This window comes from Hyaena hyaena, unplaced genomic scaffold (assembly GCF_003009895.1).
Source record: "Hyaena hyaena isolate Hyena2069 unplaced genomic scaffold, ASM300989v1 scaffold_421, whole genome shotgun sequence".
In the NCBI taxonomy this organism is placed as follows: Eukaryota; Metazoa; Chordata; class Mammalia; order Carnivora; family Hyaenidae; genus Hyaena; species Hyaena hyaena.
Genome location: NW_024081057.1, coordinates 1,196,837 through 1,268,197, shown reverse-complemented (window position 1 = coordinate 1,268,197; position 71,361 = coordinate 1,196,837). Strand labels below are relative to the sequence as shown.

At 46.8% G+C, this 71,361-nt stretch overlaps 1 protein-coding gene and 1 long non-coding RNA gene across 5 annotated transcripts; both read right to left on the bottom strand.

Annotated features, from left to right (window-relative positions):
* Positions 1-32,793: 32,793 nt before the first annotated feature.
* On the bottom strand, positions 32,794-35,072 carry LOC120245554. 2 transcript variants are annotated; one of them, XR_005531818.1, is made up of 3 exons: positions 34,819-35,072; positions 34,400-34,517; positions 32,794-32,938 (listed from the first exon to the last, which is right to left on the bottom strand). It is a non-coding gene; the product is annotated as an uncharacterized LOC120245554 (long non-coding RNA). The 2 variants fall into 2 exon arrangements; XR_005531819.1 differs by lacking the exon at positions 34,400-34,517.
* Positions 35,073-56,236: 21,164 nt separating this feature from the next.
* Positions 56,237-71,126, bottom strand: THNSL2 (threonine synthase like 2). Of its 3 annotated transcripts, none has more exons than XM_039252612.1 (8): positions 70,598-71,126; positions 68,950-69,144; positions 68,394-68,546; positions 64,244-64,474; positions 60,517-60,665; positions 60,289-60,414; positions 57,577-57,728; positions 56,237-57,200 (listed from the first exon to the last, which is right to left on the bottom strand). In XM_039252612.1, exons 1-8 carry the CDS (start codon positions 70,818-70,820, stop codon positions 56,975-56,977), a joined length of 1,455 nt encoding a protein of 484 aa, XP_039108543.1. In that variant the 5' UTR covers positions 70,821-71,126; the 3' UTR covers positions 56,237-56,974. The 3 variants fall into 3 exon arrangements, 2 of the variants coding, with proteins under 2 accessions (XP_039108543.1, XP_039108544.1); XR_005531814.1 differs by having other exon boundaries at positions 57,109-57,200; positions 57,421-57,728; XM_039252613.1 differs by lacking the exon at positions 57,577-57,728 and having other exon boundaries at positions 56,998-57,200.
* Between the last annotated feature and the right edge of the window lie 235 nt (positions 71,127-71,361).

Sequence of the window (71,361 nt, the reverse complement as noted above, 5' to 3'; positions counted from 1 at the left end):
TCTTCCTTGCTTTGCCCTCCCCTCATGGCGTTTCTTTGATTTCTGTTTGTCGACCTGTCCTTGGACCGTTGGCACACACCGTTGGCTCTTACATTTGTGTGCTTGGTGCCTACTGGCCCTCACTCAACCTGCCATCGTCAAGTGTGACGGCTGCCTTGGTGAGGATCCGGTGAGGATCGGGAAGGGTGTAGCTGTGATATCTTCCAAGTTCAAACATGCGGCCGCCTAGTGCCTCCCCCACCCCTCCCTCAAAAAAGAACCTGTTGGTGAGATTTTCCTTTGAGCTTAGAAATTTACAATCAAGTAGTGGTTACATAATTGACTCTGGAGCTAGGCTGTCTGTGCTTGAAAACCAAATTCTGGCTTCGCTATTAATGTCGTATGGTCTTTAGCAACTTCCTGAATGTCTCTGAGCTTCTGTTTCCTCATTTATAAAATGGGGATAAAAATAGCATCCGTTTCATAAGGTTCCTGCGAGGATTAAGGGTTTAATGTGTGACAGTGCGCAGGTACACCAGGCTGGAGGGACTCAGTCACAGGCGGGCGCCGGGTCTTCCGTCAAGGGCCTTGTTTTAAGCCTGCACTACCATCTGCTGGCTGTGTGACCATCATCAAGTCCTGTGACCTTTCTCTTGGCCCAGGTTTCTTCAAAGTGTTGGTGGCACCTGTGTAGCTGCTTCAGTATGTTGTTGTGATAGCAAACTGGATAATTCTGTACAAACTTAGGAATTCAATTTGTTGTTAGCGGTCCCTTTGCCCCCTCTTACAGTCGGCATAAAGCATGGTCACGGCCTCTTTTCCCAAAGGAGGCTGCCGAGTGCTGGACACGAGCGCTGAGGCCCAGCCCAGGCATCCACCAGCTGCCATGCTGGATGTGCGCTGAGTAGCCATTTTACCAGGGACGCTCAGGGAGATGTGTTTCTTGGATCCTGCCTGGGCTCATCAACAAGTCCAAAGTCTGGTTTTCTGTCTCTCCTTTTCTCAATTAGGGAAACAGTCAAGGCACTGTCGGTTCTCTTTCAGGTCTCAACAAGCCCAGGCTGCCCTGAGGGAGGAGGAGGACAGGAGAGGAGACGGGAGGAAATTCTCCCTGTAAAACTTGGCTTTGACTGAATAGCTTCCAGTTGCCTTGAAATCCAATCTTCTTTTGAACTCAAATTTGCTGTCAGTCACATTTTTGGAAGGCAATGTACTCCAGTCCCATCCTGACAGCCAGGGGTGATAATACCTTTCCAAGAACCCACTCCAGGGGTGGCAGGAGCCAGCTGCCTGCTAATGTTCCCTTTCACCTGTTCAGAGGCTGGAGTGTCGGGGGCTTCAGCCCTGAGGGTCCCTGCAGACATCTTATTATCTGAGGGTCCCTCTTTCTCTACCTGTTGCTCCTAGAATGGAGGCTATTTTGATCTCTTTTATACCCTTTGCAATGCCCAGATGCCTGGCTTCTCCCTTCCAACCAACAAAACTTGGCCTCGTACGGACTGTCACTAACTCATGAATTAATTAATTCAAGAAATATGTATTGAGTGTCAACCATGGGGTCTGGGCGCTGGAAGAACAGTGGACAAAATGAGCCACATGCCCGGTCTCCATGATGTACACCCCTAACGCTCAGCCAACACACAAGGTAGGGACTGGGATCCATCAGAGAAAGAGGCCTGGACTTCAAATCAGAAGGTCCCGGTTTGAGAGAGGGCTCTGCCACATGAAGGACACACGACCTTGGGTAAACCACTAAGGCTTCCCGAACCTCACTTTTCTCATCTGTAAAATAAATGAAATCATTTTGCAAGCTGTAACGTTCCATTCGAGTTGGTGCAGTGCAGATCCACACTTTGTACAACTCCAAACTTTTAATTTCATGACATCAGGAGCATTTATTGAGCACATGCTCTGTAGCTTGCCTTTGGAACATGAAGGTGAGTAGGACATGGCCCCTGCCTCCTGGTAGAGGAGACACACACAGAAAGAGTTGATTATAAAGCTGTGTGATGGTGAAAGCAGTGATAGGCCCATCCAAGAGAACGATAGGAGAATTGAAGAGGGGACCTGACCCAGCCCAGGGGTGAGAAGGAGGAGGAGACATTTGTGCTGAGTTTTAAATGTGTTGGAGGTAGCCAGACAAAGAGAGTAGCTGGGGAGGGGGACCTTCTGGAAAAAGTATGGAAACCAACCCCAGTGCAGTTCCATGGTTCTAACCATTCAATACCAACAGGGAATGATGAGAGAACTGATGTCCACAGGGACCAGCTTCTGGAAGGCCTTGTCTGCCGTGACCTAACATTGAAAGGCTTTGAGCAAGGGCATCATAGCAGCAGCTCTGTGTTCTAGTTAATGGCAGTTGTACAGAGGATTGATTGAAGGGAACTCCGCAGAGGCTGAGACCAGACCCCACTGCATCCTACATGCAAGGGAGCCTGAATGAGGGTGGTGAGAGCTTAGAACAGATTTGTGAAATATTTAGGAGCTGGAATCACAGGACTGGGTTGTTGCTGGGAGGTAGAGTGAGTAGGATCAGGAGCTGAGATGACCCCCAGGTTCCTAGCCTGAGTGCCTTGGGGGAGGGCGTAGCAGGGAGTCAGGAAAAAGAGCCAAGTTTCAAGGGAGAGATGACAGGTTTAGGTGCTTGTTGAGTTTCTCGATGGAGCTGTCTTGTGGCAAATCAAATGCAGGCAGTCCTTGCTTTGTGTGGTTCCATGCACATGGATTTCAGTTGCCACATATGGTGAGTAACACCAGTGCACAACACCACAGTTCACCTTTCAGTTACTACGGCATAGGAACTGTGAGTAATTGCGTAAAACACCTACTTCTCTTGAGTTCATACATCACTACATAATAACAGATGTGCATCATGATCCATGACCAATCGTGCCATAAAATAAAGAGTGTGTCCAGATTCACAGAAATCAGGAGTAAAGCCCCAAGTCAGGCTAAGACATATCCCTGGCCCTCCCCTCCCATCCCCACCCCTCACCTGGACCAGGGTTCCTGGAAGAAATGGAACTTTGAGCCAAGCCCTCAAACACAGCGCTGGAGGACTGTCACACCTTCCAGTGTCTTCAGAGTGAAAGCAAGAAATTTGCCAGGCTCACCTGGCAGAGATTTTCCTGTTTGGTGCAAGCAAAGTAATTCTTGTCCTACTTAACCTGGAAACCACACCCAGCCTCCCAGAATCACAGATGAGAAGAGACAAAGACAAATATCACTATAGCTTTCCTCTGGCCCCCAACAAGTGTTTGACACCTCTTCTTGGACTGAAGAAAGAAGAGGGGGAGAGAGGAAGAGGAAAGGGGTAGGGGAGAGGGAGGGAGGAAGGTAGGGAGAAGGGGAGCCGAGGGGAGGAAAGCAAGCAAGAGGGAGTCAGGAGTAGGGGACAGGGAGAGAAAATGGAGCAGCTGAGGCTTTTCACCCAAGAAGCATCATCTTTGGTGTAACTGGCCACAACAAGCCTTAGAAACTCAAAGGACTGGGGTTTTGCTTTGGGGCAACGAGCATGGATGGTCCTTTAAGGTGTCCTGTGTCTGTTTCACAGTAAACCAGGAGGAGAGGAAACCCCGAAGCAGCAGGTGGCAGAAAGGGAAGGAGAGGACAGGAATGAGGTCTGGAACTGGCTTGGGGTGGGAGTTGAAGGAGAAAGAAAGATGGCAAGGTGGCCACGGAGGAGGTCTGCGGGTGTCTCTACCCTCAAGCCTGGGGTCCCCAGCTCCTCACCAGCACCCCCAGCTCTAGCCTGGCAGGAGGCACTACAGAGTCTCTACCGGGGGCTGCAGCGCCCCCCCACCCAAGCAGGCGGAGCTTGCTGGGTGAGCCAGCTCCCTCGGTGGTCAACCCAGATCCACCCATGGCCTGCCCACATCAGTCAGAGGGAGCCCTGCCTTCACAGCGCCACACCTCCCCGCCCCCTGCCCGCACCAGGGGGCACTGAGTCCCCCACAAGGTGAGGGGAGACCTGCCAAACTCAATTCTGCTCTGAAGTCAAAGCAAACCTAGTATAAACACAGTGGGCTCTGTGAATTATCCACATGAAATGCTTAATGCATGTAGCCTGGAGCAGATGAGATTTAATAAGGGGATGTTCCCATGGTGATTTTATTAGAAACCTCAATAGTAATCAACTACAATTTATTTATTTATTTATTTGAGTTTATTTACTTTGAGAGATATAGAGAGCACAAGCAGGAAGCAGGGGAGGGTCAAAGATAGAGGAAGAGAGAGCGAGAGAGCAGGGGAGGGTCAAAGATAGAGGAAGAGAGAGGATCCCAAGCAGGTTCTGTGCTGTGAGCACAGAGCCCGATGTGGGGCTCTAACTCGTGAACTATGAGATCATGACCTGAGCCAAAACCAACAGTCAGATGCTTAATCAACTGAGCTACCCAGGTGCCCCTCAGTTACCATTCACTAAAAGCCTATTATCATGTCAGCCTCTGGGCTCCCGGTCCCTTGCCAGGGTACTCATCTCCCTGAAGTCCCTGTCAGGACCTGTGCCCTGACACACACAGGAATACAGACACACACACATACACACACACACACACACACACACACACCCCGCTACCAACAACATTGTAGTAAGGAAACTCCTCTGAGGTTCAGTGACGTTAAGTAACTTATCTAAAGTCGTGCAGCTAGTAACTGGGAGAGTCAGAATGGGAAAGCAGGACGGGCTGACTCCAAACCCACAGCCTCTGTGACTGACCTGTCCTGCTTCTGGTTACACTCCAAGAACTTTCCAGGCAAACAGATTCAGCCCTTTCTCTCCCTCTAGGCTCATTTGTGCAGAGGGAAGCAGGTCCCATACTGCGAATTTCCCCATGGAAAGGACCCCACGATGAAGAGCAGAGGTTCTCAGCCTAACCCCCATTGCCAACACCCACTCAGCTGATATTGGAAGCAGACCTCTCAGCACCAGGCAAGGCTTTGTGATGACCAGAGCCTTGGGCAGTGGCTCAGCTACAACCCCATGAAAGATCTTGAGCCAGAGGCTCCCCACTAAACTGTTCCTAGACTCTTCACCTAGAGGAACTCTGAGATGATAATCTTGTTTTCAGCTTCTAAGTCTTGGGGAAATTTGTTATGCAGCAATTGCTAACTAACACAGGGTTTAGTGTATTGCAGTGAGGGTTTCCAGTTTTGTAAAACAAAACATTTTCTCATTTACTGAAGCCAGTGGAAGTTAGGTTTCTGTTACTTGCAGCCAGACGCACACTAGCTGATCAAAAGACCACACGTGATCTGTCTGCAGCCTGCCCCTAGCGGCATCTGAAAACACTCCCCCCTTGAAAACCATTCCACCATGGCCTTCCTCCCCATCCCCTGAGCACACCAGGCTCCTTCTCACCTCTGAGTTTTTACCCATCTTGTTCCTGCTAGCCAGAGCTCTGTCCACTTTATCTTGTTAACTCTTTTGAGTTTTTCAGACTTTAGCTTGAAATCCCATCTCTTGGTAAAGTTCCCTACCCCTGCTCCGAACTATAGCAAGTTCCCTTGTTATGCACCTCAGAGTGCGATGTACCTTTCTCCCTCTCTCGGGGGCATTTATCACACAGCTCTCTGATACTTTGTGTAAAATAACCATACTTTGTGCACCCCCTTGGTTACCTCTGTCTCCCTTCTCCCTGAGGACAGGGCTTGTATCTGCTTGGACACCAGTGCACCGTGGTGCTCAGCACGCTGCCAGAGCAGGGCAAGCTCTCAATGAAGAATTAACGAGTGAATGAACAAATAAGTGCACTGGGGATGTACACTGGAGGAGGGTCAGGACTAAGTGCATAGACCTCAGTCATCCGTACGGAAGGGATGTGTGAATTCCTGGGAGAATGCGTTCCCCCAGGAAACATGTACGAAAGAAAGGAAACTTGACATCACCAACCCCTGGCAGCTGTAGAGGAGAGAGGACCCAGAAGAAGTGGTCCACGGGTGGCGTGTGACCAAGCCCGAAATGCCACGGTCATTCCACTGTCAGAAGGAGAGGTAGGATGCTCAGAGCCAACCGAGCCAAGGAGGCGCCAACTGAGCTGGGAAGCAGAAAAGCAGCCCAGAGTGTGGGGCCCTGAGAAGGGCACATGAGTGACTCTTCCTCCTGGAGCGAATGGGCCAGGACCAGCTGTCCCCTCCTCACACTGGTCTCCCCATGGGCACGGGGAGAAGATAGACCAGTGGAAGTGTAACACTTTGCAGGCAGGGACAACGACAGCATTTTGCACAGAAAAGGGCTTCCTCCCAACAGATTCTCATCGCAGTACTATCACGGCCCCCCAGAGAGGGCTGTACCAACCACACACGGGTCACGGGTCAATGGTGAAGTCACCCCGGGAGTGTCATTTCTCTGGACAATGTAGGCCCACCTCCTCTTTTCTTTAAAGGGCTGAGGTAGGGGCTCAGATCATCCTGACAATGACTTCACCTCTACTTTTTGCTCAGACCCTAGCTCATATGTCTAGGCGAGCCTGAAATCCTCTGCGTTCGTTACAAGTTCACCTATGGGGTATTTACCCAATAAGGAATGATACGGACCTGACTAACACAGTGTCTATCTAAGTGTCTGAGTCAGGGGATGAAATTTCCTGGTGAATGAACTTTGCTCCTTGAGCAACAAAAAGTAAAAATGAAGTGAAGCATTGTCAAACTCACACACACACGCACGCACACGTGCACACACCTCAGTCACCCCAAAGGCAACCTGCAACTCCACACAGGCACCGTCCTTCTTTCCCACCGTCGGCAAGGGGGAGTTAAGGAGATGGAAAGAGAAAGGAAAAGGAAAGAGAAGGAGAAGGGTATGGATGGGAGTGGAGACTAGCGAAAGGGGGGGCCGGCAAACGTTTTCTGTAAAAGGCCAGGTGGTAAATATCTTAGACTTTATGGGCCACATAGTCTCCCTCACGACCGCTCGGCTCTGCTGTTGTAGCAGAAAAGCAGGCAGGACAATACACAAACAAATGAGACTGGCTCTTTTCCAAAAAAATCTTATCTATGGACGCTGAGATTTGCATTTCATTTCATTTTCATGTGTCGCAAAATATTCTTCCTTTGATTTTTTTAAAAAGACTTATTTGTTTAGAGCAGTTTTCGGTTCACAGCAAAATCAAAAGGAAGGTACGGGGATTTCTTGTATATCTCCTGTCCCACATGTGTGCAGCCTCTACCGCGATCGACATCCCCACCAGAGGGAACATTTGTTACAATTGATGAATTGCCATTGATGTGTCATTATCACCTGGAGTCCATGCTTTACATTAGGGTTCACTCTTGGTGTTGCACACCTTTTATCAACTATTAAAAAACGTACAACCATTCTTAGCTCAGATGCTATACAAACCCAGATGGTGGGCCAGGTTTGGCACACGCCTGGAAGTGTGCTGACCCCAGGTCTAAAGTAAGAAGTGAAAATTATTACAAGAAGCCAAGTCTTTAAGCCTCCATTCCCTCTTGCCTTCCCCTTCTCCCTGCCCCCCAACCTTCGTACCCCACGATATTCCAACTTTACCCTGTGACAAACACTCATACTTTCCTTCTTAGCTCCTGCCTTGCCTGTCCAATAACAGATGCTATACTTACACTCACGTTAGCATTCAAGAAATTAGCATTCAAGAAATTCCTTAACCACACATTCACATTTCAATAGCTGAAGGATTAAGGAACTTCCAGAATTTTCTATAGAGCAAGGGTTTTTAAAAAAAATAGGGTAGGCAGGGCACACCTGGCTGGTTCAGTCGGTAGAGCATTCTATTCAATCTCAGGGCCATGAGTTCAGGCCCCACGTTGGGCATAGAGATTACTTAAAAAAAAAAAAAAAATAGAAAAAGAGTACATGGGAGTGGTAGGGCCTGTGGGCCTAAACATGACTTTTAAAACTCATTTCTAGGGGCGCCTGAGTGGCACAGTTGGTTGGGCGGCCGAGTTTGGCTCAGGTCATGATCTCATGGTTTGTGAGTTCAAGTCCCACATCGGGCTGTATGCTGACAGTTCAGAGCCTGGAGCCTGCTTCAGATTCTGTGTCTCCCTCTCCCTCTCTCTCAAAAATAAATAATCATTAAAAAACTTTTTAAAAAATGTTAAAATTCAGTTCTATAAAGCATAGGTGCACCCAATTTTTTTCTCTATTGTTATGTTATGAAGTAAAAATCATTTCCTGCTAACTATAATGCCTGCATTTAATGTAAAATTTTTCTTACCTACTCAATATGTGAAGTGATTTATCTCTAAGGTCTAAAAATGTTCAGTAGACCCTACTTTTGGATGAAACAAATGATCAGGTACTATAGCTTGCAGGAGGGAAACGATTTACCTATATATACTTCTGGAGGGCTCATGTCCTTGCAGTTATATTTGGGGAAACTTCAGCCTGAATGTTTGTAGTGAGACAGGCCTGGCTCCAAATCCCATTTTGCCATGGGTTGTAGGACTTACCTTCTTGAAGTTTCTGTCCCTCCACTTGCAAGCTGGACAAGCTGGAAATAATAAAGGTCAACTGTTCTGATACCAAAATGAGCTAACAAATATGAAGTGTCTCACTAATGGTAGTGTTCTTTAAACTTTCCATGTCTGGAGTCTCTTGCTATCCATCTAGCAAAACTTATTTTGAGTGTCAGTTTGGTATCAGTAGCAACTTTCTTTTTTTTGCCATAGAAGTAAAATCTTAAAGCAGAGTAAGTAATAAAAAGGCATTCAGAGTAAACTTCGTGGACTGAAGTTTTTTTCTGGCTGTCTCAGAATATTCAACTTAGAGTCAATTCCTTGTAGCAATAATTAATAGCACATTAGGAAATGGAGCTGCCTTTCTAGAAGTAATAAAGCTGGACCAGAACATGAGCTCATGGCTGCTCTTGGCTCTTAAGTCTCTTCTGAGGAGGAGAAGAAGGAGAGCCTGCCAAGGAATGTCGGGGGGAATTATCAGGCTTGTGGTTTTGCCAAAGTAGAATTAGCCAGGCTCTAACGCATGCGGTGGGCGGCGTGCAGATGGAGAGGCTGCTGGAAGCAAGGCAGGAGCCTGGAGAGGTGAGAGGCTGCAGGGGAGGGCTAGAAGGACAGTGGCAATGGGGTCATGATGGGGAGTGGAGGGACACTGCAGACATTGTGCCCTTGGGTGACAGATGGGCCTTGCTATAAGGCCCAGATTCAGAATGTCAGAGCTCAAAAAGTCCTCCACATCAGGTGGCTCTACTCTCTCAGTGTACAGATGACAAAACTGAGGCCCAGCCGTGTTCTGCTTTGGCCAAGGACATGCACGTTTCATGAGGGAAGAACCTCATGGCGTGTGGCCGGTTTTCTAGGGCTCATTCAGAGAAGGGAAGTCCCGTGTCCTGCTTTGGCCAAAATAGGAACTGATGTCCAGAAAGCGTGAAGCTCATCTCGTGAAGGTCTTGAGGCAATGACAAATTCTCATGCGTCACCTTTAGGCAGAGAGGGTACCACATACACACAGACTCACGCTGCTGTTTTCTTTCTTTTGGAATATGGAGGTTGTGGGAGCGGAAGCCAACTGTTAGAGCTTTTTAAAAAAATTTTGTTGCTCCTGCAACAAAAATTTATAACATGTATTATAATAGGTTGTAATAAGTATAGTATAACATAACTTATATTTATTATAACATTATAATTTTGTTATAATATTTATTACAGTGAAATATGAATATTAATGCTGTACCAGACAGTAGTTTGTGGAAATGACTCCTCCTCTCCATCCTCCGTCCTGAGAGACGGCCACGTAATTGAATGCCTGTGACCAGCTCGGGGGTCCCTGAAAGCACCTCCTGACCCTGATGGATAGGCTCCCAGGAGGGAAGCACCTGCTTGCTGATGCCCTTACGCTGGGAGCCATGGCCCATCAGCTGAAGCCTCCCTTGCCCACTCCAGGCTCCTCCCCTGGGCTGAGCACCCCCACTAACCCCCTCCCCACCAGGAGAGGGCCTGGCAATGGGAGAAGGTGGTCGCTGGGTTTTGTGGGAGAAGAGGTGCCAATTACAGCCTTTATTAGGCTCACACCCGCCGTCTCACCGCCTTTCGACTGCTGCCGACCACACACACACTCGTTCTTCTGCACGGGGACAGAGCCCTGTGTGGTCCTGCCGTCTCACCTATAATAAATCTGCGAGCTTAATAAAAGGCATCACTTCTATCTTTTGATCTCTCTTGAGTTACTCATTAGCTCTGGGTAACACACTTCTTGACTGACAGGCCCTTCCCAGGGAAAACCCGAGCTTTGTGGTCCTTCAAACAAAAAGCAGCATGGAAAGGTAGGGGTGTGTGTGTGTGTGTGTGTGTGTGTGTGTGTGTATGTGTAGGGTGGTGCACTGTGTGATTTGAAGGAAGGAAGAAGCGGAAAGAGGAGCTTGGCCACCTCAGGAGACGTCTGGGACAAGGTCCCCAGAGGAGAATGAGCATCGCCCAGGAGCTGCTGCTGCTGGTGGAAAGTTATAGAACCCTCAGGGTTATTGAAACCCTGTATGCCTCATCTGTTCCAGTCTTTCCTCCTACCTTCCTTAAGAGCTTTCTCAGGAGTCCATTTCTCCATGGAACCTCCAGGTCTTAAGCTTTAATTTAAAATGAGTTTCCTTTAAATGTACTACAACCACTTTCTTGTACGACCTCTTGCCTGTTAGTTTTTTGAAGGGATCAATATTGTATTTTCTTTCCCACTTTCCAGCACACCCAAAACCTGCTCTCCTACCCACCATGTGTAGACATTTGCTGCATTTCTTCTGTGCTAGGTTCTGGGCTCTCATACTATTTCTGTGTCTGCACAACAGCTCCATGAAGTATGGACAGTTATGATCTGCATTTAACACCTGGGGAAACTTGGGCTCAGAGAACTGAGGTAAGTTGCCCAAGGTCACACAGCTAATAGGAGATGGATCATGGATCACATCCTAGGGCCGACTGAATCCACAGGCCCTGCTTATCCCTGCTCTGCCCCAAACCACTTGCGTTCTGCCTCACCTGGGCTGCTCCCATGTGCATGCATTTTGCACTCTCCCCAGCACCAAGCCCAACATTGAAGCGAAGTTCCCAGAGTTCCTGCCTCCCTAGGACTCACGTCATGCCCACTTACCCGGGGTGACTTCACCCTGGGCCTCGGCTGCTCTGGGAAACCACAGCCACTCAGGGAATCGTGGGGAAGACGCCAGACTCAATATCGACTCACTGTGTGTTGGCGTTTCAGCTGAGAAAACAAAATTACCAGCCATGTTTGGTCCTCTTTACCACCCAGACACAGCCTTCCTCATAGCCACCCCCACAGGAAACCACACTACGGCGACCACAGGCAGGGCCACATGGAACAGAGAGGCAGTGTTGCCCGGTGGCTAGGGGTGCAGCCTCTGCAGTCAGCTGAGGCAGGGCTGGGCCCCAGTTATGCCCCCTAGGACCTATTTGACCTTGGACAAGTAACTCAGTTTCTCTGCTAGGTCTCCTAATGTGTAAAAGAAGGATAATAATAACGCTTATATCACATATATATTACATGAGATAATCCATGTAAAGACCCTGACATAAAAGAAAATGTTTTTATAAATGTTAGGTATTATTAGTGTCATCGGTTGAATTGAGTCCCACCAAAAAGATGTGTTGGAGTCCTAACCCCCAGTTCCTGTGAATGTGACCTGGGTTTGGGTCTATGCAGATGTAATCAAGCTAAGATGATGTCATTGGAGTGGCCCTAATCCAGTATGACTGGTGTCTTTATGCAAAGAGGGAAGTTGAGACACAGGTGTGCCCAGAGAGAATGCCACATGAAGACACAGGCATAGAGGGAAGATGGCCACATGAAGATGGGGACAGAGATTGGAGTAAGCTGCCACAAGCCAAGGAACCAAGTGACCAGAAGCTAGGAGAGACAAAGAAGGATCTTTCCCTAGAGGTTGCAGAGGGAACATGGCCCAGTCCACACCTTGATTTCAAACGTTGAGCTTCCAGAACGATGGCATAATAAATTTCTCTCCTTTTAAGCCACCCAGTTTGTGGTAGCCCTAGGACACGAATACAACTACCATTAAAAAGATCTCTGGTTGGAACAAAAACAGACACATAGACCAATGGGATAGAATAGAGAACTCAGAACCGGACCCACAAATGTATGGCCAACTAATCTTTGACAAAGCAGGAAAGAGTATCCAATGAAAAAAAGACAGCCTCTTTAACAGATGGTGCTGGGAAAACTGGACAGCAACATGCAGAAGAATGAAACTAGATCATTTTCTCACACCATACACAAAAATAAACTCAAAATGGATAAAGGACCTGAATGTGAGACAGGAAACCACCAAAACCCTAGGGTAGAAGAGGAGAAAGCAGGAAAAACCTCCTTGACCTCAACTGTAGCAATTTCTAACTTGACACATCCCCAAAGGCAAGGGAATCAAGAGCAAAAATGAACTATTGGGACCTCATCAAGATAAAAAGCTTCTGCACGGCAAGGGAAACAATCACTAAAACTAATAGGCAACCAACAGAATGGGAAAAGATAGTTGCAAATGACATATCAGATAAAGACTAGTATCCAAAACCTATAAGTAACTCACCAAACTCCACACCCAAAAAACAAATAATCCAGGTAATGGGCAGAAGACATGAACAGACACTTCTCCAAAGAGGACATCCAGATGGCCAACAGACACATGAAATGATGCTCAGCGTCCCTCATCATCAGGGAAATGCAGATCAAAACCACACTGAGATACCACCTCATGCCAGTCCGAGTGGCGAAAATGAACAAATCAGGAGACTAGATGCTGGCGAGGATGTGGAGGAATGGGCACCCTCCTACACTCTCGGTGGGAATGTAAACTGGTGCAGCCCCTCTGGAAAACAGCGTGGAGGTTCCTCAAAAAATTAACAGTAGAACTCCCCTATGACCCAGCAATAGCACTGCTAGGAATTTACCCATGGATACAGGAGTGCTGATGCATAGCGGTACATGTAGCCCCAATGTTCATAGCAACACTCTCAACAATAGTCAAACCATGGAAAGAGCCCAAGTGTCCATCAACAGATGAATGGATCAAGAAGATGTTGATCTATACAATGGAACACTACATGGCAATGAGAAAAAATGAAATCTGGCCATGTGTAGCAACATGGATGGAACTAGAGGGTGTTATGCTGAGCGAAATAAATCAGGCAGAGAAGGACAGATACCATATGTTTGCACATATAGGTGGATTAGGAGGAACTTAACAGAGGATCATGGGGGAGGAGAAGGGGAAACATAGTTGGGGAGAAGGAGGGTGGCAAACCATGAGAGACTCTTGAATACTGAGAACAAACTGAGGGCTGATGGCGGTGGGGAGATGGGGAGGGGGGCGAGGGGCATGGAGGAGGGCACTTATTGGGATGAGCACTGGGTGTTATATGGAAATCAACTTGACAATAAACTAAGAAAAAAAAAAGATCTCTTGTATGGAAGCCCCAAGACTTCTGCCCTAGTTTTGATTTTTGCTTCTAAATAGTTGTGTCAACTTGGACAAACTATAGAGGCATCAAGCATTAGAACTGAAAAAGACCTGATGCTCAGGTGAAGAAACTGAGGCCCACAGAGGGGAGTAAGCAGCAGGTAACCCCAGCGAACCTGTTACTTCATCTGTCAACAAGAGATAATTATCCCTGACCTGCCCGCTTCACTGAGATATGGTTGAGGTGTTGATCAGATCACTGAGGCAGACCAGTGCCCTCATAGTCACAGCGTCACAGCAACACACACACACACACACCACTGTCTTCACAGGAGCACCCTTGTCAGTTTGCCAGGATTCTGGTTGATTTAGGCCCATGATGAGCTATTTGAAGCAGGTGAAATCAGTAACAGCCTCTGGGCACCCATGTGACCGTCAGCCCACTGGCTGATGGAAGAGCTGGTTAAATGTGCCACTTGAGAAGCAGTGTAGACAAGCTATATTGGCATCCACAAAGGAGGGCTTGGTCTCTTCGTGAAAAATATGACGAATCAGGACACCTGGGTTCCACACCTGGTGCTGCTTCCTGACTCAGTATGCCTTCTTGGGCAAGTCTCTTACCCTCTCTGGTCCTTCGTATGCCTATCTGTAAAACGTGAGCTGGGACCTGCACCCAGGCCTGTGTGACTCCAGATTCTCGGATCTTAACCACCATCTTATACTGCCAAGAGAGATGAAACCAACTGGTCATTCCAGGGAGTACAGAATGTCAGTAGGGCACACATGTATGTTCTGAAATCACAGAGCTGACAGTTTAGGAGGTCACATGGCTTGGCTCAGCAGATGATAACCTCCATAAGCAGATGTTTGTATTTAGCTTCTGGACATTCCAGTAATGTTTTCCTCTCTCCTCTTGAGGATGCTTATTCTATTGGCATGGAAATAGAAAGGCTGAATTTATAAAACCCAAAATGCCTCCGTTTTCATTCTGCCTGTAAAAAAATTTTTTTTAATGTTTATTTATTTTTGAGAGAGAGAGAGAGACAGAGATAGAGCACAATTGGGGGAGGGACAGAAAGAGAGAGGGAGACACAGAATCCAAAGCAGGCTCCAGGCTCAGAGCTGTCAGCACAGAGCCCGACACACGGCTTAAACTCATGAACTGTGAGAACATGACCTGGGCTGAAGTTGGATGCTTAGCTGACTGAGCCACTCAGGCACCCCAACTGTTTTCTTTTTGTTTTAGCTCACATGACTTTAGGCAAATCACTTTGTCCCTTAAAACTGATGAGGAGACTTTGGCGGGTTGGGAGGTGAGCAAGGCAAGGCTATGAAAGCGCCTGGAAGCCCTGAAACATGACAGGTGCTCAGGAAATGTGGGTTTATCTCCCATGTGTTAACCTGGAGCTAGAAGATTATACCTACTCCTTGTACCTCGGTCAGTGCTTCAACCACCTGAGGACAACTCTCCAATGGTCCCCCGACTATTAGCGTTCTCGTACATTCCTCATCCTCTTCTTCATTGCCATCATCACCATCACCAACGACACCCTCTTCCTCTTCATCATCTTTTATCATTGCCATCTTTGTCCTCATTGTCACCACAGCATGCATTTGAATTAACCCTAGAATTTGTTATGTATTTTCAGAAGTGTAGCCAGTGCTACTGCATCCAAGATTCACTGAGCTAAATATTTTTTTTTCTTTTTTGAAAGAGTTGAAGTACAGTTGACATGCAATGTCACACCCTTTGCAGGTGTACAGCACAGGGGTTGGCAAGTCTATACCTTATGCTGTGCTCACCACAAGAGTCGCTACCATGTGACACCATCTACAGCTATCACAATACCATTGACTATTCACCCTGTGCTGTATGTACCTTTCATCCCTGTGACTCATTCAATCCATGACTGGAAGCCTCTATCCCCCACTCCCCTCGCCCATTTTGCCCATCCCTCCACCCTCTGCCCTCCAAATATTAGTCTTAAGTTTCAGATGGTGAAACTGCATTTCAGAGAAGTGTTTTTAGCAAGGCCATCACCCAGCCAGTTCAGGTCACACACAGAATGAGGTAGGGCCCTTCAGATGTTTCTCAGTGAGGTCTGACATTCTCCATCGTGTTCTTGTGCAACTGACTTCTCAAAGGGAAGATTTTGCATTTGACTGTGTGTGCGTGCAGGCGTGTGTGTGTGTGTGTGTGTGTGTGTGTGTGTGAGAGAGAGAGAGAGAGAGAGAGAGAGAATGTACATATCCCTGGAAACCTTGGAGCCCTTCTTCTGCCAAGTAGACTTGGGATTCAGCCCACACCTGCAAGATTTGGATGTCTTTTGTCCCCTGAGAATCTCACTTTGCCTGGCTAATCCAGGCAGAGCTGCCTGCTGCCTGCTGCCTGCTGCCTGCTAACAGGACACAGTTCAGACCAGAATATTAATGGAGATTACAGGAGAGAAACTAGATCTGGGGGAGGGAGGGAGCTGCCAGGCAGGGAAGCTTGGCATCCGGGTGGGAGCCTTCCATGGATGATCCCTAAGCATTTAGAAGCAGGATGGGATGGAGGAGGCACCTTCCCTGGGGTGCCTAGAGCTATCCATATCCCGTACTCTGTCCCTAGGTTGTTCCTAGGACAAATCTGCCCATACTTTTGTTTGCACGTGTAAATGGCGTGCACACATCTACACCCTCCCCCGCCGGCCCCCGCATATCAAACTCTGCTCACTATAAGTAGGGTGACCCTGCAGCCCAGTTTGACAGGGACAGTCAGGTTTGCATCTGTTGTCCTAGCACCCTGTCTAGTTTACCATTTGTCACCAAAGAGTATCCCTGTTTGGACATTAACTATAGAACATCCTTCCAGGGACAAGTATCAAAGAAGACAGAGGACAAGAGCCATCAAATGAGGGGCTTGCCCTGCGGTTCAATGGGAAGAGCATTAGACTTGGAAGCAAAGAACTTAGTTTAAGTCTCAGCCGTACCTCTTTCTACCTAGGTAGGACTCAGTTATCTCATCTGTAAAATGGGTATGATTATACCTACTTTACAGCGATATCAAAGGTGAATGGCCTTAGTAGGCTCTGCTCTCTGCAGCATCACCTTTCTATTTCAGTTACCTCTGCCAGTTTTTCTCCAGCTTTGTCGAATATATTTGGTCACATGAAATCAGTGGGGGCCTTGGACCAGGGGCCAGGGCTCAGGGCTCACCAACTGTGGGGTCTGCTCAGAGAGCTATAAAAAGCTAGTTATGACTAAAAAAATCCACCCCATCTCAGTGTTGCACCGGCTGGAGCAGCCACCCCCCCTGGAACTGCTAATTTGGTAGATGGATTTGGAAAATCTGGAAGATTATAAAAAGCATTTACTTGTTGGGGGTTTAGGAAATTAGATCCCCCAAGCAGAAAGCAGTACTGGGAGGTGGATTAGCTACAATAAAGGGCTGAATCTGTGTCGGGGATGGAGAGAATGGAGGCAGTCCTGCAATGCCGTGCCCCTGGGGAACATGGCCCAGAATGTTCTCTCCAACCTGGTTACGGAGCCCAGCACTGTGTTGGTGAGCTCTAAGGTGCTACTCTCCTGCTCCCTGCCACAGCTTGTGACCAACAGGGACACACCGAGCAGTGCCAGCATGCCTTGCTGACCATGCTGGGTCCTCTTCCAGCCACACACCAGCTGAGTGCCTGACGCCTTAACTACTCAGAGCCGTAAGGCACCTCCAAATACAGAAGGTACTGCCTGGGCTTCTTCAGGCTGTTTCCTCCTCTCAGCGAGCCCATGTTCTTCCCACCATGTGAAGGCAGCTGCCTTTGAACTCCCAGCTAAAGACTGTTGACTTTTCAAACCTTTTCTTGACTCTGCTTGATCCAGGCGGTATGACTTGCTCCTCCCCCGCTACTTCCCTGGGAGCTCACTACTGTGAGCGTGCAGTTGTGGCAGGTGCTTTACAAGATACTCTATGTCTGTCTCCCTCCACCCACAGGAAGCTCCGAGAGGGCAGGCCCAGTGCTCGCTCAGCTCTGTATCCCTGCGTCGCCACGGTGATCTTAGTCAGGTGAACCTCACTAAGACTTATCTAGACACAAGGTGTTCTGGCCCCTGTATTAGTCAGGGTTCTCCAGAGAAACAGAACATACAGGATGTTAGTTTTATATCCATATAAAATATTACATATTAATATACAAATAATTATATGGAGAATATACATTTATATATACATATACAGAGATTTATTATAAGGAATTGGCTCACATGATTATGGAGGCTGGCAAGTCCCAGTTCTTCAGAGCTGATGTCCCAGTTCACGTCTGAAGGCTGGAAGCTGCTGGCAGGGGGACGGGGGTGGGGGGGCGGTGGGGGGGTGGAATCAGCCTTTTGTTCTATTTATTACTGCAGCTGGCAATTTGCTTTACTAGGTCTACCCAATTCAAATGTTAATCTCATGTAAAAACACTTTCACAGAAACACCCAGAATGATGTATAACAATATCTGGGCACCGCGTGGTTTAGACAAGTTGACTCAAAATTAGCCATCACTTCCCTCTTGTGTTGGATGTCGTTTAAAGGTGATGAGCATGCATTGTTCTCCCCTTCTGTCCTCTCCAGTGTATCGCAGAGGCTAGAAACCTGAGAACTACATTTCCCAGACTCCCTTGCCAGCAAGGCTATGGTTAAAGTTCTGCCAATGGACCAACTTGCAAGAGATTCAGAAGCAAGGCAAGAGGCATCCTCTCTCCAGCATCGGGGACTAGAGCATACATAAATTTCTGCAGACGTGAGTTTTTGCAGAGGCCGGCTGGCTGTCCCATTCTCCCCTGGTCATCTGTGCTGGCAGAAACAAGTTCTTGCACCTTCTGACCTCTGGATTAAAACTTGCAGGAGCAGTCTGACCAAAATCTAATGGTCCTTGATGGCTTCTTCATTCTTGGTTTCTTGTTCCGCACATTTCCTTCTTGAAATATGCAAAGTGGGTTTTCTTTTTTTGTACTGAAACGCCAGTGATTCATCATCATACTGACCTGAATGTGTTTGGACTCTGGGTTTGTAAATACAAAATTTAAGAAGTAGAACTATACCAATATTAATACATTCTTCACCAGAAGAGAATTTTCAGGAGCAAGTCTCATTAAGCCAATATGATTTCTAGGTCAACTTTCTACACAACACAGTTATACAGATTCCCCCTTATTTCCATTTTTATTCTACTGAAAAATTTTAATCAGGATCATGTTTTTTCTCTTTTTGCTCTAAAACTAAACAATGACTGATTACTTGCTTATCAATCAGGCTTTATTTTTGTCAAATTAAATAATGATACCATATCTTCTAGCACTATTATTATTGCTTTGTGGCTTTTATTTCTACCGAATCTAATTTTCCTAGTCAGCTCTAAAATTTTCAATTTTACCAAGAAAATTCAATTCTGTCCATTTTAAATCCATAACCAATTTTACCATATATAGCTTGAGCCATTCACAGTTTAATTATATGTTGAATAGTTTTACAGAGACCAATTTTTCTTGGACCAATTTTAGCATTTTTGGTGTTCCTCAAAAGATCTGACATTGTGAATACAATAAGAAATGTACATTTTTGTCTTTGTCTGTGGTTCCTAAAACCTTGTAATTTCCTAAGTTATTAGAGTGGTAGGGAAACTTTTGTGATAACATTTGGGTTTTTGTCCTCAGTTCCTGAAATAGCTCCAGAGATACAAGGGTAAATGAATGTTTCTTATTAATCATAATGCATGTCTTTCAACAACACCTGAGTTTGTTAATGAGGTGATTTTTAGAAAGCCCCTAGATAACCACAGGATTGGAGCTGGTTGTGAGGGAAACAACCACATGATTACAGGGTTGGAACTTTCACCCCCCCACCCCCACCCCATCTTTGGATAAGGAAAAGGGGCTGGAATCTGAACTAATCACCAGTGGCCAATGATTCAATCAACTGTGCCTATGTAACGAAGCCTCCATAACGAAACAAAAAGGATGGAGTTTGGAAAGCTCTAGGTTGGTGACCAAGAACATACCCACTTAAAAAAAATTTTTTTTAATGTTTATGTATTTATTTATTTTGAGAGAGAGAGACAGAGAGCAAGCAGGGGAGGGGCAGAGAGAGAGGGAGACACAGAATCTGAAGCAGGCTCCAGGCTCTGAGCTGATGCTCTGAGCTGTCAGCACAGAGCCTGATGCAGGGCTCGAACCCACGAACTGTGAGATCACGACCTAAACCGAGGTCAGATTCTTAACCGACTGAGCCACCCAGGTGCCCCAAGAACATATCCACTTGCACCATGACTCCACAGCTACAGATGCTCTCCTGTTCCAGACCCTTCCGGACCTCATCTTAGGGTATCTCTTTGCTGTTCATTCTTATATGTACTTCAAGATCCTATGCAATAAACGGGTAATCTAATAAATAAACCCTTATGGCGAGTTTACTGCGAGCCATTCTAGCAAATGATCAAACCCAGGGAAGGTTTGGTCAAGCCCAAACCTCCAATTTATAGCCATCTTAGACAAGTTGTAAGTAATCTGGGGGCCCACTTCAGGCAACTGGTGTCTGAAGTTGAGGGAGACAGTCCTGTGGCACTGAGCCCTTATTTTGTGGGGTCTGAACTAATTCCAGCTAGTATGAGGACTGAATTAGAGGATGTATGGCTGGTGTTGCAGAGTTGTTTGGTGGGGAAAACCCACACACCTGGTGACCAGAAATGAAATATTCCATGACCAGAGTATTGTAGTAGAGATAAATAGAGGTGTCTTCCTTTTCGATGCGATTCTTCAGTTTTCAGATTTTACTGTGCACATTTCAGGTGATGTCAGATTTCTTCTCTCTTTTATTTCTACAGCTGAATCTCACCAGTGATTATCACTGTAAATTAATTGTACAAAGACTGATTCTTTGCATTGTTTTTTTTTAATGGCATCAGAAGACCATCAGAAGAACAAAAACAAAGGATGTATGTACACAGTAAGTTCATAGCAGTCTTACTTCAATATGACAGGGTTTCCTTACGTATAAAACAGACCTGTTTTGAGGATTAAACAATACATAAAATGCTCAGCGTAATATCTGGAGCATAAATTACTCCATAATGATTAGTCATTATTTATTAATTCTAAATGTTTGTGAGTTAAATTAAACATTGAACCCTGTGAGATGGCTATCATTATTTCCCACTTTACCTACGAAGGAGCAGAGTAAATTGGTGGGCAGCCTACGTTAATCTCAGACATCAGCCCAGAGCTTCTGAAACTGGGTGCCAAGTTCTTTTTCCTACCCTATACATCTTTGCAGGGGAAAAAATGGTTCTGTCCCAGGAGGAGACAGTCAGCTTAGGTCTGTGCCATGCCAAGCGGATACAGCTGTGATACACAGGCCAGGTTATTGCCGGAATTCTGTCTGAATGCCTGCTGAAGACAGGCCAGGATACGACCCACCCATAGGGAAACATAGGGCAAATAGTAACAAAATACCAGGCAGTCTGCAGAAAGTTGGGGCACCGGGCAAGACCACGATGGACCCAACCGACCCAAAGGAACCAATGACACCTCAGAAACTCCAAAAACGTTAGGTAGGAAGGAGCAGGAAAGAGCTGGAAGGTATCAGAGATACCAAGACCTCCGTAGCTCCCAACTCAATGCCAGCTGGCCTATCAGGGTTCATGAGAATCAGGGCAGTGAATGAGAATGGCAACTGGGCCAGGGCAAGGGCTATGTATTCGCTCTTCATTGTTGTTTCACAAGTTCCCATAAATTTAGTGGCCTGAACAAGAGGCACTAAAAAAAGAGCGTCTTACAGTTCTGAAGGTCAGAAGTCCAAAATCCATCTCAGTAGGCTAAAATCAAGGTGAACACAGGGCTATGTTCCGTCTGGAGGCTCTAGAGGAGAACCCGTTTCCTTGCCTTTCCTTCTTTGGAGGCCGCCCACCTTCAGCAGCACCAGGCTGAGTCCTTCTCACGCTATCACTGTTCTGGTTCCTCCTTCCAACTCCCTCTCCCACTTTTGGGGACCCTTAGGATTATATTGGGCCCCCTTGGGTAATCCAGGATAAACTCCGTATTTCAATGTCAGCTGTTTAGCAGCCTTAAGTTTATCGTGCAATCTTAATTCTGCATTGCCATTTAACCTAACACAGTCTGGAATTGTGGGAATAGATTCTGGGAATTAGCATATAGACATCTTCGGGGCCCATTTTTCTGGCTGCCACACGCTGAGAAAAGGCAAGCTGGCAACAGTGAGGAGGGCAAGAGAGAGCAGGTTACCGTGTGTGATTGGTTTAGTCCCCGCACTCCCTTCCAGCTGCCTGGCAAATTCTGGGGGTTGGCGTGATGGAGCTTTGGTCAGGCATATCTGGATCAGAAGCCTGGCTTTCACACGTAATGATCGGTAACTTAGACACTGAGTTATTTCCTCATCTTCAAGGGGGTGATGATAATACTTCAGGCACATATATTTTGCAAAGGTTTGATAAGATCTCATGTGTGAAAATACCTAATGCATTTCAAGTGTTTGATTTTCTTCTGCTGTCACCCACTTCACAACATGTGGGCGCTCTTGTCTCCTGATTAACATTTGTTTACTTAGTCAATGTACATGAAATGTGAATTATGTGCTGAGTACGTATTGGGTGCTGAGGGAGAGCCAGCGCCAGAGCTCTGACCTGTCTGACCTTCAAAAACACAGCAGGAGATACAGCTGGGTTGTGCGAAGGGCGGCGGCAGAGACACGAGAAGTTGGTGAGGTGTGTGCCTCTCCCAAGACCCATGTGTGTCACTCTTTGTGAGGCAGTGTCTAAGGGAGTCCCAACTTACAGAGTGGGGCTGCCGAGTGAAAAAAAATAGGAGTTAAGAGCACAGGGTTTTAATTCGGATCTAGATTTCTCTTTTTTAACTTTTTATTATGAAAAATTCCTAACATTAACAAAAGAAGAGAATATAAAACTGCCTTGTTGCAGGGGCACCTGGGTGTCTCAGTTGGTTAAGCGTCTAACTTCAGCTTGGGTCATGATCTCACAGTTCGTGGTTCGAGCCCCGCGTCGGGCTCTGTGCTGACAGCCAGATCAGAGCCTGGAGCCAGCTTCGGATTCTGTGTCTCCTTCTCTCTCTCTGCCCCTCCCCCACTTGCTCTTTCTCTCTCTCTCTCTCTCTTTCTCTCAAAAATAAACAAACATTAAAAAAATTTTTTTAAAAACTGTTGTCTCATCCATTAGCCACTAGCCACATGTGGCTATTAAATACTTGAAATATGACTAGTCTGAATTAAAATGTGCCGTAAGTGTAAAATCCCCACCAATTTCAAAGATAGTATTAAAAATATAAAATATCTCATTAGTAATTTTTACATTAATTATTTTTGGTTTGATGGGGTAAATAAACTGTATTATTATAATTAACAATACCATTCGTTCCTTTTTAAATGTGGCTAGAAATTTTTAAATTATATACATAGCTCAAATGAAATTTCTGTTGAATCAAGCTGATATAGAACACTGAATCCCCCCTTCATTTTTAAATTTTAATTTTAATTTTAGAGAGAGAGTGTAGGTAAGTAGAGGAGAGGGACAGAGGAAGAGAGAGAGAATCCCAAGCGGGCTCCGTGCTCAGCACAACCCTGGGATCATGACCTGAGCCAAAATCAAGAGTTGGACATTTAACCGACTGAGCCACCCAGGCGCCCCTGAATTCCCACTTTAAGTGAGTCATTCAACTTCAACAATTACCAATTTATGAACATTCTAGTTTCACTTATGTCCCTACCAACCTCCACCCCCACTGAGTTATTTTGCCATAAATTCTAGCTATCATATTATTTTATATATAAATATTTCAGTATGTGCCTCAAAAAGAATTATTTTTTTTTTTTGAGAAAGAGAGAGCACACACATGCACACTTGTATGCAAGTGGGGGAAGGGCAGAGGGAGAGAGAGAGGGAGAGAGAATCTTGAGAAGGAGGCTCCACACTAAGCATGGAGCCTGACATGGGGCTTGATCTCATGACCCTGGGATTATGATTTGAGCCAAAACCAAGAATCGGATGTTCACCCGCCCAAAAAGAACTATTAAAAAAACATAGTCTCATAATTATACTTCAGAAAAATGAATGAACATCAATTATATCTCAATAGAACTTGGAAAATCCTAATAATTTTTGATATTATCAAATAGAGATTTTTTTATTCCAAGCAAAATGGAATGGACAAATTATTCCCTCTTCCTCCCTCTAAGTAAACCAAACACCCTGAACATAATAAATAAGACAAATATAAGAAAATTCTGAGAGGTGAAAAGGAAAGTTGGATAAGAACCTCAGGATTTGAGGAACTACATTATTCTCTCTTCTTATATATATTATGGCTTCCCTCAATCTGGAGACACCAAAAAGTGTGAAACAAAAACAGAAACAAAAACTAATCTCCAAGAAAATCTCTAGCCAAAGGACTGGAAGAAAAGAGGCCTAGTAGATCAAAAATGTTTTTGAAAATACTCACTCTGCTCTAACCCAGCACCATGGGAAAAACAAGGACCTCTCAACAACCGAGGTCAAGTGGGAGCCTAGGCTTTTGCCCATGCCCAGTGGCAATAAGTTTTCTCTTTTACCCCCCTACCCCCAACCCCCAACCCCACCCCCCACCCCCAACCCCACCCCCAGCAGCACCAGCAGAGACTGAGGGGGTAGTCTGGACTTCTGCATTACCTGGCAGTAATGAGGTGGCACCCTCCTTCCTCTGTTAGTGCAGGGTCAGTGAGACCTGCTAGAATAGAATATTTGTTTTTAATTTTTTTTAACATTTATTTATTTTTGAGAGGCAGAGAGACAGAGCATGAGCAGAGGAGGAGCAGAGAGAGAGGGAGACACAGAATCTGAAGCAGGCTTCAGGCTCTGGGCTATCAGCACAGAGCCCAATGCGGGGCTCAAACTCAAGAGCTGTGAGATCCTGACCTGAGCCAAAGTAGGCCACTTAACCTGCTGAGCCATCCAGGCGCCCTTAGAATAGAATATTTAAATAACGCCCAGAGTCTCATAACAGAATACTTAACATACCTAGTTTACATTAGAAAAACACTCTTTATACCAAAAATCAGGAATACCTCAACTTGAATGAAAAAAAAAAAAAAAAAGACAATAAAAAAGCACTGACCCAGGGGCTCCTGGGAAGCTCAGTCGGTTAAGTGGCTTCGGCTCAGGTCATGATCTGCGGTTCATGAGGTCAAGTCCCATGTCGGGCTCTGTGCTGACAGCTCAGAGCCTGGAGCCTCATTTGGATTCTGTGTCTCCCTCTCTCTCTGCCCTCCCCTGTCTTTTTCCCTCTCAAAAATAAATAAACATTAAGAAGAAGAAGAAGAAGGACTTGTAGACATCAAAAAAGAAGAAAGAACATGGGAGAAATAAAATGTGAATAAGTACTAATAGGCTTTACTTTTCCTCTTGAGTTTTCTGAATTATGTTTGGCGGTTGAAGTGAAATTTTAACATCATATGATGTGTTTTTCAAAGTACATACAGTAAATAGTTTAGACAATTATAAATGAGGGATTTAAATGGAGGTAAGATTTCTAATTTTCAAACAAAATGATAAAAGGTTTACACTAGTAGACTTCTATGTTACATATGTATATATAATACCTAGAGCAATACCTAGAGTGGCCCTTTTAGGGGCACCTGGGTGGCTCAAGTCAATTAATCATCTGACTTCAACTCAGGTCATGGTCTCACAGTTTGTGGGTTCGAGTCCCTGCTTCAGGTTCTGTGCTGACAGCTCAGAGCCTGGAGCCTGCTTCAGATTCGGTGTCTCCCTCTCTCCCTGCCCCTCTCCTGCTTGTGCTCTGTCTGTCTCTCTCAAAAAAACACAAATGTTTAAAAAATTAAAAAAATAAAGATGATAATACTTACCTCCTAGCATAGTGCCTGGCACATACATAATAATTGTCAGTTATGATGGGTCCTTCTCAAAAATGTTATTACTGTAGCAGAAAACAAGATACTATTACTGCTGTTTTCCAGATGTGGGATATGAGAGGAATGTTGTGATTGTCATCCTTTACCTCCACATCCATCATTTTACAGGCCTGCACGTTTTCACAGACCCCTCCTTGTAAATTTTGAAGTGACCAATGAAATGGCCAAGGTGCTGATGTTCCTTGTTCCAAGAATGATTTGACTTCATGTTCAAGTTTGTCTCCTAAGCCCTTTATTGTTGTCGTCTCATAAGGGCACTGTTTTAGCTTGACTGTTTCCTTTTTATCTAAAACAGTTGCCAAAATCAGTAAACCACAGCCGCCAAAAACTCAAAATTGGCCCCAAATCATGTACTAAGTTGAATGTTCTTACAATCCTCACTTTACAGAGAGAGAAGCCAAGGCACAGAAAGTCTATGGAACTTGCCCAGTCACACAGGTCATGAGAAGAGAAGCTGGGATCTGAATCCCGGTCGTCTGGCTCTAGACTTTTTATTTTTAACCGCCTTTCTACAACTGCTTCCTATAGGAGGAAGCTGAGGCTCTAGTCCTTTGCCCACAGTCGCACACAGCTCAGCTACTCTCAGAGATCAGGGTAAAACACAGACAGGTCTGCTAGTGAAGCTTGAGTGGTTCAAAGGGGCAAGGGGAGGAGAGATCTGGCATTTACTGAGTGGGTTTCTACTAGCTCAAGCGCTACACCTTGCACTGTTGCAAATTATTCAATTTAATCTCTGATCATGGGAAGTCAGCAACAGGACTCACATTTTCAGATAAAGATACAGATGTTCTGAAAGGCCCAGAAGAGCTTGGTACTTAGAGGCTGAATCTTCTGTCTTCCAAGCTGCAGTTTGTGCCACTGCTTGGGCGAGCCAGGTGACTGCTGTGGTGTGACTGCTGTGGTCACACTCTGGCAAGAGTGAACCCCCTGTCTGCCAAGCAGTCAGCATTCAGAAGGCTTCTCAAGTCAGATTCCTACCTGTGATCCCATAAGATGGTAATTCAGATGACTGCGGCCACGAGTTCCCAAAAGCCCAATGTACTGGCTGTGTGACAGAAACAGGCCATGAAGAGAGGCATATAGGTCAGGGAAGTCTTGTTACATCCTTCAGCTGGCCCCTTGATCAACAGAATCTGAGCACATAGGACTGGTCCACGTAAGGGCTAAACCAGGCCTGGAGAACTGGCCTGCATTAAAATAGAAACATAGGTGATAGAAAGGGAGAGAGCTCCTAATCCCCCTTTGGGGCAGAGGAGAGATCTCCCTGGATTACACAGCACTGGGCCTGGAGGCAGAACAGGACTTTTAGCTTTCAAGTGGTAAGACCTCAGCCAAGAGGTCATTCACCATCTGTGTGGGCACGGGTCCTGGGCCCAGTGTGGGAGATGACCATAATATGAACAAGCAGAGAATCAGAGACCCAGGCTCATATCTGTGCACAGCAGGACCTCAGACAAGGTAATAAAGCTGCACTGTGACTCAGTTTCCCCACCTGTAAATCAACATAGTCACACCCAGTTCACCTGCCTCCCACTCCCTGCCCTCAGGGCTTTATTCAAGTATCTTTGCTTCTTACCTGGGTTTCTGCAGTGGCTTCCTGCAATGGCTTCCTATCAGGTCTCCGTGTCTCGTGGCGGGCATGGACTGTCTTCTGTATCCTCTCCTAGCTAAGCTTACCTCCTGTTATGGACTGAATGGTGCCTCCCAAAAGACATGCTGAACTCCCACCCACCAGTATCTGTGAATGCAACCTTATTTAGAATAGAGTCTTTGTAGACTATGGCTTGCCCACCCCACTCATATGAAAGCCCTAACTTCAATGTGACTGTGTTTGGAGATAAGGCCTTTAAGAGGTGATTAGGTTGAGTCAGGTCATGGGGTGGAGTCCTAATCCAGTATGACTGAAGTCCTTGTAAGAAGAGGAAGAGACATGAGGGACACATGGGCACAGAGGAAAGGCCACATGAGGACATGGCCAGAAGGCAGTCATCCCATCCACAAACCAAGGGGAGAGATCTCAGGAGAAACAAAGCCTGATCTTGGCCTTCTAGCCTCCAGAGTTGTAAGAAAATAAAGGTCTCTTGCTTACGTCACTCAGTCTGTAGTATTTTATTACGGCAGCAATAGAAAACTACACAGAGCCCGATATGGGTTCTGGCTCATACGTATGGCACCAGCCTACTCTTGACGCTCCTCACGTTGCATCCATCTTTCTGTCTTAATTACCTGACCTGCAGACTTCAAGCTCCAGTATCAGAGAAGATAAACCCTCCCAAGAATGCTGAATGGAACCAGCTCCCACAATTGCACATATTCAAATCCTATAGCAAATCTTAGGGTTCTGCTTCTCTGACAGAAGCCTAAATTATTTGGAGGGGAGGTTCTTACACAAGCCTATAGGGGAGCCCTGGTGTGACTGAAACTCTGAGCTGAATGAAAGGAAATGCGCTGGCCGAGGATGTGGGCAAGTTGACAATACACCTACCATGCTTTTCTCTCAGAGCTTGGGTGGGAGGGAGCCAGACTGCCACTGGGGCCCCTCCAGCGGAAGGGAGGAAATAGAGGCAGAGGTGAGGTGAGCAGATGGGGCCAGGCACGTACCTGGTCTGCTGAGCAGATGCTGGCGGCCCCACCTGCGAACTGCCAGGCCCTGTGCGAGATCAAAACCCTGCAGCCCCAGCACCTGTGCGCCAGAAGGCCCAGCCCTGCTGCGGCAGGTAGGGACCCAAGAGCCAGCTGCTTCCTCCCACGTGACAAAGCCTGGAGCCTCCAGCTGTCAGGGATTAGAGTGCACCGCCCTGGGTCACTAAGGGGTTAAACTACAGGCAGTTGCCATCTCCTCTGGCTTTTTCTTTGCTGCTGGCTCTGGCTCTGCAGTTTACTGGGGGCTCTGGGATTGGGGCAGTCTTCAACTGCAGGCTACCCAAGCAGAAGATGTGGCCTTTAGGAGTAATTTTTTTTTAATGTTTTATTTATTTCTAGGAGAGAGAGAGAGACAGTGTGAACAGGGGAGGGTCAGAGAGAGAGCGAGTCACAGACTGAAACAGGCTCCAGGCTCTGAGCTGGCGGTCAGCACAGAGCCCAACGCGGGGCTTGAACCCACGAACCGTGAGATCATGACCTAAGCGAAAGTCGGACGCTCAACTGACTAAGCCACCCAGGCGCCCCTAGGAGTAATTTTTAATGAACACAGAACACAGTCAGCCCCCAGGGTTTCGAACATCCGGGCCCAGGAGTCCAGAGGCCTGGTGGAGACGTGGAAATCAAAGAGAAACCACTGTGTTCCAGACACAGGGTAACTTACTGAGCTCCTACTACGTAGCAGGTGGGTTTGTAGTTATAATTTCAACCATCTATGAAGCAGGTTTTAGCATCTGCATTTTCTAGAGAATTCTCTGAGGCTCGGAGGAATTAGGTTAGTTAACGAAGGTCCACAGGGAGATTAAAAAGCCAACAGGAAAATCAAAACTCACTTTTTCGGATGATAGGGTCCTTCCTCATCTCACTGTCTGAGGCTGCTGCTTGTTTAAATATCTGTCTTAGCCCACATGGGGCTGGGCTGTGAGTTGGGGGTGGTGGCGGGAAAAATAGCACATGGCAGTGGTTCTCAACGTGTAGTCCAACAGGGACAGCCTCAACATCACCTGCCACCTTCTGAGAAATGCAGATTCTCAGGCGCACCCCAGACTGAGTCAGAAACTTTCTGAGTCAGGAATGCTGGCACTGAGACCCAGGCATCCTTGCCTTAAACCTCAACTATTTCACCCTCAGACTAACTGCAAGGATGATGCATAGTATCATTGCCCCCTTTTTTCATGAGGACATTTTCTGACGAGCACTGGATCCAAACCCTGACTTCACCACTTCCTGGCTGTGTGACCTTGACCAAGCTACAGCCCTGGTCAAGCCTCACACTTGTTTCCAGTAAAATGAGGTGCTGTGAGCTTGGTGCCATGCCTGGCAGGTAGTGAGCACCAGACGGCTGGCAGATGGTATTGCTGTGGTTGGTCAGGGCCCTGAGAGGAGAAGGAAGAGGCTCTAGAGAATAATGCAAGCCACCGCTCTAACTGTCTGGGGCCTGACCTCCCTCAAGAACTCCGGAAGGGACAGGCTCCCAACCCCCTTCCTCTGCGCACAGTGGGTAGGGCACCCCAGTCTCCTGAATTTTAGAGAGCGCACAGGGGATGCTCATGCCCACTCTGGCCTCCCCGACTCTGGCTTGTCATTCGCCTTCCCCAGGCCTCATTTTCCTATAAAGAGAAGGGCTGAGATGTGCCTGGAGTTGACTTGACCCAGGGACTCCCTGGGCCCTGTGTGGGCAAGGGCTTTGACAATAGTCCAGGCACTGAGGAAAACAACCATTCCAGGGAATGCAGCCATGAAACAAAAGATGTACACCACACCCTCTCATCTACCCTAACAGGTCAGAGACATTAAAATAGGAACTTTCAAATGGAGGAAGCAGAGCGCCCTTGGCCCTAGGTCACTTGCACCTGGCTCTCACTGCATGGCCAACTTTGCTCCTGAGGCTCCTCAAAGAGGCAGCAGGGAGTATCGAACCCCTAATCAATTCCTCCTGGACAGATCTGGCTTCAAGGTGGGGAACCTGGTCTCCGGTCTGCAGAGGCCAGCCCCACACTTAGTGGTTTCTGGCTCTAGGAAAAGACAGTCATGTTAGTGCTGAAGGCAGGGGCACCTTTCTGCCTCCTCACATGCCATCTCCTTTCATACTCAACCACGAAATAAAGCCTCCCCTTTATGTAACAATAGAGCACTTTTGGTCTCATCTGCTCCTCATAGCTGCTCTCAGAGCACACTGTCATTGCTCTCATTTTCCAGAAGCTTGCACAGCTACAAAGCAGCAGGGTTGGGATTGGAACCCGTCCTCTAACGACAAATGCCAGGCACTTTAGAACTAGGGCTCCTAAAGCGGGGTCTGTGAAGCTAGAGCCGTTGAGCCTCTGAGAGGGCTCCGCTGTCTCTGTTCAAGAGGGAGGGCGTGGGTTCAAGTGGCCCAGCTTCCAGTCCTGGTTCGTCAACTTTCTAGCTGTGTATCCTTTGACAAGCCAATCGACTTCTCTGAATTAAGTGTCGTCGCTTGGGGCTGTAACCGGATAAGTTGAGAATGGTAACCTTGGCTGTTTTATGGCTCTCATGGCCTCTGATTTGATTAATAATGAGTGGAGCGTCGTTGTTTTACAGTAAGATGGTTTATTTGGTGGTAGGCAACATTTTTGGGGAATAGAGCCACAGAGTGGTGGCTAAATAACAAAGGGACTCCAAGATGACCAGGTCTGGGGCCATACCAGTGGTGCCCATCAGAGCCCTCCCCTGCCCGTGGACTGGACTTCTCTCACAAAAGAAGCGGGTCCAACCAGGTATCCCTGGTGGCAATTTTCATGCAGGAAAGGTCTCTGTGTGATCCCTACAGGGATTCATCTGCCTCTCTTTGAATGCTTCCCGTGTTGGGAGTTTCCCTCATGGGGTAAGCTCTCACGGGTTGGACGGTTCTAATTGTTACTAGACTCTTCCATGGAGCATGTCGGGACCAGCCTCCCTCGACCTCGAGCCTTCGGTCTCACTCTGGCCTCTGAGGCCCCGGGGTAAGTCTAGGCCAAGAGCCCTCTGGGTATCTGCAGACAGGCTCTGGTGTCTCTGCCAGCAAAGTCTCGTGTTTGTTGTGAGTCCGCGGCTCTGGCACCTGTAACTACCCCCCACTGTACTCCTCGTTTAAAAATTAGAGTTAATTAAATTCACGTAGGGAATTTCATAACACCTAAGGGATAACAGTAATAACACTACCACCCGTTCCCCCTCAGTGTGGTGCTTCGTTTCCTTCAAAGAGCCCCTGCAGGTTTTGTTTCAATTGATCTCAGCACCCCCCACCCCTGAAATGGGCCAGTGGGGGATTAATATTCTCATTTCATGGGTAAGGAAACTGAAGCTCAGACGTCCAGTGACTTGTTTAACAGTGAAAGCAGGGACTTGTACTGGGGGCTCCTGAATCCATGGCTAGTGCTTTTCTTCCCCCCCGCCTTTTATTATTTATTTTTGAAAAAGATAGAGACAGAGAGACAGAGCGCAAGCAGGGGAGAGATACAGAGAGAGAGGAGGACACAAATCTGAAGCAGGCTCCAGGCTCTGAGCTGTCAGCATGGAGCCCGATGTGAGGCTCAAACTCGGGAACTGTGACATCATGACCCGAGCTGAAGTCCTATGCTCAGCTGACTGAGCCACCCAGGCACCCCCTGTTAGTGCCTTTTCTACTACAGCTCATTATCAGAACTAATGCCAGGTTAAAAAAAATCCACTTCTAAGAATGTATCCTATAGAGGGAGTCTGGGTGGCTCAGTCAGTTAAGTGTCTAACTCTCGATTTCAGCTAGGGTCATGATCTCATGGTTCATGAGATCGAAGCCCTGGCTCAGGCTCTGCACTGACATCATGGAGCCTGCTTAGGATTCTCTTTATCCCCCGTCACTCGTGCTTTCTCTCTCTTCTCAAAAATAAAAAAGAAATAAACTTTAAAAAATCCTTAAAAAAAGAAAAGAATGTACTCTATGGGAATATTTATTTAAAAACGCACACATTTGTGCAAAAGAGTGATTATTGCAACATTGTTGTCAAATTATTACTTGCAATCTGATTGTCCATCAATAGAGAATTGGTTAAAAATTGTGGAACAGCCTTTAATGGAATTCTACACCGCTTTCAAAACAGTGGAGGTATATTTGTGCATAGACACAGGAATAATGAATCTGCTGTTTGGCTGAGCATGCAGTGTTGAGTGGATGAGAAATGCATTTTTTTAAAACTAGGTATAATATCCCATTTATATTTCAGAAATCTCTATGTTTAGATGCACATAAAAGTTTAAAGGACCCACAGCAGCTCTTAGCAGTGGTTATCTTTTATTTGTGTGTGTGTGTGGGGGGGGGGAGTTGGGGGAGGGCCAGGGGGGTAATTGAGAAAAGGCAAGCTGTGCTCTTTACATTTCTCTAAATTTTAATTTTTTAAGCAATAAATGAAGAAAGTTTAAAAACATTCAATGGGGTCTTTCATTCTTTACAGAGAATTTTTTAAAAATAAGGTACATTTTTATTTGAAAATATATATCTAGACCCCAGAGCATTGCCACAAAACAGTCTTATTTGCTTTCAAAGTGGGAAAATTTCAGAGTTCCAGTCGAGTATATGCTAAATTGGTCTTCCTTGAAGTATTCATGTCATCCTCAGGGACAACACTCCGCTAAGATTCTCTTATGCCCGTGAATAATCTCGGGACATGTTGGGTGGGAGCTCATGCAGTTCAATGGTTAATGGGGCTCCTGGTGGACTCTTTCTAACAGCTGTTTGAAAATTTTAATAGCAAGGACAGAAAAGGCAGTTATCAAGCCATACATTGTAATGTATGCCATACATTGTAATGACAGTAATAGTCGTAACAACAAAAGCTATTGTTGCTGCCATTTTTTATTTCTAAACTCCCCGAGGCCAAGGCCGTGTCCTGTGCAAGAAACAAGTGCATCTTGTCTACTTTGTATCTCCGGCAGTGAACACAGTGCCTGGAGTAGGGCTCCATGAACATCTGGGTAAATATCTGTTGGTAGAATGAGTGAAAAATCTATTTAGATTCTGACACGTTCACCACAAAGATGGTTTGCCCTGGTAATGCTGCTTCAGGAGTTTTAAAACAAAAGGATACTTAGTTGTCCAAAAATTAATACTCACGATTTCTTTTCGTTGTTAGAAAGCCTGGCAGATCCTTCTTTCTGATTCTGCCTCAAGGCTGCCAGGTGGAGGGCAGGGCCTTGGGGCCGATCTGGAAAGGGGAGCCCTCTTACAGTAGCAGCTGAGTGGTGAGCCTCACCACCCACCAGACAACCTGCACACAGTGGCCCCATGACAACTCTCTCCCGACATCCCAGGGTGATGTTTCCTAACTTGGGGATTGACACAGGTTTTGAACTTTTTCTTTAAAAATATCTACTGCAGGGACACCTGGGTGGCTCAGTCAGTTAAGCCTGACTTAACTGAGATTAAGATCGGACTCTTGATCTCAGCTTGGGTCATGATCTCGTGTTTTGTGAGGTCGAGCCCTGTGTGGGGCTCTGCACTGACCGCGTGGTGCTTGCTTGGGAATCTCTCTCCCTCTTTCTCTGCACCTCCCCCACTTGTACGTGCACATGTTCTCTCTTGCTCTCTTTCTCTCAAATAAACTTAAAAAGTACCTACTGTGTCTTTAGTTTATTGTCCTAAATGTCATAATCAAATCATTCTTTGTATGCACATGTACCCACATTCTTTAACTTCTAGATAGAGGCCAGAGCTCCCCACTTCCTTCCCTTTTCAGGTTGTCTGTGCTCTACTTTCTTGCCATAGATGGTTCTGAGGTGGTAGGACTGTCTGGTCGAGGGGGCAGTGGGGAGGGGTTCTTCAGGATTAGGGGATGGCCACTGGGGAATAGCTGAGAGCAGTGTAGACTACAAAATCCTGACCCTTGACTAAGGCTGAAAGTCATGGCTACAGGAAGTCCTCAAATTTCAGTGGTCACCCAGCTCACCAGGGCCATGACCTTGCAGCTTTTCAGAGGCAAGCAGCCAGTGTGCCTCTGGCCACAGAACCCCAGGGCCCTAAGCACACCGAGAGGATTCAAATAGTTCCAGTCCTGCCCACTTGGTAGCACCCTTAATGATAGGCTTTTTGGCGATTCATTTAAATAGAATCATTCTTAGGAATCTCTTCTAATTATCCCAGGGTCTGATGAACCTGGTGTTTGGTTAAAAAAATTTTTTTTTAATGTTTATTTATTTTTGAGAGACAGAGAGACACAGAGCACAAGTGGGGGATGGGCAGAGAAAGAGGAAGACACAGAATCTGAAGCAGGCTCTAGGCTCTGAGCTGTTAGCACAGAGCCTGACACTGAGCTTGAATCCTTCAACCGTGAGATCATGACCCGAGCCTAAGTCAGATGCTTAACCTACTGAGCCACCCAGAGCCCCTTGGTGTTTGGTTTAGAATCTTCATCTACTTGGTCATCCCAGGGCTGCCAGCGCCTCACCTCGCTTCTCTGCTTTGCTTCCAAGGAGCTGTGTAGAAATCCTGTGTGTGAAGGGAATCCCCCTGAATGCTCCCGGTGTTTGAGGAAATCTGAATCCCAACCCCCTAGTTCTTTATTGCTGTGAAACAATATTACCACAGACTTAGTAACTTAAAACAACACACATTAAAGGCGAAGGGGATTAAGAGGTACAAACCTCCAATCACAAAGCGAGTAAGTCACAGAGATGAGAAGTACGGCATAGGGAATATGATCCATAATACTGTAATAACGTTGCCCGGTGACAGATGGTGACGGCACTTATCATGGTGAGCATTGCATAGTGTATAGGATTTTTGAATTACGTTCTCGTATGGCTGAAACTCATATAACTTTATACCCTGGCTATATTTCAATAATAAAATAACTTAAAACCCCACCTATTTATCATCTCACACTTTCTGTCGGTCAGCGAAGCTGTGCCCTTTACTTTGGGGTCTCTTACAAGACTATAAGCAAACCGTCACCCGGGGCTGGAGTCTCTGAAGCTCGACTGGGGAAAGATCCTGTGGCAGGTGGCCGGATGTCATTCCTTGCAAGGTTGTTGGACTGAGGGCTTCAGTTTCCTGGCCACGGTTGTCCGTGGCAACCCCCTATTTCTGGTCACGTGGTCTCTCTGTGGGACAGCTCACAATACAGCAGCTGGCTTTACCAAAACTGCCCTGGGAGACGGTCTGCTAGCCAGATGGAAGTTCCAGTCCTCTGTGAGGTCATGGGGGCGTGGCCACCTGGGCTGCATTCCATTGGCTAGAAGTACATCACAGGTTCCGCCCACACTCAGTGGGAGGCATGGATACCTAGAGGCAAGACGCATGGGGCCATTTAGAGTCTGTCCACCACAGGGGTCAGCAAACTTCTATAAAAGGCTGGAGAAGACACATTTTAGGCCTGCAGGTCAGAGGGTTTCTGTCAGATCTCTGCCCTTGTAACGCAAGGTCAGCCGTAGACAGGCCATTAACAAAGGAGTGTGTTTCAATAGAACTTTATTAATGGATGCTGAAATTGAGTTTCATATCATTTTTACAGTCACAAAATGTCATTCATCTTTTGATTCCCCCCCCCACCCAAAACTACATACCAATATAAAACCATTTTTCGATTGTGGGCCATACAAAAATAGGTAGGGGGCCAGATTTGGCAGGTAGGTCATAGTTTTTGCCATCCCTGCCCTAGTCTATCAGGAAAATTAAATTTTTGCATATCAGATTTTCTTAATGGGAAGGACTCCAGAACTGCAGACTGTAGGGCGACCTCTCTGCAGGTGGTCAGCTTCTGCAGTTGGGTTTTAGAGATGGTTCAGTTCCTAGACTCTACCCCGACTCTGGTAAAGGAGGGAGACCGCCTCACATTTGCCTAATCTGAGTACCCCCTCACATTCACTCTGGCAGGCCAGCCGTGGAGAAATGTGTATTTGTCCTGAACTGACTTGTCCTGCAGATAGAAAGCATCCTCTGACCAGCACATACAGGCCATTGATAGGGACATACAAGTCCAGAGGGGCAAGGTGACTTCCCAATACTGGGGCTGGGATTGGACTCTCAAGGTCACTTCCCGTCTCCCATGTCAGTCCACGCTGCTCTTTTCTTGTTCTCCTTCCCTCCTTCTCTCTCCTAACCCAGCCACCAATCCCTCAAGCAGACTGAGAGTTCTCTGAGGCCTGATGGACCATCTCCCTTTCTCCTGCCTGCCCATCCCCTTCTCACCCCTGCCATTGCCTGGGGAGTAAGGGATGGGGCCAGGTGCACAGTAGGTTGGAGGGGGAGGGCGGCAAGCTCTCATGGAGACCAAGTAAAATCCAATGGGTATCTATTAAAAAAACCAAACATTTTCATAGTGTTCTGTATGAATGTATACTTCTTGAGCTGCTGACTTTGGAGCCGCAGAAAATGTTTGATGCTGTCTGTCCTCCGTGGACTTCCCTTTGACCTGGAGGGGGTAGTCCCACATGACTGTTAGCTTTCAGTTTGTGAATAATAAATGAGTATTTACTCAGTGAAATTACACCCAGGGGCTTATAATAGTTTGTCTACTGTGATCTTTTAAAACATTAATAGCATCATGCCTCCCCCTGCTTGATATCCTTAGAATAAAATGCAAAGTCCTCTCTGTAACTCACAAGCCCTGTCTGACCTGGCCCTGTGAGCTTCTTTGACCTCTCCTAACCTTGTCTTCACATTTTCTGTAGTGTCCCTTTGTTTCCCTAACAGCCAGGCACATGCCAGCCTCAGGGCATTTGCACTTGCTGTTCCCTCTGGCCAGAAGGCTCTTTCCTAGGGCTTTTTGAAGGGTTAATTCCTCCTCATTCAGGTCAAGATTTAAATGATGCCTCCTCCAAGGGGCCCCCACTTATCTCCCTTCTGCAGGAAGTCTGTTAGTTCCTCCGCATGCCTTCTTAGCCCCTGTAATCATTCTCTTTGTGGGTTTATCGGCTTTTTCTCATTTCCTGCTACATCACTAACACTTTCCATAGAACCTGGCTCTTGGGGATGACTCCATGAATATTTACTAAAAGAACCCAAAAATGTTTCCTTTCTCTCATAAGAAATAATTGCAACCCCTATGTCCTTTGGTGGTCACACAAACCAAAGTATGTCTTCCTCATCAATCCTACTCAGCAAAGAAAAGGTACAAACTACTGATACAGACAGCAGCTCGCATGGGACCTCAAGGGGATTATGCTGCTCAAAAAAAGTCAACTTGAAAGGTTACATACTGTATGTATGTATATAATATATAATATATGTAGGTATATTATATAACACTCTTGAAATATCAAAGCAATAGTGAAAGAGAGGAGATTAGTGTGATTGTGAGGGGTGGGGGCCTAGAGTCCAGGGAGAGGATGGGAACCTATGAGGGGGTCACATGAGGGGCCTTGTGGTGATGGAGCAGCTCTGAATCTTGATACTGGAGGTGGTTAAACAAAGCTACGTGTGTGATAATTGCAGAGCTGTATGCACACACACACACAAATGAGTGCTTGTAAAACCGATGGGATCTGAACGAATTCTGTGGATTATGCCAATGTCAGTTCCCTAGTTTGAGATTGTACTGGTTACACTCCCCATCCCAGGGAGGCTGCGTGAAGGGTACATCGACCTCTCTACACATTGTCTTTGAAACCTCCTGTTAATCTCCGTACACGTGGCTTTTGCAGCCTCCTGTGAATCGACAATTGTTTCAAAATAGAAAGTTAAGAAAATGTTCTGCACCCGTGGAAAAAAAAGACAAGTTTAAATTTTTTTCAAAATTATTTTTATCTTATTTTTGAGAAAGGTAATGAGTGAGGGAGAGGGGCAACGGAGAGAGAGAATCCTAAACAGGCTCACACTGTCAGTGCAGAGCCTAATATGGGGCTCAAACCCACGAACCTTGAGATCATGACCTGAGATGAAACCAAGTGACAGATGCCCAAATGACTAATCCACCCAGGCACCCCAAGTTTTAAATGTTTTTAATATTAAATCTATTTCTATAGGCTCTATTGTTATTGCCATTGTGATATGAAGTATATCTAGCTCAATTAAAAGCCTTTTTCAGAATGAATTGATCAACTTGTTTTGCCTCTACTATTCATAGACAATTCTTTTGTCTTATTTTGGGGTTGGGTATTTCTCTCTGGTTAATACCTGACATGGATAGAGCTTTACAGATCACACAGGTCTCTCACAGGCATATTTCACTGGAGACTATTAGTACTAAGGCAGTACTTTGATTGGTATCTCCATTTTATAGATGAGAAAACCAAGGCTCAGGTACAAAATGGTATACCTTAACTAAGAGGTAGAGCCTGACTGACTCAGGGCCCAGGTCCCCTAATTCCAAAGGTCCTCTCTTCCCCTTTTCCACCAATGACACAGGTTTGAGTACCCGTTTGGAGATCCCACATTCATCTACATTTATGCCAATATCTAGACACTGGAGCCTATACCTTCTTTCCTCTAGAGGGGCGGTGGCCTCCAGCCTCAACCAATTCCAAGAAGCTAATTAGCACTTCTTTTTACAAAACTCAAGGTGGACTAAGAGAGAAAGAGACTCTGTTGGTTGTTGCTCATTTGCGGATGTTTCCCTTGCAAAACCACATCAAAGCAGGGAAGCCCACCATGGACTTGGCCGGAAACCAAAGCTCCGCTGGCCAATCTGAGAAGCGGCAAGTTCCGTCAGGCCGAAAACCATTTTATCTTCTGGGCCCAGATTCCTCGCTTAGAGTTGATGGAGGCGGGGCCTTCCCCAAGCAGCAAAGCTCTCCTGAAGTCCCCAGCTCTCTTAGGGAGCCCCCAACTTAGGAAGCCCTGCCCTGTGCAGGCCTGGCTAGGGCGGGAGGTGAGCCTTCCGGCGGCCCCCACATGGTCACGGAGTGCCTCCCAGCTGCAGAGCATCGTCCTATTCAGGTACTGAGCAATGAAAATGTGTTTTCATCTTCCAGAAAGGCATCACCAAAACACATGCTGGTTTTGAGGGAAGAGATACAAGAGGAGTCGCCCTCTCGGGTGCTGAGCGTGTGTGCTTGAGGGCGCTCTGGGAAACACACAGTAAAAATGCCATGGGTCCTCCTGCCCCACCCCACACAGCAAGAGATTCCAGCATTCGGAACACACAGAGAAACATTGCAGATCTCCCAGGGAGATGTCTAGATTAGATTTGAAGGAAGCACAGGATTTACAGGATACAGGTATGGGTTGGTGGGGGGGGGGGGTTGCCTGCTGGGGAGGGCATTTAAGCAGGAAGCACTAAGGACACACCGCTGCCTGTGCTCCCATATCTCTGAATGTAGCTGTGTTCCATCCATCTCCTTGGCTATACTCTGAGCTTCCTGGGGGCTGGGCCGGTGCCTTTTGCCTTTATATCTCAAGTGTCTAACACTATACCAGGTACACAATAGGTACAGATACACCTTGAGTGGATGAATGGATGGGTAAATGAATGAATGGGGTAGCCTCTGAGTAGTGGAGATAAATAAATGATTTCTGGGTTGTGAGGGTGACACAGTTTTATACATGTTTTAGGAATATCACAGAGACAGGCCTGTGGGAGCCCTGGCAGTAGGAGAGTTTGAGGATTTTAGTTGGGTGTTTTAAATCTAAGAGGATAAGGCCAGTCATTTGAATCCTTCCTTATCCCCCCAATCTGACCTCTGGTCTTGTAAATAAAGAGCCCCTTTTAGGCTTGGTACGTACAGGAACTGAAAGACCTCAAGCCCATTGGAGATCTGAGGTTTCAGCTCAATGTGGCAGCCACCTTTCCATTCACTGTGCCTTTCAGACGCCTTGGACTTGATAAATATGAGTGAAATAGGAGTTGATTCATTAAAGGAAAAGCCCTGAGGACTTTCATAGCTACAGAGAGGGGGGACACGTTTTGGTCCAGCCATTTGATCTCTCTTCCTATGTTGGAAGAGTTCCCTCCTTATAAATCTTTGTGACAAGAAAAGCCTTCCTTACATTAAGGAAGTAGAACCCATGAAATTGCTTACCCAAGTGTCCTTACAGAGCACTGGCATGGGACCAAAGCTAGCCACCCAGAAGCCCCTCCCTGCCTTGGCCTTTAGTGAGATGCCAGTGACACTTCAGCCACAAACTCCCTATGGGGACAATCTCATCCAGATGGACAGATCACTGCAGTGATCATCCAGAGAACATTCAGTAGATCCAGTGACTCTTCCCTGCTGCCAAAGGCCATAGTTAGCCGCAGCTCTGCCCCTACAGCTGAGAGATGTCTCATACAGAGAAGCGTGAGCAGATCCAACTTAGGAGAAGGGCCTTTGATTAACGAGTGAACACTCCTTGATTCACTCTTTCAGGTTCTAGACAGTGCTCCATGTCTAAGGCAGCCGATACTTGAAATTTTTTTCCTATACCAATTGTTCGGAATGTTCTGAAGAGACAACACTTGTCTGTTTCAGACTAGATGGGAGGTTAAAACCCTAATGTAGAGGCTAAAAATACAGACCCTGGGATCAGACAAACTAGCATTTGCTTCTAAGATCCTCTAGCTGTGGGACTTTGGCATCTGGCATATGGTGAGTCCAACTAATTGAGGCTCTTATTATTATCACTACCTGGGGAAGCTATTTGAGGAGTCAAGGTTGGAGAGAAAGAGAGGAGACAGGTTGACTCCAGGAACCCCACCCAAGCACCTGGCTTAGCCGTGGCAGACAGTGGAAGGGGGATTAAATATGTTTAGCAGAGCCCTGAGGGCAGAGGGAGACCCAATGGGAGAAGCTAGAAGGTGGTGTATTCGGCCTCTCTACCAGACTTTCTAATAATAACGTGAACAAGTGCCAGGGTCACTTGGTGGATGGAAGTAGTATGGAAGACATCTGAGCCAGAGTTGGGAAACTGTTTGGTGAGCTATTGGCAAGGAGATTGAAACAGACATTAGATTCGATCAAAAGGGAACACAATGAAACTTCCTTTTTAAATGGATCTTTCTGTGAAAACCCAGGTGATGCTGTGCTTACTCAAAAGGCATGCTAAGCCTATGCTTAGAACAGCAGGCGGATAGGAAGAGGGAGAGACAAATGCTTCATTTGAATATAAACGCAGCTAGAGTTTTTCCAGCAGCAAAACTAGAAATGAGCCACATTAATGTCAGTAATTGAAAATAAGTTGTATATAGGGATGGGGGCTTCCTGGTCTTCTCAGTATTCAGGGCCTTTAAAGTCTTAATCTGGTCCTGTGCCCATCATAACAAACAGGTCAGACAGAACTGCCTTAGAGACAGCAGGAGCAAGAGCTGGGAGCCCCCTCCCCACCGAGGCCGCTGTAGGGTCACTGAGGACCCCTCCAGAGTCATGGAGCCCAGTCTGCAAAGTCCCAAAGAGCTTTCCGGTCCTGGGATTAGGCCAAGTTCTTCCCACCTCTACACATTGGCTTGAGCTTCTTCTATGATAGTATTTAATTTTAATTTGCTTAGTAATTTTACCTTTTCCATTTTCCCCCATGTCTATTATCTTAGTTCACTCTTACAACGTTCCCTGTGATTATCCGGATTTTATTGGTAAGGAAGCAGGTGGAGATCACACAAAGACCTGAGGTGTGAACTGAGGGAGCTGTATTGGTACAATCGTGGTGACGAATAATAAGTGTCTGACTCATCCACGTGTGCCACTCCCTTGTCCCCCATGAACCCACTTCAGCCCAATCCCCAGTGTATCACTTTCATTTTATGAGAGATTTCTGTCACTTCCCTCCCCAGCCTATGATATGTGGCTCTAACAGTATCCAGCTCATCACAGTCTCATGGCCCCCTTGATCCCCCAGAGATCAGAGGTCAGAGGCTCAATTTCAACAAGAACCCACTAACCTGTCAACAGCTGTTTTTGAAATAATGATACATAGTTGTCTGCTGCAAATGCCTTTACCCTGTGGAGGAACCCCGAGTGTTGGATCGTTGCTGTCTTCCTGGGGTGTGCAGAAGCTCCACCCGGCCGCGATCTCAACCATAGACATGTCTGACGCCACACAATGTCCCAGGTCGTACCAGCCATGAGCAGGGCTGCTCTGCGTGTCCTATAGTCCAGATCTACCGTAGGGTCTGCTTTTACTCTGGGCCCCGTGCAAAGCTCGCAGCCTTCTGTAACACCTGATAGATGGATCACAGGGGGATTCCTAAGTACGGACGATGTAGCTTCCGAAACCCAAAGAAGTCTACTGAGTGTTTTGTTTCTTTCTCGGTAGTAGGAGTTTAAATGTGCAGTAAGTTGTCCTTACTTTGGAAGCTTAATCTGATCGGGGCTCAAACCACTAGACCCTTAAAAGCTTTATCAGTATAGTCTGTCTCTGAATCTGTTATGGTTTCTCTCTAGAATATATGTCTAAGCCTTTACCATGGCGTCTAGAGCATTTGTTACTTTTTTTGCACACTGGATCAAATTAGCATGATTTTACCAACGTATCATGGAGACCAAGGGGCAGCCTGTGTGCTATGCGGTGTTAATAGGTGTTGGACCAGGAAAGCTCAAAGCTCTATTAGCCATATTTTTGCTCTGAAAATATTTAAAATATCTACTTAAGAAAAATATGAGGGTTGGGGGACAGGCTAAATGGGTGAGGGACTTGCTGGGATGAGCCCTGGGTGTTATGTGTAAGTGATAAATCACTAAACTCGATTCCTGAAATCATTATTATTACACTATATGTTAACTAACTTGGATTTAAATTAAAACAAGAAAAGAGGGGTGGTTGGGTGACTCAGTCGGTCATGCTCTTGCGGTTCATGAGTTTGAGACCCACATTGGGCACTGTGCTGACAGCTCAGAGCCTGGAGCCTGCTTTGGATTCTGTGTCTCCCTCTCTCTCTGCCCCTCCCCCACTCACACTCTGATTCTCTACCAAAAAGAAATAAAATTTTAAAAAAAATTTAAGGGGTGCCTGGATGGCTCAGTCAGTTAAGTGTCCGACTTCAGCTCAGGTCATGATCTCACGGTTCATGAGTTCGAGCCCTGCGTCGCGCTCTGTGCTGACCGCTAGCTTAGAGCCTGGAGCCTGTCTTTGGATTCTATGACTCCCTCTCTCTCTGACCCTCCCCTGCTCACACTATCTCTATCTCTCTCTCAAAAATAAATAAAACATTAAAAAATTTTTAAAAATAAAAAAAATTTTAAAAAGAAAAGAAAAACACTAGACATTCATACAGGTTCCATTAATATTATTACATCATAGTCTTCTTTTTTAAAATGATTTGCCATATTGAAGAATGGAAGGAAGCATTACCTAATTACACACGTGTGACACCTAATAGCCTCTCGTGATGTGTCGTATTTAACCACTGACTGATCACAGTCAGCCTCACTACATATTCAGACATATAAAATCCAACATATTCGTGATGAGATTCAAAGTTTTTCGTATCCTAGACATAGTTACTGCCTCATATCATCTTCGTGGATAGAAGAAGGAAGTTCTAATAAAAAGCAGAATCATATGCTCCCAAGCTAGGTTTGAATCGTAGAGCCACACAATTAGGCAGCCTCCACATGAAAAGAGTTTGTAAAAAGTTAGGAGAAGAGCTGTTCAAAATGAATACATCAATTGCCAACAATAATAACAGTAAGACACAGAGCAAACAGTACAAGATGGGAAGTTGATCTTTTCTCCTTTGCTACATTTTACTGGTGACAGAAACAGAATATATAAATAGCTTTGGTATTGAACCTCGTAAGGAAGACCCTAACCAGCTCCTTGCTCCCAATATTAAGTGAAAAGGTGATTTTTAACTAATTCAAAAAGAATTCTTCCAATTGAAATAATTGTTGAGAGGGTCATACTTTATAAAAAATGTGTAAAATATAAATATTTAAAATCTTGATCTATTTAATTATTAATAAAATTAAGTTGGTTTAATGTATAGAATTTGGCAGTTCTATTTTACATTAAAAACATAATCTCTTGCTATAATTTCTTGGTAATTTCTTGCTACAATTAATCTGTAGGACCATGTTCTTTCCATCTGGTGTGGCCCAAGCACATGAGTTTAATCACCTTGGTGTCCCTTCCATCCGTTGTACTTTTAAAAAGTATCTCACGATGGTATAAGTTGGTGAAACATGGTCACAAGAGCTAGTGGATATGTGTAGAGCTTTGGAGTCAGAGCCCCTTGGTTTGAACCTACTTTCTGCCATTCCCTACCTGTGAGCCTGGAGAACTTCCTCAACCTCTCTTAGTCTTCATTTTCTGGCATCAGTCTGAGAGCAGAACCCCAGTTTCTTGGGGGACAAGACAGTCATGTTAAATGAATGGCAGCCATTAATATTTGCCAGATACAAGCAGAGACGGTGATAAGAAACATTCCACCCACGGATGCTGACAGAGGGGCGCTGGGGCCAGCCTTCTGCCACCCTTAGGAAAGTCTTGCTCTTTGTTCCTTCTTTGCATTTTGCCTTCAGTCTCCTGAAAACGCCTGTCTTGTTCCCCCCACAGCTGCCAGACCTTCCCACGGCTTTGGTCCTGTCTCAGTGAGTTACGGGACAGCCCAACTATGGTCTCCTTCCTACATTTGTCTTCACAGAAGCATCTTTTTTTTTTTTTTTTTAATGTTTATTTTGAGAGAGAGAGAGAGAAAGTGAGCAGTGGGAGGGGCAGAGAGAGAGGAAGACCGAGAATCCCAAGCAGACTCTGCAACTGTCACGCAGAGCCCTACATGGTGCTTGAACCCACGAACCGTGAGATCACAACCTGAGCTGAAGTCAGACACTCAACCGACCGAGCCACCCTGGTGCCCCTTGGTGCATCTTGAAACTGCCTGGCAACTGGCAGTTTCTCCAGGAGCAGCCACCCGGTGCTGGTTTTAGATTTTTGCCTTGGCGAGCTCTCTGTCTCCCTGTCTCAACCTCTCTGTCTCTGTTTCTGTCTGTCTCTCTACCCCCACCCCCATCCCCTAACACCCTTCAGAAGTGAAGGGCATACACCCACCCTCCCAGCTGTTAGGGGTTTGCTGCAAGCAGCACCGAGCCCTACCTATGTAGAAATTGTCTCAGATGAGGACAGTCACCTCACTCAATGTCCCTCCTTCTGGGGTGAGTCCACATACAGTTGATATGGGGGACAAACACTGCCCACTCCTGCTTCTTTTCCTTCCCTTCCACAGGTCGGCAGCCCTACTCTGTTACCCCTCTCCCACGCCACCCCTCCCCCTGCCGGGGTTGCCCTGCTTTAGGAAGGTTCTCGGGGGCCCAAATCCCCCTTCCTGAACTTCAGATGTCAAAGCTCCTGTTTTGTTTTGTTTCTCACGGGGAAGGAAAGAAAAGGAGACTCCCAGAGGAGAGAGAGAAGAGGGAGAAGTGGAGAGGGGTGAGAATAATAAACCTGCACATCTGTAAAGCCTAAGCCACTTGGCAGAAGGATTTTATCCACATCGTTTTAGAGAGGAGGAGGAAGAGGCATTCCTACCTTTGGGTACTGAATGAATACACGTGATCTTTGTATTTTCTATATTTTCAGAATTTTTTTTTCAATGAGAAAATAATCAGAAAAAAACCCCACAATAAAGCTATTTTGAAGGAGCAGGAGGAAGTGAGGACACAGGGCTGGAGGGCTTTAATCTTCCCTTCCCCCATTCCGCCCACCCCAAAAGTAGCCCCGTCCGAGGGTGGCGGTGGGCAGAGGAAGTGGGGCCGCAAAGCTCCGAGGCAGCTCAAAGCCAGGATTTCTGGTGGAGCAGATTCCCCCATTCTTTGCTTCCAGCCCCAAATCCCACGCTTACTCACTTCACAGCACCTACTTTTAACCTGCCAAATGCCACTAAATCTGCAAATTAAACCTCTGATTACAGAATTCCTTTTGATGTAAAAAAAATGTGGGGATTTTTAAAATGTAATTATTCATGCACTAAGATTTTAATGGTGCTGCTTTTCTCCCTCTCTCCCCCCTTTTTTTCCAGGGCCGGGTGATTCCCCCATGTGGGCCTGTCCGGGCAGCACCACGGGCCGGGCTGGGCGCAGGAAGGAGCCTGCAGAAGCTGTCTGGTGCAGATTAGGAGTATGCTCTGCTCTGGGGAGGCTGCAAGGGTCCGGAGCCCCAGGCCTCCACTCCGCAGCCTCCGCACCTTGCAACCAGATAACAGCCAGATGCAAGTCTGCAGTGCGATTCCCAAGCGAGGAGCCTTGGACTGAGGGTCTGAAGTCCTGGCTTCTGCTGCAGGCTCAACATCCTGGGTGCTGGGAAAGTTCTTGAATGGAAACTCCAGAGCCCGCCTGATAAGGCACAGAGCAATGGGGAAATGGCTTGGCTTGCCTTCGTTTTCCTCCTCTGGGCCTCACTCCCCGCCTAGCGGCAAGCAAACTGAAAAAACAAAAGTATTTTTTAAATTGTGGTAAAATACACAGAACATAAAATTTATGACTCGAACCATTTTTACGTACCCGATTCAGTGGCATTAAGTACATTCATAATATCGAACCATCACCACCGCCATCGATCTCCAGAATATTTCCATTCTCCCAAACTGAAACTCTGTATCTATTAAACAATAACTGCCCATCCCCCTCTCCCCTCCACCAGCCACCATTCTCATTTCTGTTTAGGAATTTGCCTCTTCTAGGTGCTTCGTGGAAACAGAATCACATGATAGTTGTTTTGTGTCTGGCTCTTTCACTTAGTATCATGTCTTCAAGGTTCACCCATAGTGTAGCATGTGTCAGAATTTCCTTCCTTTTTAAGGCTGAATAATATTCCAGTGTAAGGATATATCGTATTTTATTTATCCATTCTTCTGTGGTTGGACCCTTGGGTTGCTTCTGCCTTTTGGGTCTTGTGAATAATGCCGCTATGAATGAGGGTATCCAAGTATCTGGTCAATTCTCTGCTTTCGGTTGTTTAATGTACATGCCCAGAAGTAGAATTACCAGATCATAGGGTCAGATTGATCTTTTAAACACGCAAGTTAAGCCATTTTGTCCAAAGCCTCTCTTGGAGCCTTCAAGGGTCTGTATGATGCCAGGCTTGGGGAGCTCATCTCATCCCACTGTAACCTTGCACGCTGGAAACACTCACACTTGCCTCCTTGGGGATTCTCAAACACCTAAGCACACCCTACCTCCAAACCTCTGCTCTGGCTTGTGACTTCCCCCTAGAATGCTCTTTTATTTTATTTTATTTTATTTTATTTTATTTTTTTGTGAGAAAGACAGAGAGGAAGAGAGAGACTCCCAAGCAGGTTCCCCACTGTCAGTGCAGAGCCCAACATGGGGCTCAAACTCACCAACCCTGAGATCATGACCTGAGCTGAAATGAAGAGTCGGGTGCTTAAGCTTAACTGACTGAGCCATCCAGGCACCCTTCCCCCCAAAATATTCTTGAGGTGGACTTTCTAGTTGTCATCCCTGGGGTGGCAGCTCCCCAGCGACCCTCCCTTGACCACCCCACCTAAAGCTCGCCCTGCCTCTCCACCACCTCTGCCACATCTTCACCTCTGCTTACTCTCCTTCCCAGCCGCATCACAGTCTGGGCTTACCTGGCTTATTTATTTATTTCTCGGTTGCCTGCTCCCTGCTTCCTCATCATGAAAGCTCCTGAAGAACACGTTTATTATCTGTCATATCCCTGTGCCTAAAACCATGCCTGGCTTCCAGGGTCTGTCTCCTTGGCTTGAAGATGGCCGTCTTCTCCCTGGGTCTTCACATAGTCTCCCCTCTGTATGACATCAGTCATGTTGGATTAGGGCCCAGCCTAATGATCCCATGTTAAGTGAATTAGCTCCTCAAAGACCTGTCTCCAAATACAGTCACATTCTCTAGTACTGGAGTTTAGGGCTTCAACATTGCAGTATTTGGAGGACTACAATTCAGTCCACAATGGCTAATAAACCATTAGCTAAAACCGACCACCCTTTCACAAGATACTTGACTCACTCCCTGTAAGAAACTTTCATGAGCTGCCCAACCAGTGACTTCCCCTTCTCAGAACCACCCCAGCAAATTACCTACCGCCCCCACCATTTCATGTCTGTTAGTGTACGTGTGTGTGTGTGTGTGTGCACATAGGTCTCTGGCAACTACTAAAGAGTGGGGTCTACTTTTTCCTCAGGATGCCTCCTCCTGCATGGTACCAAGCACACAGTAGGGGCTTTGTAAATACCGAATGTTCAGCTGGCCGCAGGCACCACACCTGAGACTGAGAGCAATATATGTTATTTGGTAGAATCTCATCCCCAACTCCCTACAAGTGAAAGAAGCAGCCCAGTGGGGGGTTGTCAGAGTCTAAGGGTGTGGGGAGCAGGAAGGAACACAGAGAACATGACATGAGGCCAATGCCACTATTCAGACAAGGACACTGTCCTTATCCACTCCTCTGTCTACCACAAGCACCATCTCTGTCCCTGGGACAGGCCTCGAACCAGACCCACTCACCCAAGCATAGCAAGCTTTCTTTTATCTAGGAAAAAAAAAAAAAAAGGAGGTATTCCAGTTCACTGAGAGCAACCACTTCAATCAGAAAGATTCTCAATTTTCAAAGAATAGTGTCCACTAGAAGGAAGATTCCTGAGACCAAAATGGTACCTTGAAGACCACTCCTTTCTTTGGTGATACTGGTGGCCTTGCCAGTGTGACAGGGCCTCGGTGTCACCATCCTGAGTGTCATCCCCAGCTGCTGGTTCTCTGTGGGGTCTGTGAGACTGGGATCCCCTGAAAGTCGAGATCTACAACAAAGCTCTAATTTGAACACAACTACTTCCTCCACTTCTCTTTCTCATCAGGCTGAGAGCAGAATATGGCCCCAGCCCAGACTGCTTATTTAACATGTATGGACTATTTTACCATTTTATTTATTAACCATTTTCCACTATCCCATCCTCCACATTGCCTCCAAAATATTCTTTCTAGAGTATAAATCACACCATCTCAGTCCCTTCCTCCAATCATTTAATCCCCGTCCCTGCCCACCCACATCATTGCTTCTAGGGATAAGCCAGAAGCTCCTTAGAAAAGCATGGAAGTGGGGTGCCTGGGTGGCTCAGTTGTTTGAGCATCCAATTTCAGCCTGTGTCATGATCTTGTTGTTTCCGTGTTCGAGCCCCGCGTCAGGTTCTGTGTTGACAGCTCAGAGCCTGGAGCCTGCTTCAGATTCTGTGTCTCCTCTCTTTCTCTGCCTTTCTCCAACTCATGCTCTCTGTCTCTCTGTCTCTCTCTGTCTCTGCCTCTCTCTCTCTCTTTCTCTCTCTCTCTCTCTCAAAAATATATAAAACATAAAAAAAAAAAAAGAAGAGCATGGAAGTCATTCTTGACATGGCCCCTGCCTCTCTCTTTGTACACACTCTATCACTAAGATGCCTTTAGTTACAAGGTACAGAAAATTCAGCCAACACAGATTTCTATATAATTACTCTTGTTATCTCCCCTAACTAGAAGTCCAGAGGTAGGAAGTTGCAGGCTGCCCAGTTCAGAGTTCACAGCATCACTGAGAGCCGAGGGCCTTGTCCCAGCTCTGCCATCCTCATGGGGACAAAGTGGCTGCAGTGGCTCTAAGCATCCCTGCCTCTCATTCTAATGTCAAGAAGCAGAATCAGTTGTGGATGAGTTTGCCTTTGCATCAAATGGGCCAAACTAGGTGACAGGCCCTTTCTAGAACTGGCATGGGGAATGGGACACTGCGATTTCCCCAAGAACCAGGGCTCATCCCAACCTTTGTTTTTCCTTTGAAGTATTTCTTGTCCCATCCGTGGCAGCCCATCCAGTCGGGCTACCAGATGTCTTCTCATCCAATTATTCAACAAACACTGACTGAACATCCAAGAGGTGCCAGGCATGGGGAATCCAGTAGTGAGCAAAACCAGACAGTGTGCTACCCTCATTTTGTCCATATTTCTAGTATAGTACTTGATGTAGTTATTGTTTTGTGGAGTATGTGATATTAGGCCCCTCTCTGAGCTTCAGTTTCCTCATGTATAAAAGGACATAATACTGTCCACTTTAATGTTGCAAGATTTAGAGATAATGTAAACCAGGCTATGCCCAGTTTATAGAGAGGGTTTCTTTTGCTTTTTTTTTTTTTTTTTTTGAGAGAGACAACTAGAGCAGGGGAGGGCAGAGAGAGAAGGAGACAGAAAGAGAATCCTGAGCAGGCTCCACGCTAACAGGCTAACAGCGATGCGGGACTCAAACCCATGAACCGTGAGATCACACCCTGAGCCGAAATCAAGAGTCAGGCGCTTAACCAACTGAGCCACCCAGGCGCCCCAGTTTATAGTTGATGTAACTCCTTACAGATCTGTTTCTCCCAGATGAAGCGTACCTTACCTGTGTGGGCACTCCTTTGAGAGCCTAGAATAATATCTTCAAATGCATTAGAGAAAGTACATGCGATAAGAAAGGCATCTGATGATATTGAAAGACAGTTATTTTTTAAAAATACTTGTAATATAGAAACACTATGTGCTTTACCTCTAATTAAATAACATAATATAGTTTCAGATCTAATATTATTTCGAAGTGTAATGATGAGTGTTAATAATATTTCATGACATGTACCATTGCTTTAAGGCCATGGGACAATGTCTGACTTGTAGCTCTGGCAAAGGCCCGGTGCTGCTGGTGTTCACCGGTTTTCTGTGGATGCTTTGGGAGTTATTAGACCTCAGATTCAAACTCTGTCCCTGCAATTGGGGCAGAGATGGCCTACTTTCCTCAGGCTTTGAAAAGAGTGCCCAATAGGCTTCAATACCTGAGAGATTTATTATATATATGCTTATTATATATACATACTTATTATACACACACACACACACACACACACACACACACACACACACAGAAAATGAGACCATACAGAAAGGTGCAGCCTGGGCCTTCTTTTCAGACCCCAGAATCTGGCAGGACTTTAAACAAATTCTTTTTGTATGTGGCAGTAGCCGTGTATATCCTATTTCTTTCCTATCCCAAATGCCAAAAGATGGCTGCTTGAACCCTGCAGGGATCTACTCCAACTGCAATGACTAATCCCTAAGAGAACCCCCAGGACTCCTATCTCCGGGCTGAGCCCGGAAGGGGCGGCTGGAGTGTGTTCACAGGAAGTAGTGCTGTGCAGAGTGAGGCAGGCCCATCGCTCTGAAGCTGCCCTGACTGACTGGCCCTGTGACCTTGGCTAAACCAACTCTCTTCTCTGAGTTTCTGTGCTTAGTTGCAAAAAGTGAGGGTTGAGGGAGACGTCGTTGGTCACACAGGGCTGTGGACATTCGTTCTTGGTATTTAAGAATTCTCAGTCAATGTGGAGGGTTTTTTGTTTTTTTTTTTTAATGTGATTTCTTAAGTTTTTTTAAAAGAACATTTTCTGGGTCATCCGTCTGGTCGCCTTAAAATTACTTCTTACGTATCATTCCAGTGTCTGCATTTGTGTTTGTATTTACAATACTGTCTCAATTGTCCCAAGGCAATAAGGAAGGGTAGACCATGTGACGAACACATGGGGAGGTGGTGTCCAGCAAAGGCGATATGACATCACAACGTACTGCTCTGGGGATGTTTCCCTGTGGTTAGAAACCAAAAGTAGTGAACAAATGAAGTTATTCCATCACAAGCAGAGCATAAATATGCTCAACAGACAAGGAAAATCGTGCCTGAGGAGTTCAGTGCCATGGTTACCTGGCACCAGGTGTTGGAGTGCAGGCTGTGCTGTATTACACACATTAATGAGATTACTTTGAACTCTGATTTTGTTTGTAGATTTGTTCTCATTTAATTTGAATTTTTATTTCTGTTTATCTTTGTATGGGAGTTATCAGTATAAGGAGTTCACAGGTGGTTTTATGTTTGTACCTGTGTGAGCAGCATTATTACAAAACAAAAACTACTTAAGACAACATTGGAAGCCTCTATGATAGATACACACACACATTATTTTTAAAGGAGGGAGGTCCCAATATTAAATTTGAGAATGAACTAAAATAATTCTTCCCCCACTCCCACCCGGATCTTCAGGGGTTCTAATTCCTGGAGAACAAAGTCAGGCACGCATGCCTGTAGGGGGCGGGGGTGGGGCTGGAGGCAGCCGCCTTTGGAGGGAGAGGGCCTTGGGGGGTGTTCTGCTGCCCTCTGCTGGCCATGTGAATCATTGGATCCTTCATCCTGGACTTGGACAATTTGGAGGGAGTTTTTCCCTAGAGGTTCGGGGAAAGGGCGCGAAAGTGACCTCTATTGGCAGGAGACCCAAACTGAATCCATTCTCCCAGCAAACGCTGTCTCTGCTTGGGGATGAGGCTTGGATAAGGGATCGTGGAAGGAAGACAGTGATCCAGGTGATTGAGGAGTTGCGGGGGGGAGGGGGTGGCGGGGCAGGTGACACTCCGTGGGTCCCCCTAGCGGCCAAACTGGGGGAAAGCTCTAGTGGCTTCTCCCTGGCCGGAAGGACCCAGAGCCTTGCCTTGGTTCTCGGTTTTGTACCTGTTACAGGACCTTTGCCTTGGTTACTCAGCTCCTGAGCATTCATTCAGAGGGAAGGAAGTCCCTTTGCCTTCTTATAAAAGATCTTTGTGATGCCCAAACTATTGAGGAGGAGAAGGAAACAGTTCGGAATCTAGGAGGACCTCCTCGGTACCTAGCAGACCCCTGGAGACCCAGCCCCTCCTCCTTCTCCCCAACCGGCTCTGTCCGGCTGCCTTCCTTCTTCTGGTGGGCCCTGTAGCCCTTCTGCTAGATCTGTTCCACTCAGCCACTCACGGAGTCACACGCAGGAAGGCTGGGTTTGGGGGCTAGGTCTTGGATCACGGGGTATTGGACAGCACTCTTGAGGGCATGATCAAGTATTCAGGGAGCAGGCCCTAAACCAATCACTGCAGCCCCAGGGGCTCAGCGCTGGAGCTGGAGCAGGAAGACTGGGCCTTGAGAGGGCTGCTGGGACTTCCGCCTCCACGAACCAGTCACTCACAGCCTTGGGGCAGGCCCTGAATGTTGTCCAAAATTTATCCTTCTACATAAGTCAATCCCAGCCCCATCTCTTCCTACTCTTTCTCTCCCGCTTGGAACCCAACACAGAGCCCAACACCTGCAGGCTGTAGATGGATAAACTGATAGGCAGGCCTTAAAGCGAGCTTTCTTGAGCAAGATGGAGAGAAGTTAACCCTCTCTTCTTTCAGGAGGCTAATGGCCCAGCCCTCCTTGCGTTGCTCATACTTTGTTCATTTGGGGACACAGAAAACTCCAGTCTCCCCAGCTCCATGCAGTCTTCCCATTGGGGTCCCTCAGGCTGGGCCTCCCAGCCGGCAGCTGACCCCCTTCAGAACTTCTGCCATGCCCCTCTCTTCCCATGACGACACCGACCCCACTTACCAGACACTTGCTCCCAGCCTTCCCCAGGGAGGAACTCAGCTCCCAGTGGGAACCTGAGCCAGAACAAGCCCCCGGCAAAGGTTCTGGTTCCCTGCCCCCTCCCCTGAGCATCTGGCTCTCTTCTCCATGGACACGGACATCTCCCCTTTATCCTTCAGATGACTGCAGATTCTGAGTTTAAGAGAACCTGGAGGCCATCTGGCCCAAAGTGTCTCTCCTGGTCTAGCACGATGTTTAAGCTCACAGGCCCTCTCGTCTCTCCTCCCACCACTCACTGGCTGGGGGGCCTTCAGCAAGTTACTTAACCTCTCTGAGCTTCCTCTTTCCATCTCTAAAATGGAGATCCTAACCGTACTTTCTCATATAGTCCTCATGAGAACTAAAGGAGTCAATGTCTGGAAAGCACATTGGCTTCACAAAGGGCTCAGCCCATCATCGGTGCTCAAGAAAAGGAATCAATCCATCACTATCATCACTGTGGATTAGCAAGGCTTGTTAACCAGCAGGCAGAGCCATTGCTGACCCATCCATGTCGTTCAGCCCCCAAAAGACCCTCGTAGAGCCTGTTGCCGGGCACATTGGCTGAGTGAGGCAGCTCAGGCTTTGCGTGTGCCCAGAGCTTTGCCAGCATGGTGCGGCCACAGGAGAACTTGGTCCTGGAGGAAGAGGCAACCTCACAGGCAAGATAAGACTAATTCACAAAGCAATTAGTAAAAAAATACAAGATGGCTTAAAAGTACTAAATTGTTCAGTGCAGGCTATAATTGTGTTAATAAGAAGAGCCCTTTGTGCAGCATTTTAGCATTTACCCAGCGCTTGGAGATACATTGTTTCATGTAATCCTCAAAACAAACCAGCAGGGGAAGTACTGTAATTGGCAGATGAGGAAACTGAGGCTCACAATGGTGAAATACCTGGCTTGTGATCACACCGCCAGTGAGTGGTTGACTCAGAAAGGACATATTCAACCGATTCTAACTTTGTCTGGTGTGTGTGTGTGTGTGTGTGTGTGTTGGTGTGTAGTTGTGTGTGTGTGTCAGGACAGTGGGGCTGTGTGTACCTTTATGGGGTGGGTCCCTTCTTCCAAGTGTGGTGACCTCTCAGATGTCTCTGAACTGTCCAGAGGGCAGGGATTTCTGTTACCCCTATAACCCCTACGCTGCCCTGAGGCCCTCAGAAATAAGGCAGCAAAAGATAAGGAACTAGTATGGCTCAGGCCAGCCCGCAGTGGGCCCTGGGGGCCAGCGCTGGTTAGACAGGCCGGCAAAGCAGGGTTGCAGCAGACCCCGGCGGGCCTCTCAGAGAAGCAGAGCTACGCTCCCAAATCCATCCATGAAAGGGAGGGTGAAGGAGGCCCCAGAAGCAGGAACACAGCCGGGGAAAGGATGGAGTGTGGGCAGACCACAGAGCAGCTACATAAGACATGGTATAATGGAAACTATACAGTGAACTTGAAGCCACTGGATCTGGGTTCAAGTCTCGGCCTCTGTGCCTAGTGGTACCACTCCAGCAAGGTCCTCTTCTCCTAATGTGGCTCAGTTTCTTCGTCTGGAAAACGCAAGTAATAGCAATACCTACGTCACAGGTTGTGAGGATTCAGTTACAGTAAAACCTTGGTTTGCAAGCGTAATTCGTTCTGGAAACATGCTTGTAATCCAAAGCATGTGTATATCAAAGCAAATTTCAAGAACCGTTGGTTCAGTTGTGATCATGTGACGTTCAGTGTCACAAACTACTTGTATTGCAAGACATTGCTCGTTTATCAAGCCAAAATTCATTAGAAATGTTTCTCACCTTGTGGAACACTCACAGAGCAAGTTACTCCAATCCAGGGTTTTACTGTAGTTACTTTGTAAAGTGTTATCTGGCACATAGTAGGCGCTATCAGACCCACATGCTGACTTCTGTGGGCCCTGGGCCCTTTTGCTCTCATGGGCCTCTTCCTCCATAAAAAATGTTTAAAATTCTATCGTACAACTGTGCTGGTATAAAGATGAATATAAGCCAAGCTGGGTTATATTGTCTCTTTCGATTTTAAAAGAAATGAAAGCATTTTCATAGGTCTTTAAATGTGTCATGACTCTGAATCATCAGCCCTCTAACACCTGGTGGGTAAATGGGCCCTGGGGCTCCATCGTGTTTGCTGATGTAGATATTACAGTGTCTCAGAAACTTTCCAGGGCTTTGGCCTGTAAGTGTCACCATCTTTCCTTTAGGAATGCTCTATCCATCCTCCTGTGGGTCTAGCATTCCTGCCCTTCCATCTTTATACTGAATGCCATGCTTCAATGTCAAGTTCTCAGTAGGAGGGCACCCTCCACCTTCTTCCTTCTTTCCCTGGGCATCACAGAGACATGGGGCTGGCATGCTGTCCTGCAGGAGTGGCACCCTGAAATCAACATGGATGACCAGCTCCTTTAGACCTCAGGGCATGGGAAGCAGCTCCGGAGGCAGGACACCTTCTCCCTGCACCCCTGAGCATGGTACCAACAGCGAGCTCTAGTGCCCCCCGAAACTCATTCCATGATGTGCCTGACTCACTTGTCTTCCAGAGGGGGACCCCACCCCCTGCCATCACATCCAGAGCAGAAGGCTTGTGCTGACCTTCGCATGTTTGTATTGGCCTCATCTCACCCCCCTCGATTCATACAGGATGTGAGCCCAGTAATGCAACGAAACCTGCAACTATGTGTTTCTCAGTTAGGATGCTAAATTTTCATTGAACACACTTACTTGTATTTAGACTTCATAAAACTTACAGCTAAAAAAGCAGATTCACATACCTGCATTTTTCTAACCATACTTGAATTTTTTTTAAATATTTTTAACGTTTATTTATTTTTGAGAGAGACAGGCAGAGTGCGAGTGAGTTAGGGGCAGAGAGAGAGGGAGACACAGAATCCAAAGCAGGCTCCAGGTTCTGAGCTGTCAGCACAGAGCCTGATGCTGGGCTTGAACCCATGAACTGTGAGATCATGACCTGCGCCAAAGTCAGACGCTCACCCACCTGAACCACCCAACTGTACCACCCAGGCACCCCTTGAAAGTTTTTTAATGACTGCATCAAGTAATGTAAGAAATTAAGACATTTAAATGTACATTAATTAAAATTTTAAGAAATGGAAAATCGAGTGCGTTAGTCATACCAGCCACATTTCAAGTGCTCAGAGTCCATACGGCTGGTAGCTACTGAGTCTGACAATGCAGGACTCGATCGTGAAAACGGTAGAAGCATAGAGCATGCACTCGTGAGTGAAGACAAAGTACACCCTACAACTGATAAATAAGAAATTACGTATCAACTTAAACTCCTCAGCCAGGACTTCCCAACTTTGAGTGCACAGAAGACTTACTCAGGGAATTAGTAAGAACTGCAGATGTCCAGCCCACACCCAGAGATTTGCCTGTGAAGGTCCATGGTAAGGGCCAGAAGTGTGGATTTTAAGAAGCCCCAAGGGCCACACTTTGAGAACCATGGCACAGTTAGCAGGCAGACGGACAATCCCAGGGATGCCACAGCGGTGGTGCTCCTGCAGCTTCTGGAACACCCTGTCCACACACACCCCCACAGCCAGCATCTCCAGTAAGCAGGCACAACGCCACCATGGTGAGAACACAGAGCAGTTCCAGAACAGAGCAAAGGCAGCTGGTCCCCAGACCATACTGGGAAACCTCCTGAGAATCTTCTACACCAACTCTTAACAAGAAGGTGTGCAAAGCAGTTTAGAGGGCATGTCTCCCTGGGGTCTGGAGCCTGAAGGAAGTCAAATCCAGCCTGGCTATTCTGGAGCATTTGGGAAGTGACCTCTCTGCTTCCAGCTTAGGTCCTCAATGGCGTTCCGAAGCATCAGCATCCAGTCGTCACCCTTCCGCATCGGGGTGCAGCGTGTCTCCTTACTCTCCAGAGCCAGGATCTCTGCAGGGGTCTCTGGGGTCAGCCCGGCAGCCAGGACAGCTTCTGGGAACTTGGCTGCAGAGGCGGGGGCCAGACAACACCGGGGAAGGCTGTGGGATGGGGCAGGGGGAATAGGAGGGCAGGTGGGAGAACAGGGGGGCAGAGAAGGGAAGGAGAAGGCGAGGAGGGAAGAGAAAGAAGATCAGGGGAGAAATAAAGAAAAAGAGGCGTTTGGTACAATGACACTGCTACGGAAACCGCTTTCCTTTGTTGGAGCCCCCGCTCAACCACCACCTGTCACAGTGGCTGTCCCCAGAATATATCACACACCCTCCTCTGGGACCACCGTTTTCGGGGCACAGTTCCACACAGCACTGTCATGCTCAGTGAAGCCATTTGTTCAGACTCTCGTCTCCTGTGCTTGGGGAAGAGGAGGGCCCCTGAAAGCCAGAGTATCCCAGTGACCCGGGCGCCCATGGCCCGCACCTGGGCTGCTGCCGCTCCGTCTGTTGATAATGGTAACTCACGGCCACGGCTGAGTGAGGGCACAGCAGGTACTGGTTCTCTTCCCAACAGCGAGCCATGGTCTGGGTGATGGCCTCATCCGACACTGACTCAGACGTCACTGTCCCTGAAAGCTGATGGGGCCCAGGGTCAGAGGAGTGGGAATCAGGGTTGGGGGGAACCCAGGGAAAGTGACCAAAAACTCACTACAAAACATAGCCAGACAACACCAGAGGCTCAGATGAAGTCTTCAGTTCAGAGAGAAAGCTGGTTCCCCCCACCACCACCTCCTGCTTCCTTGTTTTAAGTTGATCACTCAGCCTGGGGGAAGGACCATTTGAGTTTCAAGTCAGTAAATTTAGTGAGGATTAACTCAGAAATCAGCAAATTAGTATATCATCTTGTTCAACAAACTGACAAAACACCAAAGGTGACAAACATTCTTGGTGCCTTGTCATTGGTGCCTCCCTTTCCTGTGGGTGCAAGACACACCTTCCAGTCAGTTCCCACCCATCTCAGGTAGCACCTCCTCCAGGAAGTCTCCCCCTTCCACCCACAGACAGGAGAAGACTCCCTTCTCACTGTCCCCTCAGTGTGGATGGTAGAGCTGATCATTCTCTGAAAAGTTATTGCATGCTATTGAGGTGCCAAACACCTTGCATATACTTGACTGCAGCAGCGACCAGAGGGTGTAATAAATCATTTGTACAGCTGCCTGTCCCATTAGGGTTCACAGGAGAATGTATTTTCTTTATCTTTGTATCTCCAGTACCTAGCACAGTCCCTGGCTTACAGTAGAATGTTGAATGAATGAATGAATGAATGGAACATCTGTTCCAGCAGATGCAACATTTTGTATGTGTACAGCCAGGGAGAGAATGAAGACATGTGGGCTCTGGTGTCTGTTTTCATGGAGCACCTCATTTACATGAGGAGAAGGAATGGGGCTAACAACACAAACCATTAACCAAGTAAGTTGATCTTTGGTTGTATTATGGTCTGAATGTTTATGTCCCCCCTTCCCCAAATTCATATGTTAAAAACCTAATCCCAGGAGCATCTGGGTGGCTCAGTCGGTTGAGCATCTGGCTTTGGCTCAGGTCATGATCTTATGGTTCATGGGTTTGAGCCCCCGTCAGGCTCTGTGCTGACAGCTCAGAGCCTGGAGCCTGCTTCAGATTCTGTGTCTCCCTCTCTCTCTGCCCCTCCCCTGCTCATGCTCTCTCTCTCTCTCAAGAATAACTAATATTAAAAAATTAAAAAAAAACTTAATACCAACATTATGGTATTTGAAGATGGGACTTTGGGGTGGTAATGAGGTCATGAGGGTGAAGCCTTCCTGAATGGAATTAGCACCTTTATAAGAAGAGACTGGAGAGCTAGGTAAATGTCTGTCACCATGTGAGGATATGACAAGACTCTGGCGTCTGCCACTTCTATGAAAGTTGCTCTCACCAGAACCCAACCATGCTGGCACCCTGGTCTCAGACTTCTGGCACCAGGAACTGTGAGAGATAAATATTGTTGTTTAGAAGCCACACCTCAGTCTCTGGTACTTTGCTCTGGCAGCCCAAATGAAGACAAGTTGCATCACAAGAAAGATTGAAATTCCACTCCGATCTGCATGGATGCCTAAACCCAGAGAATTCTATCCAGTTCTGGGAACAAGTCTTTAAGACTGACTTTGACTATGCAAAATTAGGTCATGGAAGGGACAGCTAAAGGAACTGGGAAGACTCAGCAGAGAAAAGAAGACTCTCTTCAAATATGGGAATCAGACGGCTCCCCAGTGCACAAGCTGGAAAGAGAAGATTCCGGCTCAACATAAAGAACTTGTTAATGATTAGAGCTGATGTAGGCTAGTGAGGACCTGGTCACTGGACACACACATGGACTGGATGACTTGGTGGGATGTGGTAGAGAAAATTAAAGGCACCGTCAACATATGAAATCCTTTCTCTTGATGTAAAATAAGTGGACCATCACCAGGCTGCATTAAAATAAAAGCAGTTCTTCCCAACTAGATTCTTACCATTCTGAAGAAACAAAATGTCTCCTTTTCCTTAAAAAAAAAAAAAAAAAAAGCTTAAGAGGACAATGGTCTCTGTCCATAATGGATGGGCCAAATGGCTTCCAAGTGTTGCTATTGCTGACGATCAACAATAAATTTAAAAAATAATAGTTAATGTATCAAGCCCTATATTTCCAGGCAATATTCAAAATATTTCATGGGCATTAATTGACTTAAATTTTCAACAATGCTATGTTAGGCATCCTCATTAGCCCTACTTTACAGATGAGGAAAGTGAGGCACAGAGTTTAAGAAACTGGCCTAACACTTGTGGGGATGAGCACTGGGTGTTATATGGAAACCAACTTGACAACAAACTATTTGCAAAAAAAAAGAAAAGAAAAGAAAAGAAAAGAAAAGAAAAGAAAAGAAAAGAAAAGAAAAGAAAAGAAAAGAAACTGGCCCAAGCTTTCACAGCTGGCTTGGAGCCAGGCCCTGTCTGACTCTGAACCGATACTGCCTCTCCTCATTCAATAAATTCGTCCATAGAAAGAGACGGCCAAAGGGCCAGGCTCATAGCAGGTGCTCGAGAAACAGGTGTCCTTTTGCCCTAGACAAGATTTTCAAGCCCACGCTGGGTTGTGTGGCTGCACCCTTTGCTTTGTCCGTGGTGCGTGACTAACCTTGTCATGCAGTTCTTTGGGTAGACTCACACTTTGGGTCCTTTCAAACTGCTCCATGAGGGCTCTCGTCACCTGCCTGTTGGAGCCAGAGAGCAGCCAGAAGATTCTCTCCATGTTGTAGGGCACCTGAAAAGGCAGGGTACCGGGCGCCACACTGGTCTCAGCCCTTGTCCATTCCCGCCCAATCAACAGCTGGGCCAGACCCGCACACTTTCCCACAGGTCTTACCTGAATGTCCATAGCTGATGCCAAGGTCTGTTCAACGGTCTCAGACAGAGAGAAGTCGCCCTGCTGGACAGTCCTGTGGATGATGTCATTGCGGTTCACTGCCACGACAAGGCGGATGGGCAGGCCCATCTTCCAAGCAAGGCACCCAGCTTAGGGCAAGTCAAGAGAAGAACAAGGTTTTCTCAGACATGGCGCCCAAAGTATAAGAAATGAAATTTAGATAAACTGGACTCCAGCAAAATGAAGAAACTCTTGTGCTTTTGAAGATTTTGAAGATTTGTGCTTCAAAGGACCTGATCAAGAAAACGAAGAGGCAGCCCACAGAATGGGGAAAATTTTGCAACTTGCATACAGAATATGTAAATAACTCTTCTGACTCAACAATAAAAATACAAATAGCCCAATTTAAAAATGGGCTAGGGTCAGGGCGCTTGGGTGGCTCAGTCGGTTAAGCATCCAACTTCGGCTCAGTTCATGATCTCACAGTTCATGGGTTTGAGACCCGCATCGGGCTCTGTGCTGATAGCTCAGAGTCTGGAGCCTGCTTTGGATTCTGTGTCTTCCTCTCTCTTTCTGGCCAACCACCCCCACCCCCTCACCTTCGCACTCTGTCTCTCTCAAAACTAAATAAACCTTAAAATTCCTTTTTAAAAATCAAAAGAAAATAAAAATGGGCAAAGGACTTGGACAAACATTTCTCCAGAAGATATGCAAATGGCCGATGAGAACATAAAAGAAACTCAATATCATCAGTCATCAGGAAACTACAAACCAAAATCACAATGACATACTGTTTCACACCCATTAGGATGGCTAGCCTCAAAGTATTCGTGGAGAAATGAAACCCTCATATATTGCTAGTGGGGATATAAAATGGTGCAGCTGCTCTGGAAAAGTCTAACGGTTCCTTAAAAAGTTAAGCATAGAGTTATCATATGACCCAGTAGTTTCACTCCCAGGCATATATACTCAAGGGAAATAAGTACAGATCCACTCAAAAACTTATACACCAGTGTTTATAGCAGCGTCATTCATCAAAGTTACAAAGTTGAAACAATCCAAATATCAATATTTGAGAAATGAGATAAACAAGAGTGCAGTACGTGCACACAATGGAATGTTATTCAGCCATAAAAAGGAATGAAGGACTGTTCCGTGCTATAATATCGATGAAACTTGAAAACATACTAAGTGAAAGAAGCCGGACACAAAAGGTCACATATTGTATGATTCTAATGTATATAAAATGTCCAGAATAAGCAAGTTGGTAGAGACAAAACAGATCAATAGTTGAGCTGGGGAAAGTAACTGCTAATGAGAACAGGGTTTCTTTCCAAGGTAATAAAAATGTTTTGAAATTGACTGGGGTGGGGGGGGTTGTACAAATCTGCGCATATACTAAAAACTACCAAGTTGTATACATTAAATGGGTGAATACATTTTTTTTACATATGTAAATGTTTATTTTTTGAGAGAGAGAGAGCAAGTACATGCAGCAGGGGAGAGGAAAAGAGAAAGGGAGACATAGAATCCAAAGCAGGCACCAGGCTCTGAGTTGTCAACACAGAGCCCAACTTGGGGCTCGGACTCATGAACTGTAAGACGATGAGCTGAAGTCAGGTGCTTAATGGACTGAGCAGCCCAGGTGCCCTAAATGGGTGAATTGTATAGTATGTGAATCGTATAACAATAAAGGTGTCACTAATAAATAAAAATAAAAAACAAGAAAGAGGAGGAGGAGATATTACAGTACCCTGATACTGTTCTCCACCTCTCTCTCAATCTCTCTCTCTCTCTTACACACACACACACACACCAGGCACACATGTTCACTACTATTTGCAGAAGAGAAAATGGAGTTCTGGGAAGTGTAAACGACCCACACAAAGCCTGCTGAGTGGCACAGTAAGGGTTGGAAAGAGGTCTAAGTCCAGAGCACATAGTCTTGCCCCCCCAAAATCAGCCTTCTGGAAGCAGCACCTCCAGATGGCACCTCTTGGGGAGGTCCCTTGGGAGGATGGAGCAGCACCCTCGGCCCACCTGGCTGCAGTTCCTGTGTGCATGGAGCAAATAAGGAATTCCTCACCCTGAGAAAGGGAGAGCCCCAAAAGGTAACGTCATACTTCCATGGGTGGCTTGTCTCTGGCAGGTCGTTAAGAGGAATTAAGGGATCACCACGCCACCCCAACATCACCCAGAATTTTGTGAAAGCACGTTCACATTCTATTTCACTTGATTTGCATGTAAACGTCATGATACCCGTGTATGGCAGAGGAGACAGGGATGCTCAAAGAACCCGGGGGTTTAAACTGAAACAGCTGGTTCCCAATGGAGCAGAGGTAGATAGGAGCACCCTCTGCAGATGCTCGCTTTGTGCCAGCCACGGTGGTAGGCACTGCGGCACGTGCAGGCGGCATCATACACCAGAGGGCAATGCGTGTGGGGAGCACGGTGGGCTTTCCCCCGTGGGTGGTGGTGATGGCTGACCTATCCTTGCCTGACTGCCAACTCCCCGCTCTTCCCATCCCCGTGTGAGTGGAAGAAGTCAGGAAGCCTCCCGACCACTAAGATGCTTTCATGGTGGCACGTAAGCCATGCTTGGTGCCCATCGGAAGCAATGCCACCAACAGGGCCATCAGAGACAGTAGTGCCCATTAGGAGGCAGCCTGGCAAGCTCATGAGGACACGGGCTCCGGAGCCGGCCTGCCTGGACGGTCATTCTGGCTCTGCCACTGGCCAGTGTGGAAGCAGGCGCAAGCTGGGCGAGTCCTCTGTGCCTCTGCTTCCTCATTACACTGTGGAGATGACAGCACTGTCTTCCTCATCGGTGCACGTGAGCATTAAATAAGGCGATGCATGAAAAGCACTGAGAGCAGAGCCTAATAGGTCGTAAGTGCTGGATAAATGTTCATTATTATTCTAGAAGAGGATTTTAATGTCACGCAGCGGCACAGAGCTTCACCTTGACAAAGTTCACACACACACGTGAACTCTCATGTGCACCTCACAGTAGTCCGAGAGATATGATAAGCTATCTGATATTGCTTTTTTTTTTTTCTCAGAGAGAGAGAGAGAGAGAGAGAGGCAGTGTGAGCACGGGAGGGTCAGAGAGAGAGGGAGACACAGAATCTGAAGCAGACTCCAGGCTCTGAGCTAGCTGTCAGCACAGAGCCCGATGCGGGGCTCAAACCCGCAAACCGTGAGGCCATGACCTGAGCCGAACTCAGACGCCCAACCAACTGAGCCACCCAGGCGCCCCCCCACCCCCGCCCTGATACTGCTTTTATAGCTGAGCAGCAGAGGCTAAGGGACTGCCCAGTGGGCATGCAGCCGGGGCCAGTACCCCAAGGCCAGCCCTCTCTCCATCTCACACGGCCTCTGGGGAGTGATTCTAGGAGTGGGAACACGTTGTGCAGGGCGACCTCTTTGTAGGCAGCTGCCCAAGGCTGGGAGCAAAGTCCAGATCTCTGGAAGGGGGTGCTGCCAGGCCAGCACAGTGGTGAACCCTGATCTCATCTCTCCACACTCTCCTGAGCAGGGTTCGCCCATCTTTCCCTCCGGGACGTCCTCTCAAGGAATTAGGGGGAAGTTTGCTGAGCACTTGCCTGTCACCTTCATAGCTAGGACTCAATCTCCCTCCTCACGGTTGCAGCCGAGGGGTGGCAGGAAGGACTAGGGCCACAGGCACTTTTCTGGAAAGCCCATTTCTGCCCAGGGGTCTCCTTACCTGCAAGGTTACCTGCAGCCCCTGTGGGTACAACCACCTCCACGGTGGGCAGGGGGTCTGTGTCCAAGGATGGTGCACACTGGAAGTAAGCGAAGAAGTGGTGGGCCATTTGCACGAGGACCCGGGACCAGTTGATTGAATTCAGACTCATCAGATTGTGCTTCTTGACGAAAGTGACGTCAGCAAACACAGCCTTGATCGGCTCATCGAGCTCATCGCTGTTGCCCTCCACTGTCAGGGGAGAGGGTGGAGGGTGGCTCTCAGGAGCATGAAGGGTCCCCGGGGGGTCAGCACTTGCCTGCATCAAGGCCCTCCCACACTGAGCCCATCCTGCTGCGACCTCCACTCGGCCTTGGGTTTCTGCTCCTCCACGTCGTGGCCTCGCTTTCTAGACGCAAAATTAAGCAACTCACAGAAAGAAACCATGTCTCATATTCTTGTGGTCATACTTCCACTATCTCTACCATTATATAAAGTTAGACATAAAATGTCAACCTTCCAGGATATTCGGGAAATGACTGCTCTTTGCAGTCCGTGCCCACCTTCCCCACTCTCTAGGAACAAGGAGGGATGGTTTATGAGGCTGTGAGGTGGTGAGAAGCTGATCTTTTCTTTACTCCACAGTCCTCTAGCAGGGGGTGGGCGTAAAGAGTCGCTGGTCCCGTATGGTCTGACCTTCTCTCGGTTAGATCACAGAGAGGTATTCTGTTCCCTGCTCCTACGTGGTAGGGATGCTGGCATAGACCTTTCCTCCCTGAGCTGGGTGTGTACCCAGTTTAATTTATGGATGAATTACTCAGTAAATTTATGGGTGAGTTGGCTACTAGTCCAAGTTGTGTTCCTCAATCCAGCCCAACTAGCAATCATGCCAATATGGACCTCTTATCTGACACCTGGGTCTCTTTCTCCACTGGATCCAAGCTGGGAGGAGAGGGGTGAGATCTACTGCGGGAAGTGCAAGAGAAGGCACTGAGGTTGTTATTCATTCCACCCTTTGCACTGAGTAGCAGCAATGAGGCTAGGGGGCTGACTCTAGATCCACACACTAGGGGATGTGTGCTGGGGTTCTAGAAAAAAATTCACTGCTCTTGAGACAGAGCCACAGGAAGAGAGACCTGGTTACATTAAGTAAGCATTATATGCCACAAGGGGAATGAGCCTTAGGATCAGGGAAGGCAGAGCAGAAAATGCAGAGAATCTGGGTCCCTATTGAGGGACTGCTGAGTCATTGAGTCAACTGTTTAGGAGCCTAGCCCACCTCTGGACTTCCAGTTGCGTAAGCTGGAAAATATTCTTGTTCAAGCTGGTCTGAGTTAGATATTCTGTCACTTCTGGCCAAAAACATCCCAAATAATGTGTAACTAGCACTTGCTGATTACTCTCTGCTTAAGAAGAACCAAGTATATGAGGCACCTGGGTGGCTCAGTTGGTTAAGCATCCAAATCTTGATTTTGCTTCAGGTCGTGACCCCAGGGTGCTGGGATCAAGGCCCACATTGGGCTCTGTGCTGACAGCAACGGGCTTGCTTGGGATTCTCTCTCTCTCCCTGTTGCTCAGCCCCTCCCTCACTCCCACTCATACTCTCTCTCTTTCTCTCAAATAAATGAACTTAGAAAAAAAGAGATTCTCTTTTTAAAAAATATAAAATATATATGAAAACTAATGACTTTATTTTTTTAATGTTTCATTTATTTTTAAGAGAGAGAGATAGCACAAGCCAGGGAGAGGCAGAGAGACAGGGACAGAGGATCTGTGCTGACAGAGGAGAGCCCCTGGAGGGGTTCAAACTCATATTCCTCAAGATCATGACTGAACCACCCAGGTACCCCAGAAATTAATGACTTTATAAAACATCATTGTCCAACATACAATGACCCAGGTGGTCCAGCCCTACCCCTGAGCTCACTGGTCTAAGGGAAAATGCATATCCACTGTTAGCTCTGGAACTAACACATATCCTCCTAGAAACCAAATCAGAAGATTCCAGAAAGGAAAGGAAGAACCTGAACAGTGCTCTTTAGAAATAGAAATTAATTTTCTCTAAAGTCTGCTGTGCTGCCTTATTTTCTCGAAGCTCAGAGCGTGTACAGAACAGAAATGCCCTTGAGCTCCAGCAGTAAGACATTAGTGCATATTGCACTCAATATCATTGACATTTCTACTAGTGTTTTACAAATGGGCACCATTCTCCAGCCCATGGTCAGGAAACAAGCTTACATACATGCCACTTTTTAAATTTATTTTTCTTTTTTGAGGGGTACCTGAGTGGCTCAGTTGGTTGAGCAGCTGACTTCGGCTCAGGTCGTGTACTCCTGGTTTGTGAGTTCGAGTGTTCTTTGGATTCTGTGTCTCCCTCTTCCTCTGCTCCTCCCCTGCTCATGCTCTGTCTCTCAAAGATAAATACATGCTAAAAAACTTTTTTTAAATTATTTTTCTTTTTTGAGATAGAGAGAGAGAATGAGAAAGCAGGGGAGAGGCAGAGGGAGAGGGAGAGAGAGAGCCTTAAGCAGGCTCCATGCCAAGCACAGAGCCTGACATGGAGCTCGATCTCACAACCATGAGACTACGATGGTGAGATCATGACCTGAGCCCAAATCAAGAGTCGGACGCTCAACCAACTGAGCCACCCAGGATCCCCCCTCACATGCCTTTAGACAAAAGCCTTCCAAAATCTGGTGCAAGACAAGAAGGGAGTCGGTGGCAGGCCAGAAGTACAAAAAGTTATTCTCTGCTTTGATTCTAGGCAAAGACAGCCCTAGATCCATAACTAGCAGTTTTAGTGCTTAGGGTATAACAGAGGCCCTCAGGAGCCCAAATAGCATCCATTGAAATTTTGCAGTGAGTGCAGAAAAATGCAGCCAAATATGGGCAACCACCAAACCTAATGTGTAAGACTTCGCCAACACCTGCATCAGCTAAACCTGAACTTTTCACTGGACTGTGGATATGCTTGTTAAAGGGAAGAGTCTAGAAGGGGCTTTGTGCTTACTTCTGAACAAGTGGACAAAGGATAGTCGTGCTGCTCCCATAGGTAAGGTTTCTTTGCACTATGCTTCGCTCCTTGACAAAACCCATGTTCTATGCAAACATCCTCTAAGGGGTCATAGCAGTAGACCAAGCAAGTTGTAGAAGGAGTGTCTTCTGCCACCACATTTGCTCTCCTGCCGGGTGAGTGACCAAACCAAACCAGACCCCCTAGACAGCTTCCCCAAGGCCAAAGTGTATACAGTGTACAAAACCTCACCAAGACCCCTACTGCTCATGCCCCCACCCCTACTTTGGGGCTACCTGCGGTCTAGCTAGGTGTGAGAAGTGGCAATAAAAGTATACAGCTCCACTCAAGCTCACCCTGCCCTTCTGTGGTCTCGATTTCAACAAAATAGATGCCCTGACATGAAAGGAGATAGTTTTTTGTGTTGCTTCAAAGGCAAAAGGCCCAAATTCCTGGTGTGGCTCAGGAAGGGGAGTCTCTAGTAATGGGCACCACTGACTGATTTCCTGTTTTAAATACTTAGACCTGCTGGGGCACCTGGGTGGCTCAGTTGGTTAAGGGTCTGACTCTTGGTTTCGGCTCAGATCATGTTCTCACAGTACGTGGGTTCGAGTCTTCCCCCCCTCTCTCTTTCTCTCTCTGCTTGGGATTCTCTCTCCTTCTCTCTCTGCGCTCCCCTGCTCGCTCATGCTCTCTCTTTCAAAAATAAATGAACATTAAAAAAAATGATTATTTAGCTATGTTTGTGCCATCGAAACTTCCAGTATCTCAGAACAAAACCCAAGTCACTTGGCTTGGGCTAATGGATCTGGTGGCTGCCTGTATATATGGCACCAGGAGACTGAACCTGCATAAAGGTGGCATTCTTTGGGTTATGATTTTCAGCCTCCAATTCTCAGGTCGTACTGTCAGTATTGGTTTATGCACTTGTTACCTCCAATAGCTTATGAAACCGTGTTGCCAAGAGCTTGCCCAGAGCTAAGCCAAGGCATATACCAACCTCATGGCTGATGACGGAAGGGAGGGACAGAGAAAGGGCAGGAGGAAGGATGGCCAACCAACCAACTGCCCAGGTTTATTACAGCCCATCTCCCAAAACATACCCCCCCACACAAGGCAGGGCCGTGCTTTCCCTGGAGCCTCCTTCCCAGCACTCACCTCCAAACACATGGACGTTCTCCTTTAGCACTGTTGTCATCTGGAGCTCTTGAATCTTCGTGCAGTGACCCTTGGGCAGCAGAACGATGATGTCCATGTTCTTTGCCCCTTGAACACTCTCAATGGCAGCACTTCCTGTGTCCCCAGACGTCCCTGGATAAGAAGAAAATATAACTCTCCCCTTTAGAACAAGGGAGACAGAAAAGGAAAGACATGGCCCCTAAAGCACGGCTGTCACGTGAGGCAATGTCTGTTTCAAATACCTGAAGGGTAGGAGCCTAGTGCTTAATCTGGGGCCCGTTAACCTCCTAGAGATCCGGGGATTGAAATCAGGGCATCTGTGCACTTGGTACCATATAGTCTCACGTATTTTGTGTACTTAAAAAATTATTCTGTGAAGGCTCCATAGCCTCCCTCGGACTGTCAAAGGGGTCCAGGGCACAGAAGGTTACAAACCCTGCTCTAGAAAAACCAGTAACACACCCTCCTTGAGAGACGCCAATGCAGGGCATCCTGTGGATGGAGGCCGGCAAGTCAGGGCCCCCAGGGGGCTCACCTACGACCACAGTGACGTGCTGCTCCTTCTTCTCCAGGAAGTACTGCAGGAACTGTGCTGTGCAGGACAGGGACAGGTCCTTAAATGCATACGTGGCCCCATGCCACAGCTCCAACACGTTCAGCCCGTTCTTCAACCTGGACAGGTGGACCACCTCTCTGTGGCGGAATCTGCTGAAGGCTCGGTCGATCAGACCTGCGAGGGGAGAGGGGTTGGACGCTGGAGGAAGGGCATTATCTCTTCCACAGGTTCTCTCTCTGCCTCTTTACACTTTTGAATTTGAAGTTCCTATCTCCTGCGACCAGATCAGAGGCCAAAAATGTTTATCCCAAATGATTCGGTATAGGAATATAATTGCATAATCTGAGAAAGAAGACGTGAACCACACCATCCATAGATTCTTCAGTGAAGAGAAGAGAAATGACACTATCCACTTCCTTTTTTTACTTTGTAAACATCATCGTTTGGCTTTCTTGTGTGTATGTGTGTGTGTATGCCGATTAAACAGTTATGCAACAAACAAATCAATGTCTCATCTTTTCTAATGTTCCTTCCTTTAAAAAAAATTTTTTTAACATTCATTCATTTTTGAGAGACAGAGAGGGACAGAGCACATGTGGGGCAGAGAGAGAGGGAGACACAGAATCTGAAGCAGGATCAATCAGCACAGAGTGCGACGTGGGGCTTGAACCTATGAACCGTGAGGTCATGACCTGAGGTGAAGTCGGAAGCTTAACCGACTGAGCCACCCAGGAGCCCCCTAATGTTTCTTCCTAAAGAGAGGAGGTTCTTTGTTTTTGCTCTACTAAATCTCACATCGGTGATACCAGAATCTTAGGATGGTTTACCTATAATCCTACCTAAGGCACGTCATCTTAGGTAGTGCTTCTCAAACTTTAATTAGCAAACTAATCACCTGGGATCTTTAAAGACAGATTCTGGTTCAGTAGGTCTGAAGAAGTCTGAGAATTCTGATAAGTTCCCAGACAATGCCATCACTGCCATGAGAACACATTTTGAGTGGCCCTCTTCTTCCCAGCCCCAAGCTCTCACCATTACGTTGTGATTATATCACTCGTTTGACCCATGGACCAGCAGCACTGGTATTTTCTGGACACTTGGTAGGAATGCAGAATTCTCAAGCCCACCTCAGACCTACTGAATCAGAATCTGCATTTTAACAGGTTTCCCAGAGCAATCCCTGGGTATAGTCCAGTTCGACAGGAGCTGGTCCAGGATACTCTCTCTAAGTCCTTCCTAAAATTACCATACAAGGAAATAAAACAGCAATCTGAGGGTCCAAGTGCTTTGTATATAGGTAGGAAGAATCCCACCATTCAAGTATCTCAGGATGCTGGTGATATTTCTCATCTTGAAAAGGGTTTTGAACAATAAATGAAAGGGAACAATTCTCTGCAGATGCCACAGGGCATTCATTTTATTGGAGATGGAAGGTGGAATGGAATGGAAGAACTCTTAGGGGGAGATTTCCATTTCTGGGATTCCAGAACCTGGAAAAAAAAAATTCTAAGTTTGGGAAATAGGACTAGGAACCTCCTAGGAGTTTAATGATGGATTTGCAGTTCTGTGGGAGAACTGGCCTGGCTGGGAGTTAGGTGGGAGAGTTTGGAGGCTGTGGGGCACTCACCATTTAGGACATCTCTTGGGATGAGCTCAGGGCCGATGAAGAGGGCACACAGCTTCTTTACCAGGCCGGGGTAGGAGAGCATACTCCACTGACGCAGAGTCTTTGTGCTCAGCTGGGGGATCTCCTCTGGCACGAAGAGACCTCCATCAGGAGCATAGCCAGAGAAGAGGGCTCCCTCAAAATCGACTCGTGGAGCCATTCCTCGAGTGCTGATGTACCACATGATCCTGGCAGCCTGCAGAGGGTACAGTCCCAGAGGCACCTGATCGCCAAGCTCAGTGCCCCACAGGGAGAAGCTGAAGCATACACAGCACCCTCAGCTAGCCCCTGGACCACGACTCATTTGGCGTAGGCATCCCAGACGGAGAGACTGGAGCCCTGTTGAGTCTCATGCGAGCTTCATCTGGAACTGCCCAAATCATGACCTCTCCAATCCAAATGAGGCAAATTCGCTGACCTTGGGAGAGAGGATACCGGGGCACAGGCACACGAGGAAAGGAGAAGCCTTGCTCATCCTCACTGTTGAGGATTAAGGGAACTGGGGAAAGATAAAAGCAATAATAAAGCAACTGCCATTTTGATAGCCCTCTTGATAAGGAGAGGACCACCCTTTTGAGAGATGTCTGGGTCCACTTCTGCTAAGAAAATAACCACCTTCAATGGTTATACAGCAATGTTGCCTATAACTTGGTCATTCCTCACTCTGGTACTTTGTTGGGATCCACTTTGTTGGGATCAAGTTTGTTGGCAGCTATAAAAAAAAT

Coding starts and splice junctions, on each gene's coding strand:
- THNSL2 (XM_039252612.1), bottom strand. CDS start 70,820: ATGTGGTACATCAGCACTCGAGGAATGGCTCCACGAGTCGATTTTGAG. Junction 60,415..60,516: donor CATCAGCTATGGACATTCAG/GTAAGACCTGTG, acceptor CTGCCTTTTCAG/GTGCCCTACAACATGGAGAG. Junction 57,201..57,576: donor ACGGAGCGGCAGCAGCCCAG/GTGCGGGCCATG, acceptor CCCATCCCACAG/CCTTCCCCGGTGTTGTCTGG.